The sequence below is a fragment of the Plectropomus leopardus genome, chromosome 4 (assembly GCF_026936395.1).
Source record: "Plectropomus leopardus strain MGB_pleo_1.0 chromosome 4, ASM2693639v1, whole genome shotgun sequence".
NCBI classification, from domain to species: domain Eukaryota; kingdom Metazoa; phylum Chordata; class Actinopteri; order Perciformes; family Serranidae; genus Plectropomus; species Plectropomus leopardus.
Window position 1 is genome coordinate 25790016 of NC_142179.1, and position 71457 is coordinate 25861472.

The 71457-nt window shown below is 39.6% G+C and overlaps 4 protein-coding genes across 14 annotated transcripts; 1 reads left to right on the forward strand and 3 right to left on the reverse strand.

Annotated features, from left to right (window-relative positions):
* Positions 1 to 822: 822 nt before the first annotated feature.
* On the reverse strand, positions 823 to 5864 carry nfu1 (NFU1 iron-sulfur cluster scaffold homolog (S. cerevisiae)). The gene is made up of 8 exons (XM_042487716.2): positions 5708 to 5864; positions 3411 to 3511; positions 3176 to 3311; positions 2105 to 2171; positions 1894 to 2011; positions 1729 to 1792; positions 1452 to 1626; positions 823 to 1211 (listed from the first exon to the last, which is right to left on the reverse strand). The coding sequence occupies exons 1-8, from the start codon at positions 5764 to 5766 to the stop codon at positions 1173 to 1175; spliced, it is 759 nt and encodes a 252-aa protein (XP_042343650.1). The 5' UTR covers positions 5767 to 5864; the 3' UTR covers positions 823 to 1172.
* c4h9orf78 (chromosome 4 C9orf78 homolog) lies at positions 5829 to 8659 on the forward strand. The gene is made up of 9 exons (XM_042487715.2): positions 5829 to 5994; positions 6235 to 6294; positions 6419 to 6470; positions 6573 to 6643; positions 6789 to 6866; positions 7242 to 7439; positions 7612 to 7748; positions 7829 to 7933; positions 8165 to 8659. Exons 1-9 carry the CDS (start codon positions 5918 to 5920, stop codon positions 8260 to 8262), a joined length of 876 nt encoding a protein of 291 aa, XP_042343649.1. The 5' UTR covers positions 5829 to 5917; the 3' UTR covers positions 8263 to 8659.
* Positions 8660 to 8662: 3 nt separating this feature from the next.
* med22 (mediator complex subunit 22) lies at positions 8663 to 13888 on the reverse strand. 4 transcript variants are annotated; one of them, XM_088076944.1, is made up of 5 exons: positions 13777 to 13888; positions 13338 to 13492; positions 13060 to 13140; positions 11940 to 12148; positions 8663 to 9378 (listed from the first exon to the last, which is right to left on the reverse strand). In XM_088076944.1, exons 2-5 carry the CDS (start codon positions 13458 to 13460, stop codon positions 9186 to 9188), a joined length of 606 nt encoding a protein of 201 aa, XP_087933070.1. In that variant the 5' UTR covers positions 13461 to 13492; positions 13777 to 13888; the 3' UTR covers positions 8663 to 9185. The 4 variants fall into 4 exon arrangements, with proteins under 4 accessions (XP_087933070.1, XP_087933071.1, XP_042343652.1 ...); XM_088076945.1 differs by having other exon boundaries at positions 8663 to 9372; positions 13721 to 13863; XM_042487718.2 differs by having other exon boundaries at positions 13721 to 13863.
* Positions 13889 to 15077: 1189 nt separating this feature from the next.
* On the reverse strand, positions 15078 to 41659 carry LOC121943912 (AP2-associated protein kinase 1-like). 8 transcript variants are annotated; one of them, XM_088076946.1, is made up of 21 exons: positions 40768 to 41659; positions 36240 to 36358; positions 35535 to 35643; positions 34711 to 34853; positions 34438 to 34559; positions 34275 to 34356; positions 33986 to 34118; positions 33739 to 33842; positions 33175 to 33254; positions 32515 to 32678; positions 31621 to 31805; positions 30323 to 30541; positions 29550 to 29737; positions 29067 to 29260; positions 28913 to 28975; positions 28509 to 28598; positions 26600 to 26704; positions 26257 to 26358; positions 24520 to 24687; positions 24084 to 24173; positions 15078 to 18190 (listed from the first exon to the last, which is right to left on the reverse strand). In XM_088076946.1, the coding sequence occupies exons 1-21, from the start codon at positions 40925 to 40927 to the stop codon at positions 17358 to 17360; spliced, it is 3453 nt and encodes a 1150-aa protein (XP_087933072.1). In that variant the 5' UTR covers positions 40928 to 41659; the 3' UTR covers positions 15078 to 17357. The 8 variants fall into 8 exon arrangements, with proteins under 8 accessions (XP_087933072.1, XP_042343448.2, XP_087933073.1 ...); XM_042487514.2 differs by lacking the exon at positions 28509 to 28598 and having other exon boundaries at positions 40768 to 41658; XM_088076947.1 differs by lacking the exon at positions 30323 to 30541 and having other exon boundaries at positions 40768 to 41657.
* Positions 41660 to 71457: the final 29798 nt, after the last annotated feature.

Here is a 71457-nt window from a genome sequence, read left to right on the forward strand (position 1 = left end):
GATACTTCACACACATCTTCCCCCTGACAGCACAGAAGATTTAAACAATCAGCAGTTTCAAGTTTCAGTTATGGCCAAAAACATGTTTTATGAGGTCACTGTGACCGTGACCTTATCATTTAATTCTTGAGTCCACTCAAGCATCTGTGCCAAATTTGAAGAAAAACCCTCAAGGTGTTCTTCTGACATCACATTCACAAGAATGAGACAAGTGCAAGGCCACCATGACCTTGACCTTTGACCACCAAAAAATAATCAGCTCATCTTTGAGTCTGATCAAAATGAAGAAATTCTCTCAAGGTGTTCTTGAGATATTGCACTGACAACAATCAGACAGACAAGGTCACAGGGACCTTTGACCACCAATATCTAATCAGATCACCATTCAGTCCAAGTGAACTTTTGTGTCAAATTTGGAGAAATTCCCTCGAGGCGTTCTTGACATATTGCGTTCACAAGAATGTGCCGGTCGGATGTCGATGGACAACCCGAAAACATAAAGCCTACGGCCTTGGCTGTTCTGGTGTAAGTGCATAAAGAAATTGTCTGAAAAACAGGCCCAAGTATTCAGTTTGTAATGTAAGCACAAAAAACAACCAAAAACCCAACTCTTTACATTTGTCGCAATGATTTCTACATGGAGTATTACAAAAAGTAGCTCATATAATAGTATATTGTGACAGTTACATCTGGCAACTGTAAGCTTGTACGTTTGCACAAGCAGAGGCTCGTATAAAACATGATACTGTTATCCTAAGCACATAAATTATTCACTCCACAAACACAAAAAAAATACTGCTAGATTAGGAGGCACAACAGCCATTAAATATTTCAACAAACTTTATTTATATACATACAGTATATGTATTTTAAGCCTGTTTAAGGCTAATTTGAGCAGTGACTGATTCAAAGGTGTAGCAGTGTAAAATAATAAATACCATTTATTTCAGCTCAAAAGTCATTAGTTACTAAGACTGGGCTCTTCTGTGCCAGTGCTTTAAAATACTGTCATTGTAGAGAATATAGCTACAAAATCAATAGTAACATCTGGATGAATGATGATGGGTTCTCACACACAGATATGACACCAGCTCACTATATTGCAACTATGGCTTGCATCAAAGGAGGCGGCTAAGGGAGGGAGGAATGTGTTAATGTGGTTGCAGTGCAGTTCAAGCTTGAGCAGCCTTCTCTTCATCCTCATCCTTCACCTGTGGAAAAAAAATAACTTAACTTTAACTTCAGTTATCATTTTCAAGCGGCAAAGGCTTTTTGGTTGCCCTATAAATGCATGTGTGCCGACTGTAGGTGGCAATTATGAGTAATTACAAGGCTTGATTATCAAATTGTAAAAAGTCATTTAAAAATACAGTGCTTATACGATGTACAACATCTGTTTCGTCCACTCTAAAACGTATACAGCTTGTTGACAACATAGCAGGAGAACAAACCTGCTCCACTGATTCAACTTCGGGGACGTAAAACTGCAGCATGTTTTGGATTCCACTCTTCAACGTAACAATTGAACTGGGACAACTGGTACAAGAGCCCTGCAGCTTCAGTTTAACGATGCCGTCTTCAAACCCCCGATACACAACATCACCTCCATCCTCCTGCACTGTGGGCCTGGGGAAGAAGAACATCGGCAAGTGTGGAGAAAGTCCAGAAAGGCATTGTAACAGGGAACAAGTGCTGATGCAGTATTAGCGTGTCTGCACAAGCAGCTACCTTATTCGAGTATCCAGCAGTTCTTTGATCATAGCGACTACTTCATCGTCATCCTCTGACGGCGCTGGAAAGACAAGTGGAAATTCCTTGGCGTTCACAAATGGTACGCCCTACCCATTCTGTTGTTTGCAGTATTTTCTTCTCACGACTGGTTGAAATCCTTACCTGTGTCTGCGCTAGGTGCGCTGTCCTCATTGACCACAGGAAGTCCGGAGGTGAAAAAGTCCATAATGGCAGCAAACACGTCAGGCTTGATAACTCTCCACTCCATATTTTCATCAGACTACACAGAGACAGAAAGAAAACAAGCTACTGAGAGCAATGGCATTACAATGTGCTGCACTGTGAGTTTTATAGGAACTTGACCTGGTTTTACCCTCGTTATGGTGATGAAGTCGGGGCCCAGGAAGACACTCTTGACTCCATCAATCCTAAAAAGCTGTCTGCAGACAACACAGAACTTTACTGAGGTTTTGTTACATTTGGGATGGATTACAAAGTTAAATTGACACTTCTATGAAAAAAATAAAAATAAAAAGAAACAATGCTATACAAACCAAACCTATATTCAGTCGTTTAATGAAACAAAGTAAATAATAGTTTGTTACAGTAGGTGTTTTTTGGGAGTATCTGTACTTTACTTCAGTTTTTGTATTAAAGAATGGGAGGAAGGGAAAAACTAGATTTTGTTCTTCGAATCTTTTTAGTAAAACAAAAAAAATGTTTTTTTAAGAGTGATGTATGCTCCATTTTTAAGGTTGTGTATGTTGTGAAGAAATAAATTACATAATTCTCAAAATTTTAAATACTAAAAAGTATTTATCATAAAAAGTAATTTATTATATTAACTGTAATTAACAGTTAATATCATAAAATTACTTTTGATATTTAAGTACAGTAAACAACAGATACTTTTAGACTTTTACTTAGGTAATATTCTATTAGGTGACGTTGACTTCTGTTTTCTAATAAAATGCTTAAAAACAAAATTTTTGTTGATAAGCAATATCAGTCCACACATGTAATACATCTATTAATGAACTAATATTATAGTACATATGTATGTATGTTAATGAATGATGTAAAGCTCATTTAGATGCAACATTTCTATCAAGCAACCACAGTACCAGAAGCTAATCATGTACTGTAAGACACACTGTTTTGCACATTTTTAGACATTGGATTGGACAGATAAAGGAACAATGTCCTCAGCTTTAAGGACAGTAGCTGCAGACTCAAGGTTAGCCCAAAGAGCACATAAAAGTCTTGCTGCTACTCCTTGTTTGTGAGGACAGAAACGGTTTTGGTTCTCACACCACTGGTTCAGCAGGAGAATAAATCTTCACAGGTAAAGCTGGGTTTTCCTGCCACATGATATCAAAATGCCTGCTATGACGCTGATTTGTTACTCTCCATTCAGTAACCACGTGTTTAAGATGTCATCTACCTGGCTAAAGGTGAGCAGTGTGCGTCACGAGGGCCGGCAAAATTCATCGTCCCCGATTCAAGAACTATACGACCGGGCAGAAACTTTAGGCTGTTTGGATTCGGTGTGTCCTGCGTCTGCACAAACATCGTCCTTCCTGCAGGGAGACAAAACAAAAAGAACAGCAATTTAACATCCGTCATGACAGGGTGTCTTCCAAGTTAGACAACCACAAGGACGCTGCGGGCATACAAACCAGGGACAACCCAGTGGGGGTTTTGTGGCCATCTGTTTGGTAGACCTGCATTATGTGAAGGCCAATGTAATCCGGCGCTCTGATATCCACTGACTGCAAGACTGAGACAACACAAGAGAGAGATTTAAAAGGTTACTACAGCAAAAACTGCACTTCGTTCACATGCATTAACAGGTTCAACGAGGAATTAGTTGAGTAAGACTGCTCCCAAAACCCTTCTTGCTGATTGATAATACAACGCTCAATTCCTTTGTACCAGAATACAGCTGTTAAGCAACCAGGAAACTAGCTCAGCAATGAATCATGCAGCACATATTAGGCTCTTTTGTCATCATTTGTTTTGTTCTTGCCAAGAAGAACGCACAAAACATGTCTGTATTTGACTGTCATAGATTCGTTTTAGTCTACAGCTCACTACACCGGCAAAATTCATCAAAACATCCAGATATAGACAGTGGGATATACATGATTTTATGTGTTTCACAGGAGTGTAGCCTACTCGTTGATGAATGTCGCCTCTAAAAAAAGCCTGGTTCCAACCTGCTGGCAGGCAGGTTAGATTAATTGGGGACTCTGAATTGCCCCAAGGTGTGAATGTTTATAATAAGTTAAATAAGTTACCTGTTAGAGGTGAGCTGTTTGCAGGGGTACAGTAAGAGCTTATTGTCTGCAGCTCTTAATCTAAGATCTCATGGGGCTTTTTCTGTTTTACTCTCCTCCCTGCAGTATCAGTACGCTGCAAACAGATTGCCGCTGATTCGGTAATACACACATTTCACTTCCTTTTAATGTGAACGCTTTTATTGTGACGTTGCAAAATAAGGAAATGTTGGGTTTAGCAACTGCAACTTCACAGACTTCTGAACACAAACATGAAACAGTCAGATAAAGCAGACATCCAAAGTACACGCAGAAGGCAGGAGAGAAACTAAACTCCAACTCCGGAGAAGGTCCCTCTCCTGCATGGTTTGGCGTGGCATGGCGCGTCTCAACGCGTGTCAACAGGGTGTGATACCGGACTTTTTTTATGTACAGGAATATGAACAGGATAATTTTATTTTATATTCTTTCAGTTCTTTTGAATTTAGCGTGTATTATTATTATATACATGAAAGTGATTTTGAATAATAGTATGTATATCGTTAATGTATATGTTTGAGATCAAAAGAATTTTAGTTATGCTTTTCTGCTTTTAAGTGTAAAATCTATTGTCATGTCTCTTATGTTCTGTTTAGACCGCAGGAGGAGAGGCTTATCAGATGCATCAGATACCAATACCCATTACTAGCAGTTAATGAGGCCGATAACCGATATTTGGATCCAATATGCATTTACAATACAAATTAATATATTTCTGTCAATATCTAGAATTTGGAATATATCAAACTCCAACACAAAACCTTGTGTAAAAGCCTTTGACAAATGTGTAATCAAAACTGAAACTTTCAATACAGCAAGTTCCCAGCAACTTTATTTTTAATAAAGTCAAGTGAAAATTTAAATGAAAAATGAATACATACAACTGGCTCCGTGAGGTTTTACAAAGTAAAAGTTCCTCACATGCTGACACTTCCTTTCTTTTATTCCCAAGATTATTTTTAAGGGATAGTTATGCCTTTATTGATGGGACAGATCGAGCGTAAAAGGGGGAGAGAGAAAGACATGCAGCAAAGGTCCAAGGCCGGAATCGAACTCCCGGCTACTGTCTCTACTCTTTACATGGGGCGCCCGCTTTACCAACTGAGCTACTGTGTGCCCCTTCCTCTGCACTTTTTAATCAATTAATTTTATCTGCAACAATTAAAATATAATGCTGATACAGATAATCTGCAAAAGGCCAAATATCGGCCCCAATAATCGGCCAGAAAGACACGCTGTCGACCCTTACGCCCATGAAACTTGTCACACTTTAAGCGGTTTTGCCAAAATAACATCACAATGTCCAGGAGATGCGCACATCGGCCAAAACTATATATTGACTTAATGGAGGTGACTTTATTTATGTATTGAATATGTAAAGTGCTTGTCAATAGTACCACAGTCAAAGAATACGTTTTGTTGAACGGTGTTGACATGACGAGTTAACACAGTAAAATAACGTTAACATCACGCTGCTCCAGCAGCCTCATAATCATTCTGCGTCACTCTGCACTGAGCTAACATTAGCTAGCCGCTAACACTTAACGTCAGCCGGACCCTAATACTTAACAGGCTGATGCATTCGTACAAGCAGTAAAAATTAAAATAAAAAACAAAATGACACCGCACTCCCACAACTCACAGACAGGTTAACTTACGGACGCGAAAGCCTCGCTGAAATGCCCAACAACCTGCCGACCTGCCTGTAAGTCGCCATGTTTGTTATGGTTACCTAAAAAGCGGAAGTGGTCTGTTATATGTGTGGAAGTGACGCACTATTATTGTACGTGTGTTAAAGTTGACCCCCCCAAAAAACCATCCATCTGCTATCGTCTAGCGCTCAGAAGTGACATTAAACTGCATTAAAAATGCCGTGTGGCAAAAACTTTCGGCGGAGAAGGGACTCGTCAGATGCGGAGGAGGATGAAACAACTGAGGAAGTTAGGTAGCGTTCATTTTTTTTCTCATTTTAATCTCTTCAACATGAACGCAAATATTAGCTTTAGCTGCATTAACGATATGTTAGCCAACTGCTTTATTAGTTAAGTGGGAGTTAAAACGACATTTAATTAATTAATAATTACGGACTTTGAATATTTGGTTGTTGTTTTTAACGTTATTTTTTATTATTTTATTTGAGCAAATTCTGTTTGATGTATGTGTAACGTTATTCTTGGTCAATTAGATCGAAATTAGAAGAAGCTAAAGAGCTTCAAAGTCTGCGGAGACGACAGACCGGAGTCAGGTAACGTGAATGTAGCAATTGTTAATACGGTTTTTCAAACTATAAATACGGTTCAGTTGTCAATGTCTAATGAGGTACAATGACACAATAAAAATGAAATCCACGTTTCTCTCTCCTCTTTTAGTATTACCGCCTTGTTGGTCGGGGAGAAACTGCCACCAGAGGCTGAAATTGATGTAAGTGACCTTTTAGAAGTTTTTATATTTGGATTAATCAGAATATGTGTTTGATATTCTAGTGGCTGAATATTTGATAATCAAATTCAACATTTCTCACAGAATGACCCTTTTAAACTGAAGACTGGAGGGGTTGTAGACATGAAGAAAGTCAAAGACAGGAATAGGGACATGTAAGTACCTCTGTGACAGCTTGAGTTATTTAAATGCAGTGTAACTAAAAAGTTGTCTATGAACTATTGTGTCATTACAAAAAAGCAAACGTGTGTCATCTAACTTGACTCTGATCTGTCTTGATGATCTTTGTTCTATATGCAGGACAGAAGAGGAGACGGATCTGAACCTGGGCACCTCCTTTTCTGCTGAAACTAACAGAAGAGACGAGGATGCGGACATGTATATCTGCTTTTTTCCCCACTTGTCACATAGACACACATATACAGACATCAACCTCTCTTTTGCATTTAGCTCCTACTCCTTCATTTGTTTGCTTGAGTGTATCTACATTGTAGAGAGCAATATTCAGCACCTGCTTTATCTAAATTTGGAGGGCCAACATGTATAACTTGGACCAGTGACTTTAGTTTGAGAGATAAATGACTTTCCTGACACAGTTCTGGCACAACTAAATTGATATAAAATACAAATTTGTAATTCCCAACATTTAGGAAACATTTGGGTGGATTGGATGCTCATATACAGTTGTTTGCAAAGTGCTCTACTGAAATATTTTGTAACCTTATTTTTTAAAAAATAAATCTACTCTCACAGGATGAAATATATTGAGACAGAGCTGAAAAAGAAGAAGGGGCTGGTGGAGGCCGAGGAACAGAAAGTTAAGGTGAAGAATGCAGAGGACCACCTGTACGAGCTGCCCGAGAGCATCCGAGTCAATTCCGCTAAGAAGACAGAGGAGATGTTGTCCAATCAGATGCTGAGCGGGATCCCTGAAGTCGATCTTGGCATTGAGTACGTTTAGCTGATTCTTGAAATGATCTGGTAGATTATTTTTCTGAGGTTTCTGCAGTTGTCTTTTCTTTAAATATGCGAAAAAGACATTCTTCATTGAGACATGGCGGAGACCACTGACAGAAAGGATATAGCTATTACTGATAGCATGTATCTGTGATTTCCTTCCCAGCGCAAAGATAAAGAACATAATCCAAACAGAAGATGCAAAAGCAAAGCTTCTGGCAGAACAAAGGAACAAGAAAAAAGACCACGGCACATCTTTTGTACCCACCAACATTGCTGTCAACTACGTCCAACACAATCGCTGTGAGTGCTGTCAGTGTGTAAACAGTGGGGTCTGTGAAGGTAATGAGAGGTTGGTTAAATATGTAAATATCTTTTCTCAGTCTATCACGAGGATGTGAACGCACCACAGAGGCACCACAGACACAGAGAAGAGCCCAAGGCAAGGCCGCTGCGTGTGGGAGACACAGAGAAACCAGGTCCAGAGGGTAAGAGACTGTACACAGCCACATTCTTTTCCTTATACCACAGGAGCTCAGTACCACCAGACTGCTAGTACTGCTATAGTAAGTGTACGCACACTTAAACAGGAACGTAACAGTACTTGTTTCTACAAACTCTCTGGAATGATTGACTTAATGTGGAAGATCAATACAAATAGTATAATAGCTGCTTTTCTAAAAGTGATATGCCTTATACCTTCTTCTGTTACTCCACAGCTTCGTCACCACCCAACTACCGTAAACGTCCAAACAACGAAAAGGCTACAGATGACTACCATTATGAGAAGTTCAAGAAGATGAATCGACGATACTGAGGAACTTGAGGATGTTTTTTTTTCTTCTAAAGAACAGGATTACACCCCATGATTTTTTTTAAGATTGCCAGAAAGCCATGAAGACTTGCAGAGTGGTTCTCTTGAAAGACCTTTAGTCAGAGGACTCCCAAGACAGACTGAAGTACTTTGTAAATATTGTGAAAAGCTCCTTGGGGTTATCTGTATACAGTACACTTGCTTTGTGATGTCTTACGTTAGAGAAATTCCCATTATTGAGAAAATCACGTGATTTTCTTTTAACCAAGGAATCAGTCAAGGAATACATAAAAGAAATTTTGAATTGATTGGTAATCCAGATTTGAATTGTGAGAGTTTTGCTTTTATACTGTAGAATTGTGTTTTTGACTTTCAGAAGATTAAAAAAAAAAAAAAACCCCACAAGATTTAAGTTGTTCTTTAATGTGCCCAGTGCTCGAAGCAGTAAAAAAAGCAGAAATAAAATATTGAAAAATAAACATGAGAAATACAATACTCAAGCCTAGTCAAACATAATAAAAAATTAATACTGGCACTTAAATGCTACAAAGGTACACAAAAAAAAATCATAAAGTTGTCTACAATTCTTACTTGAGCAATGTACAGTATATAAGTCAGTGTATGCAAATGTATAAATTCATGTAGGGAAAAAGTCCTTTAAACCCAGAGGAATGTTACTTTAGATACATTTCAGGTCTTCAGTTTTCTGTTTATGATACCTTTTCAGTTTTTTCTGTTTTAGTAGAGCACTTTATTTTACTCTTTATAATAACACGTACAAAAGAAAAGATCAGTGTCAAGCTTCAGTCCACGACACAACAGTGGCAGATCTAATCAGACACTAGTTCACAATGTGAAATGGAAAACTGAATTAGCCAAACCTCCTCAGTACAAAAGAGCGTTCCAGTCTGTGTCCGCTTTCCTCGTCATGGTTTCTCTATTGAGGACGTCCCGTGTCCATTGAGGTGGTGTTGGGGGTTTGTCTCCTGAGAAGGAGGACCCTCCGCGTCATCTCGGTCCCCCTGGGTAGAGCTGCAGCTGCTGCCCGGGGAGGCCCAACTGTCTCGTCGGCGGTACGCCTCACACAGTGGCAGATCAGTGCTGTCCCACTGACTGTAGCTTTGCAGAGTGGAAACCAGAAGGAGGCAAAGAATCAGCGCAGCACAGAAAGAGAGGAGCAGACGAGAGCGGCAGGTCAGAATAAGCACATTCATACACATAGAGGAGCACATGAAAAAGGCGCACGTACGACAGAAGCGTGGAGGTTATGCAGAAGCACTGGAAACTAGATCAACACCTGAAACAGCTGTTCAGTAACTAGACTCTGAAGTTAGAGGTGATTATTATCGACTTGATTTTAAAGGGATAGTTTGATTCTTTGAAGTGGGGTTTGATGAGGTACTCATCCGCAGTCAGTGTATAACCTACAATAGATGGTGGTCGGTAAACCCTAAGTTTAGAGAAGCAGGCAGGAGAACATCCACAAAAGCGTACTGCTGTGGACGAGGGCTGTAGCAAAATGCATTTTAGCCACCAAAAAAAAAAAAAAAACACATTAAGTGTATGATATATTCAGAATATTTTCACTTTTTTTTTTACCTTGCCGTCCAACAGCCCTTTCCAATCGGGTACTAAAGCTGTTAAATCGCTCTCTTCTAAGCCACAAGACTCTTTGGACAAAAACTTTTAACCTTGAAAAACACAAGAGTTTCTTTTCCACCGCCACCTCAAACAGTCTGTTTGTGTTATTGTGTGATTTTGGTGATTAAAGGGTTAATTCAGATTCTCAAGTGTCACACAGTAACAAAATCAAACCAATAAATGGAGGCAGCGATGGACCAGCAGCTCCAGTGTTCAGTGAGGTAAAATTACTGTTTTAGACATAATTGCTTTAGCTCCCTGTAAAAAGGAGCTGGTTAAAATATCCTAAATAAAGCGTACATTTAAACAGACATTTTTTTAGGTGGCTTAAATACATTTCCTGCTGCGCTGTCCACAGCAGTACATTGCTTTACTTCCAGGGATGCGCGATAATATCGGCACACCATCTCTTTCAGCAGGTATTGGCTTTAAAATTAAATATTGGAATAAGCCAACATACTGTTTTCTTTCAAATGATTAAAAAAAAATAAATAAATAAAAATTTTTTCTTATTTTGCACAATGAATGAATATTACGTACATAAACAAGCATTGTATTTCATGTCTCTGATAAGAAAACTCGTATGATGTGTATTTCACTTCAGAAGAGACTTGATGATCAGTACAAACAGGTGGGAAAAAAGTGTTTATACATCGACATAGGTATCCGTTATCAGCCAAATGAGTTGTTATATTTATTGACTATCAGCAAAAAATCAAATATTGTGCATCCCTATTTACTTCCACAGCAGTACTCCTGCCTGCTTCTCTCAACTGGGTGAGTGCTTGCCGCCACCTACTGTATGTAACACACTGACTATGGATACGAACCTCATACAACCCCACAGCAAAACAGTGTGATTAGTTGCCGATGGAGGACAGAGCAGAGTGATTGTAGTGAGGAAGGAAGGCCCACACCCAGCATGCTCCAAAAAGGACTGAGAGACACTTCTTTATACTTTCTCACAGAAAACAAGACAAACTACTACAGTGTTTTGTCTCTACTTTATTTCTCAATCATTCTGGGTCTAATGGAACAGCTGGTACACAAGTACAACCACACCATGTGTGACTGACACCGCGTGCATGGTTACAGCTTGTGGTCTTAAGGACGGAGTGGATTATAAACGATTACCTAGTCGCTTTTACAGAAAAAAATGTTTACTTCGAAACTCGTAGTAGTTTCAGATTTGACCTTGAATAAATAAAAGCAAGAAGTTGTGTCTAACTGACAGTCTATGCTAAACATTTATCCACAGTCGCTCCTTAACATCTACCATAAAGGTCATCACCATTCAATTTTTGATTTAAATATTACATATAAATAATCTTGAATAAAAGTGAATATAAAATCTTTATTCTGTTATAGTTCTTTCACTGTGTAATTCTTCTAAAGCGGGTTCCCAACAAAACATTGAGTTGAAAATCATCTAACAGTTCCTCCATGAATAGAATACTAATTCTTTCAATTTAAAATATTTTAGTAGAAAATAAACTAAAAGTAAAGGCCGCATGCCTAAATTTCACTCAACCATGCGTCTCTCCCACGTGCCTGACAGTATTTGTTAAAATCTCTAATGCTTATCAGACACTGAAGACCACGAAACTGAAAGTCTGATTATGATTTAGAAATAAACCCAGCGGTGGGTTAATGCTGTGGCTTTCTGCTCTAAATTGTAATGATTATCCTTGTCACCACAGAAGCCCTCTGGCTTTCAGAGTGCACTTGTAAACTGCATTTAAAACTGAAAAATACATCTTGAACTCTTGTATTTTCCAGCTAATATTTAGCTGTACGACCTCTTTAACGCTGAAGTCCTCTCGACTTTGACCAGTTATGACACACGTCTCAGAGCAGAAAAAAGTCAAGGCACTTACTAATCAATAACAAAGTCACTTAGTGAGATGATCTTCATCACAACGACCCTCAGCAATGATCTGTGTTGATGAATGGTACCGTATGGATGTGACGATGAGATAAACTCAACCCAAGAGGTTTAGATGGCAGTGGGATGGGGGCAAGTATGAGCCTACTTGTACCTGGAGGAGTAATATTCTTCCTCTAGCTCATATAGGTCGATGGCGATCTCGTCTCGGAGCGAGGTGAGCTTCTTGTCGCACTCCTCCTGCAGCGAGCGGAGGTGCTGGTTCTGGAGGCTGATGGCGTCGTTCACCGATGGGAAGTCGTTTAGAATCAGAAACTGCTTCAGATCAGACACCAGCTTCATGAGGGACTCGCCAGCTCGAACCTGGTACGATACAGAAGAGGTGAAATGGGGAATGGGAATTTTATTATTTCATTTTTTCTGGACTGAAAATTCTTTTCCAAAGTATCAGCTGCTTAAAAAATTCTCATTCACAGGCGGTGTGAAGCTTTTCACTTTATTATTAATTAATTAACCTCTTAAAACACCATGAATGAATTCATGTTATGCAGCATACTTTACTCAAACCTTTATTTTAAATTCTTGGAGAGATCCCAAATTTTTACAAAGATACCAAAATATGAGGCTGAACTTGGGGGGATACACATCTATGGTTTTCATTTTAAGTCTTTGGGATTTGAAAATTTCACTCTGTATAGACATCAAACGTGAAGGGTGGAAATGAGTCGATACAGATGTTACCTGTGATACAGTCAGTGCTGAATATTAATTTTAATATTCAAATTGAATTCAATTTAATTTAAATAAAGTTTTGTGTTAGATTTTGTTATATTCCAAATTTTAAATATTGAAAGAAAGGTAAGTGCATATTGGATCCAAATATTGGTTATTAATCTCATTAACTTCTAATAATTGATATATGGATCGGCCCTGAAAAACCAATATCAGTTGACCCCTTCTAACTATATGGAAAAAAAACTGAAATAAGAGTTAATTTATCCCACATCAAATATATTCATACATTACAGCAGCTCAAAGGTCATAAGCAAGAGAAACAGCAAAAAACTGTTTGTGTGCTGAAAATGGATAAAAATATTTTTAAAAATGCAAATTAGATAAAAAAAATATATATATATAGTATTTTATATTCAGTAAAGATATAGAAATATAGTCTAGAAAGGTCATTGCACAAATGCTGGTAAAGTATTGCACAGGCATGTGACACAGTAACCACTGCGTGTCTGTGTTGTTGGAAAACTGTGTTTTGTGCTTACAATGTTGGCTGCTCTGACGTGCATCTCATAGTGGTCCTGCTCTGCTTGCGTTGCTCGGGAAACCTGCGTCTCATCCTCTATCTGGAGCCGGAAAACAGCGTGAGGACATCAAATCATACACTCAAACGTTTGGAGGACAGAGTGGAAAAAATGGAGACAGAAAATGGGAGTGATGCTGTTATCAGTAACAAGCAATATGCAATGAAATTCCCTGCTTTCCGTGAGGACTAAAGTAAAAAACAGTAAAAAGTAAAAGTCGGAGCTGTGTTTTTGTGTACCTTTGCTGTTTTGATAATCTCTGTGAAGTTGTCCAGGATGGACCTGATGTCGTCTTTCAGTCTCTTGTTGTAGTTCTGCAGCAGAGTCTCTTTGCTCTGTGGGAGCACTCTCTGAGTGGCCATCGTGCTCAGGAAAAGGCAACACGGGAGCACACCTGTTCACATTGAGTTAACACAGAAGTCCATTCAGCCGGTGAGCTTTGCGGCTGATAAAAATAGTGGAAACATTAATGTTACTGATTAGCGACCCAATAGCTAGCGTGAAAAGGCGCGCGCTTTAATAACAGAGACAGACGGGAAAAACGTGTACCTCAGGTCGTTTTCTTGTGTGCGGTGTTGCACATATTTATTGTATTAACGGTTCTGTAATGTTAAACACTTACTTCTCACCGCATACTTTGAAAACAACGTCGTTATTGTGCAAACCGACGACACTCACGTAGCCACTGTGGTTGCTCTTCTTCTGAATGTAGCTGCGGCTAACATCCGGTGTGTCAGTGTGATACCGCCCTCTAGCGAAGGAGCACTCCTCTCACACTGCAAGAAAAAATAGATACAGACATTTTAAAAGGTCGGGTTTTATCTGTTTTATTATTTTTTTGTGGCGTTTTATCGAGATTGTAAGATATAGAAAACCGTATTTACTTAATTATTGTATGAAGCAATGTATAAAGCACCGAAGAGAAATCTTTTCAGCGTGGGTTTTAAGTGGCAGTGGACCTGTATTTCAAAGTAAAAGCACAATTGCATCATCAGCAAACTGTAGCAAACTTACAGCATTTTAAATTCTATTGTAGTGTTCTCAAGGGGGGAACAGAAAATGTTCCCATATACTCATAACACTCCCCTGCTTGCTGTCAGTGTCATCTAGAAAATCTTGTCCAATTCATTGTCTTTGGAGCAATGCCACGCCACGGTTTAGTCCCTATGAAATCCCAAATATTTGAGTTTTAGCAGTCTAGTTTTTGAATTTGGGAGAGAGTTGTTTACTAATAATTTTTTAGACTGTGTTTAGACTGCCATCTCTATGTATGAATTTTGAAAACAGATGAGTTCCCCTTTTAAGTTCAAGTTCAATGCAGTGAAATAGTGTTGTTATATTATAATATTGCATAAGTATTGTTGAATGTACTAACATATAAGCAGCATTTTAATGTTGTAGTTGGTTAAGGTCAAGTGGATTTGTATGCAACATTGAAACTTACAAATCATGGTAAATACTTTTTTGGTAGGGCGGCACAATTAACCAAATATTATCGAAATCTCACTACGGCCAAGGACAATCTCCAAATGCAGGCGCAGCAATCTTTTTAAAGGTAAAATGTGTCACAACATACCATAATAAATTAAGTGGTGCTAAAGAGATTCCCAGACTTACAAATAATATTCCAGACATAAGGCAGCATGCTTGATTGGTACAGACTACAGCAAATATCACATGATGATCATTTTTTAAACATTTTCAGTGAAAATGAAATATAAAAATTACCAGTCCCACTGAAATCTCAATTATTATTTGTCAAAAAATTGCAATATGATGCTTTTTTGCATATTGTGCAGCCCCAATTTTAGATAAGTGTTGTAGAGTACAAAGTGCAGCATTTCACACTAAAATGTGGCAGAACAGAGGTGTAACATGGCATAAAACAGAAATTCTCAAATGTACTTCATACTGACCTAAAGTACAGTACTTCAGTGTATGTGTAGCATTAATAAATAACTTCAAAAACTGCACAAAAATTTGATTTACATTCATTTAATAGGTTTTTTATGACTTACAACATAGTTTTCAAAGGCAGGCTGTGCAGCATAACAAGTATTTCAAGTGCTTTGTTTTTGTCCAACAGCATCGTCAGTTGTTGAATCCTCCTCAGAGTTCCTATACAACACTTGTTGAAATACATTATACAGCTGTGTTACAATCAAAACACATTCGTAGGAACCCTGACTCTGTGTCAGTGACTATGTGCAACCTTCATGTATACAAGGTGGGTAAGAAAAGTGAGCAATTATATAAAAATAAGATTGTACACTTCAAAAAGAAAAGAAAACAAAGGGTTTTACATCGCAACAGAGTAATACATGAATTAAACTTTGGGCTGAAACAGGTTGGATCCCCTTTCTGAAAAGTGCCATGATGGGAACCAAAAAGTGTTCCATGATTTTACAGAGCACAAAGACAATAAAATATTCCCAAATGACGATGGAAATCAACTCAAAAGGAATGTCATCAATCGGTCAACATTCAAGATCTCACTTAAAAGATACAACTACAACAATCCCTGACTGGAACTGCAAAGCTTAAGTGCTGTGGATATTTGTGTGACTGCAGCAAAGCTTTTATTTAAAGTTGCAGTTTAAGTTTTCACTTTAGTTGTTGATAAGTGTCAGTTAGTACAGATTTGGAGTTTATAGAGAGCTACGGCAGAGATGCGTCACAGAGCTGAATGAAAAACTTGGTGCAATAGCATACTGCAGATAGCAAAAAGAAGTTGTACATGATTGTACACAAGTATTTTGTGCAGAATGCAAGTGCAATAAAATGATGTGAATGCAGCAGTCTTTTTAAGGAGGGCACAAAACGCAAAAGTGATTTATGCACTTTGATGTGGTCGGAGGCGTAAGGCTTCAGAGATATCATCTTGTAAAGAAAGTGAAAACAAATAAAAATGAGTCTTCTACATGATATCTAAAATAAGAACCACTATTATGTATTTTCTATGCCTAACATTTAAACACGGTTTGGAGGTTTAATGGAATAAATGCTGATATTCCATTTCATGAGACAGGACAACGACCACACACATAATACACATGATAAAATAAAAACATTTCACAATGAATGAAGAAAAAGTTGTATTTCACATCAGCATCCTTGAATATCCTTGAAATGTCGATGCAATATTATCCAGCATCTGCTTCAAGACAAACTGTCGTGCATAAAGACCAAACTGCCCAAAACTACTGAATTTGACGGCATGACTGTAAGGCTGTTTACAAATTTCTTTCTTGATGTAAATGCAGATTAATGTTCTGATATATCTCTACAGTGTCTTTTCCTCTTCCAAGCCTCTGTGAAGTTATGACCTCCTAAATTAACATAATGTAGGAGTGAGGCGTTATCTACGGAAGCCGAGAGCAGCAATGCTTGCTGTTTTTTGTTGTTGTTTTTTTTAAAGCGATTATGTCAAGATAAGTTAATCATTTTGTTATCTAAAAAAAAAAAACGTGCTTTGTCATCTCAAGATAACAAGAAAATAAACCCATTAACACAAGAAAAGATAAAGTAATTTCTTCTGATTTCCGTATAATGTTTATCAGAGATCAGGAGCGCCATGCGGACGTGTATAGATGGCGTCTTTACAACTGTAACAACTGACTGAAGCCATGACTGCTTTTTCTTGTAATAAATTCTTGTTATCTAGAGATAGAAATTGTCCTTTTGTTTTCAGGAGAATCAACATAAATGAATCTGAAAGTACAATCACTAAGTCACGACCTCAATAAATCTACAGTAAAAATATAACTGCAGGCGCGGCTACTTTTGGCTTCCGTAGTTATCACATCATGGTTTCAAAGCTCAAATAAACAGGAAATGAACCTGCCGAAGTTGCAGACAGTCTAAAGACTCCCTCACTGTGTGGAGTTTTAGTGCTGACATGAAAAGTAACTGAGGTAGGCAAGAAAACAATCAAATGCTTGACCACCATATTGTCTTTGTGTAGATGATGAACGTACCAAAGAGATTAAAGACAATTTAAACAGAAATAGGATGCCAAAGGGAAAATAAAAAGCGACTAGGCGTCAGGGAATGATTTTTTTTTTTTTTTTAGTCTAACGGAGCATTCAAGTGTAACGATGACCTTGCACTATCACTAATTGGAGCCAGTTAAGAATGAGATCCATGCAGGCCTGCAGTCCAGCTGCAGCGCTGGTGACAGCATGCAGTACGCCTGGTAGAGTTTGCATAATTCAGTGATGAGCGCTGATAACCCCCTGTCCTGACCTCTGAGTGTGCGTTCAGGGCTTTTCCTGCGGGGCCTTGAGGTGAAAGGGTGCAGAGACGAAAGGGTCAACAGCGTTCACTTCTGAGGTCCATGAGTGAAGAGGTCCAACAGGGACGGATGCCACAGCGGCTTGCCTGCTCACGTTAGACACTACTCGATGAGCTGCTACAGGCTGCTGGGGCACGGGTCCCTCAAAGTGTCGGGAATATTTGGCCAGAGCTTGTGGGCGGAATGGCTGCTGGGCAACTTGTCCCAACAAACCTTGATCAGAGGCGTGACCTCCAGCTGCATGAGGATAGGAGGGCTGAGCTCCTGCAGCCTCCTTTCTTTTTCCGAAGGGGGCCTGAGAGAATACATCGAACTGCTGCGGAGCTGCAACAAGGGCACGAGGAAATGGAGCGTTAGCAAACACATCAGCTGCCTCTTCTTGCGCAATCCGAAAGGGGGCTTTTGAGAAAACATCTGCAGCGACGTCCGCCCCTTTTGCTGTTTGGTGTACATGCTGGGAATGATTCTGAGCAAAGGTGCTTGGAGCAGGTTGGTGGAAGGTAGTGGATGGTTGTGTTGGTGCAGCGTTGGAGTGTGGAGATGAGTGGAGGGTTAACTGAGGGTCTTCTTCATCCTCAGAGTCCAGCAGCAGAGGTCTGGAGCCGCTGCAGTCATGGGCTGCCGCATGACTCTCAATGGCTCCCTCATGCTGCTGCTCTTCTTTTTGGGCTTCTTCCTCCTCCTCATCTTCATCGCTGGAGTGCACACATCCCTCTTTTGCCTGAGAATCTCCTTCTGGAGGTTCAGTCTCTTGTCCCTCACCGAGCACAGAGTAGCCATTACTCTCCCCTGGCACATCTGTATTAGAGAGCAGAGACAAAAACAAAGCATATCAGAGGTGAACAAAAACCTTACAGGACAAATACTCAGAAAGAAGAAACTTGACCATCTAACGTCCAGCTGCTCTTATCTACGAACCATCAAACCTCAGTCACACACGACATACTATACAACCGATGGATCATCTGTAACAACTGAAGAGTCAACGAGAATGACCCAACAGTGAGAAACCAGCACGAGACTACAGCGGTACAGACACAGTCTACTCTGAACAACTCACATACAACAGACAACACTGTCCAGCTCTACCATTACAACATGAAATAACCTTGTTTCCACAAATTTGTTTCAGCACAGCATTCTCAACCCTTCAAAAACAGTGCCTTTTGTTAGGGGGGAAACAGCTTAGCTGCTATTAGTTAGAATTGATTGTGATGAGGTGGAGGGAGCTCAGAGTCAATAGGTCTGTGGAAACAAGGACAAAGAGCCTTCACAGCAAAAGTGGGAGGTAACTGGGACAGACAGGTTTGCACAGATGAGCAAAGACAGATCAGTCTTACCTCAGCAGTGTTGACAGCAGCTGTTAACTGGCAGCTCTTGGGAAGATGTTAGTTGCAGCCATTAGAGGGAAACACCAGTTTTTGTTTTGTTTTACATCTCGGGTGATTTCCTTCATCACTTGTCTGTTTCAAATCATCTTCAGCCCGTATATTATTATCTACATGATTTGAACCAGAATAAAATGACCTAGGGATCACAATATTGGTAAGACTGATGTCCAAAACAACAACAAACAGTGAGACTGCTCATGTAATAATCAGTTTCTCACAATATAGCTCATAGGCCCTTCAATCTAATAAAACGAACACAATCTGGCAACCCAAAGTCCTTTACTGAAGTTTCTGGCCTGAAATCACAACAGCAGTGAACAGTGATGTTAAAATACATGGCTACCAACATCCAGGAAGCATAGATCAGCTAATATGAGAGGGCAGTGTCAGATTTAATAGGGGGGAAAAGGGCAAAATTGCCCCCAAATTCAGGTATTTGCCCCATAAAACACGATCAAGTGTGGGAAAATTGTATGTATGTAAAAGCCACCAAATTTCAAACATTAAGGGTCAAAATCACTCAAAACTAGCCAATGCAGAAACATTTTATTTTATACCCTGTGAGGTGCCAAGAGGAATAGAAGAGAAAACCTGGAAAACACTGGAATAGTCCTTTAAATCTCAGAGCAATGCTCTAATGGACAGCTGCGCAAGTTGTCAGGAAAACAAGTGTCTGATGATGGTGTCACTAAGAGGCGCAAACATATTTCCTAGCGTAAGGCTCCTCACTAAATACTGGTTAAATACTGAAATCTGAGCAGAACATGCCTTCAACAACACCATCAAGTATTTGGCATCATCTCTTGGTTTACTAAAAAGTTAAACAATCTGCTAATTAAAACGATGAAAATGGAAATCAGTCTTCAGACTGTCAATAATGCCGGCTCAGTCTTTTGCTACTCTAAGTTAAAGTCAAATAATGTGACCCGAAGAGACTTACTTTACATTCACATTAATGAGTTTTATTCAGTGTCTCTCTTTCTGAACCTTAATTCATAAAAATAGAAGTACACACTCCATAGTGGTCCTGTGTTGACATCTGCCAAATCACATCAAACATTTTGATATAATCAAAGTAATTTCTATACCTGCCACTGTATCAACCCATCCAGCACAACAAGTACATTGGTTCCACACAGCAACACAAGTAAAACTCTACGGCCAAGGCGAGAACTGTACAGGTTACAGCGCTGCAGTGTCTGATAAGAACATGAAGCGTTATTGTAGGTTTGCATAGATTAGCCACAAAAATGCAAATGACTTCTCAAATGAATGACATCTGATGGAAAGAAAAAAAATGAACAAACAGTTTTATTTACCCATGTCAATTCTTAAACTGTTGTCGGTGTCAATGACTAACCTTTACATTGTGTCACATTGTGAGGAAACTACTTATGTCCCGAACTACAAGCATGTATACCAGTGATGGCATATCAGAGGAAGTATACTGTTTTCTATTTGTATGTACATACCTAAGGTGATATGAACCCAAAAAGAGACTTGTGACAATGCAATGGACCTTTGTTTGCTAGAGAAAAAACAAAAGCTTATACTTTTTGACACTAAAGATGTAATTGTCAGTTGTGATCAGATGTGATACAACTGACACTAGCTGTTTTTCATGTCACACAAGCCTTTCGAATGATCATCATCCAAATGAAAGAGAACAGCTATCAGAGTTGAGAGGCGCCACAGAAATATCAGGAAGTAAATTCCGTCATAAGCTCTGTTTTTCTGTTAGATAAAAAGTGTCTCCCAGTAATATAGAGAAACTTACATGTACCAGTATTACGTAAAGAACTGCGATTGAGAGATAAAAATACTACCCAGTAAGGTAAGTCGTAAGTCACTTTGTTTCATGTATCGATGGTGACATCCAAAAGAAAAGCTGAATGTTTGACATGAATGGAGAGAAAAGACAGAGGGACTTTGGACAGAGGAGAGGGTCAGCATCTTTGAAATCTTAAATGCAGCTTTATACACAATATTTTTTATCTATATATATCCTCATAAATTTTTTTACATATTTTATAATAGTACTCAGTTCATACATTCATCCTAAAGCACTATCAATAATATTCACATTTATTCATACCATGATAGATGAAATACTTTTAAAGGAAAACTTCATTTTTAACACGGACCCTATTTTCCCCTGTTTTTTTGTTTTTTTTTGTCTAAGTGACTGATGTGAACAACAATTATTGTAATTGGTCCAGTACTGAGCGAGAAGGCAACAACTGTGCAACTGCTGCAATTTAATATCAATCAAAGGTAGTCTCTGACAGCTGCACTTAGTGTAGCTCTTCATTTTGCTGGCACAATTCAGAAATGGGCAGTTGTTTTTCATATCTTTGAGATAACACTAAACTACATTTTCTGTAAACTATTCGTGTACAAACTCTCTCTGACCCTCTGATATGTTTCCACGTTTTCCTGCAATAGGTCACACCTCGTGAGATTTCAGAACGAGACCTCTGATTCACGAGAACAAACAGACCAGTTCAAATCATCGGCAAAGAGACACTTCAATCAGATATAATAACAATTTGAGCCCGTCTGTGTCAAAAATAACCACTTTTAATTAATTTATCAGGATCGCTTATTTTGGGCACAAGCCCCATCCCATCCTTTTTTTCCGTCCACTGTCGCAGAGGTGTGGTAAACGGAGAGCACAATTTGCAGCAGATATACAGGTTTTATTGTTAATTCTGCTACTCCAATAAGCAGAAACTGAATTTTTCATGTTCAACTAAAACTGCTTTACCACACCACTTCAAGTGGAATTGAAATTTGAATGTACTTTGAAGTACTTGAAGTGTGCATTGTGCAGCTGTATTATCCAGGTAAATACAAGTATCGGATTGGGACTCGGTATCAGCAGATACTCAATATTAAATGACTCAGATTGGGAGTAAAAAGACTTTATTGGGACATCCCTACTTATGAGATATAGAGATGATGTTCAACTGCTCCGCATGTTTACATTGTGACTGTTGCATGGCTGCTGCCCTTTCGTTCAATACTGAACCAAAAAAACAAAAAAAAAAACAACTGTTGTTCCCATCAGTCACTTGGACACAAATACAAGGGAAAATAGGGTCCAGGTTGAAAACCCCTGAAGTTATCTTCAAAGTTTTACACACTAAAAAAATCCACTTTGCCCAGTGCTCATGAGAGCAAAATTAACAGTGATTTTTTGTACATATAAAGGAGGCTTTTTTTCTAAATTCCTCCTTGGGTTGCAATGAACAAACTGGCCAAGTGACCTCAAGGTTTGTGGTACAAATAGACTGGTAGATAAGACAGAGAGGATGTTAATGCGAGATTTACATGTAAAGGTTGTTTGTTAGCATAGTACCTACAATTAAAATCAACACTGTACCTCCCTCTCTGTAACATGCTGCTAAAAATCTGCTCATCCTCACTGACCCTGAGAGCAGACTAACATCTGGCAAACATTAGAATAAAGTCTTTCCTTTAGCTTTGGCATGGCAGCAGGTCAAATAATTTGATTCCCTTTTGTTTCCGCTGTGCTTATCGTGACAACGGGTCAAAGATATGATGGTGAGTTCATGACCCTACACATAAAAAGATGTCATCATAAAATGCACACATAACAATAATGGTCTTAGGAAGTTTTGTAGATAATGCTGACTGTGTGAAAGCACCCTGCCATGGCAAAGGAGCCGAAATTAATCAGTCTTGTTAACACTGATTTCACCAGTTTCAGGATTTCAAGACATCATCACGAAAGACAAATTTACAGGTTTAGGAGAAATAATACCCTGCTTAACATCCAGAAAGAGGTTGCAATATAGCTGTGTTGAAGCTGCAGCTCTGAATTCAAGTGCTAAGTTATCTTAAAGAAATAACTCTTAAAAACATGATCTATTTTGAAATAGAAGCACAGATTTGACTCACAAAGATGGAGCAGCCTGTCTGAAATAGTTCTCCTTTCACAACAGCAAACACAACCGGTTTGAGAACTCTGTAAAGATTGCCCGAAGCTGACATGTTTGTCTCATTTGATTACAAGCTGGTTCAATCAGTGCAAACAGCTCTCAGTGGTTCGCTCTGGGTGCGTCTTTGATTAGTCAATAGTTTAGTTCACAGGAAAGTGCATCACATTACCCTGCTGGTCTGCAGCATTTTGACTCTTTTGTCAGACCCGTGACACAAATGAGCATGCCTGAAGGTGGCTGGTTTAAATAAAGCTTCAACCCTGAACAAAAGTGAGCAGCTGTGATCAAGCAGCTTAACGTGTGCAATCGATGAAAGTCGATCACTGTGGCAGTGCACTCGATGAGGGACATTAATGCGAGTATGAGGAAAGCATGAGCAAAGGCCATGGCATAGCCGGGACAGAAGCAGACGATATGCTCAGGCATTAATGAAAAGATTTTACCAGCGAGGGAGAGTCAACGGCCAGCAGAGATAAATGAAGCCAGCTTATCAGGCAGCTAGAGATGGAGTTGAGGCCAAGGAGGCACGTAAAAAGAAAGGTTCCACTGAACCAATCTCTGCTGGCTCCTCTGTTTTTACTTCATAAGGTGCTACATTAAGTGCCTCGGCTTCCCCATCTCTATCCCCCGCCCTCCCCCCGTCCCATTGTTAGGATTGCACACTGCCCCTTCGACCTCTCCCACCCCCTCTAGAGGTCGATGAGCTGATCCACCAGCAGAAGGGATCGGGCCAAGTTGGGGATGCTGGACTCTGAACTGCCACTGTTGCTGCGCGAGTGACCACCTGAAATGTGCCAAAAAGAGAGAGAGAGAGAGAGACAGAGATGGAAGGAGAGCCGGGGGAGAGTGTGAAAAACAAGCAAAAGAATAAGTAATATTAACAGAGGTTGTATGGAGAAATTAGGAGTGAGGAGTTGATGGAGATGAAGAAAAAATGATGGCAGAGCAGAGAGGTGCATGAATGGGGGCAGAAAGAGAAAGAGAAACAGGCAGAGAGTGAGCTGGGGTAATCTTTACACAGCTGCATCATTACAGGGGGGAGAGTACGGGAATGCCATTCTAACATGAGGAGACTTTCAAGATAAACTACAAAGAGCCAAACACCTGCAAGGCGGAGAATCACTGGCAGAATAACATTAAAAGAGAGGAGGGCGACTAATGTGAGAGCTTGATGGGATAAAAAGCCTTAATGTGACGAGCACGCCCATACAAGACTCCACATCAGCGGTCACAGGGATGAGCTATGGTAACTGAATTAGGGGCTAAGGCATTCATCTTTGTGTCCTGGGGCTTCAGCAGGTGTGAGTGCTCATCTCAGAATTCTGTTAACCTTACCTTGATTTGAGTTTTTGGAGATGAGCACAGGAATAGGGTCAAACTCGTCGTCATTGCCCTTCTCCCCACACGACATGAGGAAAGCAGAGTCTGCGGTGAAGGAAGAGGAAGTGAAGGAATGATGGAGGGGGGAAAAGAAGTTAACTCAGCCAAAGAAAAGGGCAAAAAGAACGGAGGATGCAAGTCGATTAAAAATAGATGGAGCCAGGGCAGTCACAGTATTTAAAAGCCATGCAATCCAGGTGGCTTTTGGCTCTTCTACAAATGAGTCAAGGGTCTGTGAAGCCGTCATTTAACGTGCCTAATTCTATTTCCTTATCACATATAAACAGGCCCTCCTGTTTTTGGAAGGACCTAAAGTCTGTGATGGTTTCAGGGGCCAAAAAACCCCCAGCAGAAATACGGCTATCTGAGGGGTGCCGCAACAAGGTCTTACCAGCAGCTGTCTGACCGGGTGGCAGCTCCTCCAGACAGGATCCAGGGCCAGAGCCAGGAGGAGCAGAGGAGCAGGAGGAAGGGAGAGCAGAAACAGACTGGTTTCCATGAGGAGAAGTATGAGATAAAAGATCACAACCCAGCAGAGAGTCTTCCCCAGTCAGAGAGTCTGAGACAGGATGAAGCAAAGCCAGAGGGACAAGGGGTCACAGTTAAACACCATTGTTAGATTAAGGAGCAGAAGAAAATGCATTTGATTAGTAGGACGGTTTAATCTTTGAAAGCGTGTAATCATCAGCATCAAAGGACAGTCTTGCTGAAAATCTCATAGAAAATGTGCAGAAAAGTCAGAGGCAGGAGCTACATTTAACACTCAGCAGAAGCTATGAATCCGAAACCTTCATGTCAGATGTCAGTCATAACAGAAGAATGCAGAAGATTGCATGAATGTAAGGCAAAATTAACATTAGTCTGGTCTATAGCAAATTTTCACAAATTTATATTAAATTTGAATAATATTGGCAAAAGAAAATGCAAATTTTTGCATTGGAAGTTAGTTCATTGAGATAAGCCGTGGGCGGAGCTAATTTTTCAGTCAGGTGCCATTGTACCACTGCATAATAAGGTCTCATTTACGCTCAATGTTACATATGGAGACAGAGACAGATGGAGCCTTCTGTCCGTACTCTGCGTTCATTTCATCCGTATTTGTGCACGTTTTCTGAGAGCTTACCACTATAGCTAAAACAGAGCGGTACCATTGGAACTGTGGAGGCAGTGTAGCAATGTTCAAATAATATAAAACTATAGGAGAAGACGAAGAAATGTAAATAAGGGCATAAACTTTTCACCCTGCCTTCTGATGCTATCTATTGGCTGTATCTTTGCCAACATGAAGGACTCGAGGAAGTATGAGGGCACTGACGTTTACAACGTTTGAAACAATATAAATGAGCCTTTAGACAGGGCAGTGAGATAATGTAAAGAGCGTCAGTCAAACCTCAAACAAAGGATAACAAAAGATTGAGAATTACAGGGAGCACACTGGACAACTGAAAGATCTTTTTGAACTACTAATATTACAGCTAGGTGCTCTTTGAACAGCTCTGGCCACATCCCTGTGTGCACACCTAAGGGTGTTGAAAGCCTTCCAGAGACAACAAAGAGAGCTTTCACTGGCCTACATCATGACGGTAATGTTACTTCAACTTAACGTTTGTTTGCTGAATCTGTTTCTGTTGCACTTAGTCACACTTCCTTTTCATTGACACACCAACTTTTGCACCTCCCCCAAGGTTAAGTTGTTTTTTTTTTTTTTTTAAACTTTTGCACCTCCCCCAAGGTTGATTTTTTTTTTACTTTCTGCACTGCCACTAAGGTTTTTCTACTGGCAAATTAAGAATGTGCGTAAAAAGCCGATCGTGTGGATGGAAATGCACCTCTTGAAAATGGCAAATCTGTTAAATTTTTCCATTTTCCATTTCCATCACACCATATAAGCCTTGAAAAATGCCAGAATGATTTGTTTGTTGCTGCCTCCACAGAGTGATCTGTCACAATGGTGATCTCCAATGATAAACTGGTTTGTATTTTCCTGACCAACAAAATAAAATGACTGCAACCCTGGGCAAAACCCTGGGATTGAGATGATATCAGCAAGTGGCCACAGCCGGAAACAATTATTCCAATTATAAGAATTACGTTAGAGACTTCCTATTCTAACTTCCAGGATGCTAACCTGCCATGCTGGTAGGGATGAGCTCTGGCTGGCCTGCGTGTCGCTGGGCCTGGGGAGCTTCTAGACCGGGAATCAGTGAAGCCAAACACACCTCTGCCTTCACTATAGCAAGTGACAGCAAGTGCAAAAGACAGTAACACAAAGAAATCATTGTTAATGTAAAAGAAAACAGATTGCCACTGTAGGGATAAAATTGATGAAGGCCTTCGTTACTCCTTTCCCCACTGGGTCTTTCCGACTTCATGACCATATGAGTGAAACGGGAGAAGGAAGGCAAGGAAGACACATGCAGAACAGACGGGGAATTTTAGGGCAAAGCAGAGGACAAAAACAGAGCCTCTACCATTGGTGGAGCTCTCTGCAGAACTATTGAAGGGGCTGGTCAGGGTTAAGAGGTCAGGGAGCAGCAGAGAAGTTTCAGGGGACTTCAGTCCCTCAATCAGCTTCTCTGTGAGCGGGTCAGAGAGAAAAGACAGAGGGAGGTAATGGACAGATGGCAAGAGAAGTAAAAAGGCAATGAGGGAGGATTTTGCATACAAATTAAAAAGAAGCAGAAAGAGAGAGATATGAAACTCTAGCAATGCAGGAAAATATTACATACTGACAAAAAATATGGAGAAAATGACAGTTTACTGATAACTGTAATACCATTGAAATCAAGTTGCCTCGACACTGTTAGGGACAAAATATGTTTAGGAGGCAAAAAAACATGATAGGATGCTGACTGCACGAAGACCATCATGTGAACATTCAAGGTGATTTTACATTCACATGACTCTAAAACCAGGTTGCTTGCATGAAACCATAGTACAATGATAAAATTATTGAATGATTTGTTTATTTAGTTCCACCGACGACAGCCACACACACTATGGTCAGTAAGTTGCATGAAATCCCATGCAAAGGACCAAACTCTATTAGACATTACTAGCAGAATTATGGTGGCAAACTAAACAATCACTTCAGAATAGAAAAATCACGCTCCAAGTACAAACTTGAGCACAAGCATTTGATTATACAAAACAAGCCACAAGCCACAGCAATCAGTGAGTGTCTTCACAGCGGTCTTAGATTGCCCTGATGCACTGTCACTGTCCACATGCCAAACCTCTCAGCTCATTTTTGGACTGGAGCAGACAAAGTGGACATCTTTGTTAAATTTGCTTCACCAACACCATCATCATAAAACAATACATTTTCTTAAATTTTCTTATGCAGTATTAATAGAAAAAGTTAATGATTTAATTAAGGTTAAATACAGTCCATGCATGAATGCTGACTTTTCAATGCAGCCCATACTTACAGGAAACTGCTATGGGGCAAAATGGGGTGGGGGTGGTGGGGTCAAGGAATGCGTTGGCTCAGAAAATGGCACAGCAGATGTGACCTTTTGCCCCCTTCACTATTGGAAAGAGGCCAACACTGATGAAAAGCTTTTTTTTTCAATCCCAAATGTCACAAAGCTAATTCCAGTTAAAGCCAATAGAAAACACATGAGATGTCAAAAATGCTGTACATTATGCCACACTTACCAAAAAACACCAAAAAAACCCCAACTTAATTCTGAAGAGGCAGTCTTTATCTAAAATGCTTCTCAGACACACTGCTCTGCCCCATCAGGAAAAGTCAGACTGTGTTGGCTTGTGTGCACCCAGCTCAAGCTGGGTAGAAAAGATTAACCACACCCTCGTTATGTAATAGCCTAAACATTTTTATCCTCTCAGTTCTGGCCTCAAACAGCAACTACACAAAGGCTAAGAAGTATGAACTACCAAAAGGGCTTAAGGCTAAACCGAGGAGAACATAAAAGGCTGGGTGGGTCATCATTTCAACAAGACAGCAAGCTTAACTTTCTCTTGTTCTTAGTGACACTGGTAAGCAGGCTCCTCCAGCAGTAAGGCAATCCAATTAACAAAGGCGAATTTGTCCTTCGCGTTACCAGGCAACAGCGAAAGCACAGATCTGCAAATGAGATGCGATCTAGCTGTAGCTACAGCCTCTATTCATAGAAGCTGACAAGGAGCCACTGTGAGGCTGCCTGCTGTGTCAACAAGATAGGAGCGTGTGTACAAATCCAAAACACACAACTAGCTCTCATAAACTAACCTCTGGTAAGTGTGATATCCAGGAAACTACTTCAGCAAACAAAAAGTGACTCATAAACTCTAAGAATATATTTGTTCAAGGGTCTAAGGCCTGAGAGAATCAAAGGCATGGCTCGTTCTGTGTCATGTTGTGCACAAGAATATTACCTGTGTTGTCAGAGAGGGAGAGGGTATTAAAGGGTTCTGGGACAGTCAACAACACAGGACCTGCACTCATGACACCTGCAGATCTTTCAGCTTAACATTGCACAGTGAATTCAAGATGGAGAAGAACAAATGAAGAAACATGAGAGCATGAACAACAGAGGAAGAGAGTAGGTGGGACTAAAGGATGAGGAAGACATAAGCTAACTTTTCAACCCTAGACGTTTGCCAAGAAGGCAACACATAAAGAGATCATAATCCAGAAAAATGGTCGAATTACACCTCTCTGTGTTGGATTGTTGCATGTAGATACTGAGAGAAATGTCCATTTGGAGAGAAACCTCCTGAGAGATGAAGTGTGCAAAGCAATCAGACAGCATGCTGGGAAGAATTAGGCAAACTCTTACCTGGAAAAGCATTGAGTCCTGGAATTTCACCGGAGCCCGTGATCTTCTCTCCTGGTGCAGCAGCTGTGCACAAACATTAAAGTAGCAATTATTTTTCAGATCATACAATTATTTAGCTGAAGGTGTAAGTATGAAGTGAACAAGCTGTACTTACTTTCTGCTAGCTTTGCAAAGTCTTTGTTGAGCAGCTCCTCTGCTGTGAGCTTGGAGAAGTTATCGTCCCCAAAGGGGTTCCAGCTGGGCTGAGTGTTGGGTGCAGTAAGAGCTGATTGGGTGTCATTATCACCTGGATGATATACACTCTGTTGGGACGAGCAGGGCGAGCCTGAAGGAGTGGTGCTGGCTGATCTGCAGGGTGCAAACATAAACACCGGTAAGATTGCAGTGAAATATGATCAGGGGTGTTAAATCTGTGGACACTGGCCTACTGATGTATGCAAATAAGAGTGGGTGAGCAGAGTTATTTAAAGACTGAATTGAGTGATTCTTCTGAAGCTGGATTCTCTGGGATGTAAAAGAGTCGTTTATCCTCCTTCAGGGTTCTGTCATATGAATGGACTGTCTATTGCCCTCCGCAGCTCACTCAGTGCCATGAAAGGACAGTTCATCCTTAGATCACTGAGTTAATTCTGCTCACTTGGACTTGTTGAGGCTAGCCTCAGCTGCGGCTGCCTGGAGTAGCTGCGTGGACTTGCTGACTGGGACCCCAAACACGGCACTGTGAGTGACATCGCTCAATATGCGTCTGTGGCCGCTCTTAGGGGCCATCTTTGGTGAAGATGGGGGTGTCAGTGAGCCGACTTTGTGAATCCCTTGGCCGGCCGTCTATGAGGCAAAGAAACAGACACAGAGGGGGCAACATGAGATGAAAATGCTCTTGAGCTTAACAGATAATTTTTGTTTAGTGCATAAACAGAAACAAACAAATAAGCCCCACAAAATATACAAAAACCAAGAAAGCAAGATCCACTGGAAGAAGAAAATCTGAAAAATGTGTCTTTGAAAACCACAACCACAACAAAGAGAGAGAAAAACTTGTGGAAAAAGGATGAAAGGATTCCAGAACAGAGATTGGACAGACATAGATGCACCTTGTGAATCTAAAAAAATCATTTGATAGTTAAAAGTAGTGGTTCAGAATGCACTTAATGATTTGGTTATCAGGTGGTATATACAGTATCTAACTGCAGCAATTATGTCTTCCTAAAATGGCATTAAAAGAAGCTTTTCTAGCTACATGGCATTCACATTGTCACATATAATTTATTTTATGAGACCATTTCAGCCTCCCCTGTGCCCCATAAGAGGAAAAGCAAAAATTTGGATGTGATTGTTTAGAAACAAGGTGGTAATCAACTCCCCAGCCCAAAAGAGCAGCAGGCGGCAACAGGAGTAGGATGTTACCACAACCTCTGCGTCAGCTGCAGGACCAATGACCGCAGACTCGGGGATGGGATTCAGATGAGAGGCTGCTGTTTCATGGACAGAGGCTACATGCTGCTGCTGCTGCTGCTGCTGCTGCTGCTGCAGGGAGATAACTGAAGGGACGGGCTTAGCTTTGGACTGCAGCAGGGTGGACACCTGAGATGCTGTTTGTTGTTGCTGCTGGAGGCTCTGTATCAGGTGATGCTACATAAGAATACCACACAGCCAGGCATGAGAAAGGCCCAGTTTGTCCTGATTTATAGATCTTTAACAAGTGCAGCAGCCTTTTATAGCATACTTTTCAGAGTTTATTTTCTACCCTTCTGACAGTAAACACGGAAAACCAAGACATAAAGGAGAAAGCAGGAGACAGACACCTTTAGGTTTGCAAGTACTTCATAATAAATAGTCTTTTGTCTCTAAAAACACAGATTCTGTATGCAGAATACACCAGCAATGAACAGAACTGTATTTATGTAATTCTCTAACTATACTGAAGCTCTTGAAAGAACACATTTTACACCAGCAATGGACCAGCTCAAGCAAAAAACAATAGCAGAGGGAATAATCAGTGTCATGGATAGGTAAATTAAAATGAAAAACAAATCATAGTAGCTGAATTTTATAGTCTGAACCGCAAGATAAACTGATACCATTGTCAAGCAAACGTGTGGGCTCTCAGCATGTGTTTATGTGTTATAGATCATGGCTCATCATCAGTTCAATACAGCAATTTTTGTGTGGTATCAAATTGTACTGTATGTATTATTGCATGGAACAGTAATGTAGTGATATAGTGATTTATGGCAGGGGCTAAAGAATGATTATCCAAATTATGTCTGTATTTGGTCAATCCCAGCTAATCAAATTCATAAATGTATAACAACCTGCAAGTGTTGCCACGTACCCTCTTTGTCCATAACACAAGCCAACATACAGGGCCTTTCAACCTCTGCAACATTTCTAGGAACAGAACAACTCATGCTCCACCTTTGAATATTGTGCAAAATAAACCTCAGTTATTGATCAGTTTTTTTTATCAGTTATTGATCTAGACATGGTGGAAAATCAAGGATGGCTTAAGGAGGCAGGAATAATTAATGAATAAAGGGACAGTTATTTCTCATGTTATAAAAATCCCTCCTGGAACTATTTGATCAAAAAGCTCATAAACTGTTTTTTGTTTGTTTTAAATAAGACTTTCTTGCCGGAAAATGTGTCAGCATGAGTTTTCAGCATTGTCATACGCCATACATTAGTATCTCTGTTCTTGTTCTGCCTACCTGCTGGTTACTCTGTGGGCTCAGGAAGGCTGCGGCTTGCTGCTGCTGCTTCATAAGGAGCTGCTGATGCTGCGGTGTAGCCTGTGGCTGCATATTGGCTGTCTGAGCTAGCTGCGGCGCGGCAGGAGTCTGTTGTGCAGCTTGGACAGCAGCTGCACCTGGAGGTGGGACATGAATACCAACACCTAGAGGGGAGAAAAATAAGCAGAATGAGGAGAACATATAGACATATCATTTATCATATCCAAAATGCAACCACATTTCTGTTGACCTGAAGAATCAGTCCAGCACACAAACTCTTCATATGTGCCTGTGTGAAAGTATCTGTGTGACTGTTGGCCTTCTGTTTCTGGCCTACTCTCCACTTTTATCTGAAGTAAAAAGAAAGTACTGTAGTCTATTCTAATAATTAATGCATTTATTTAGCACGAAGCATTTAGCAGTTAAATAAATATTTATATTTTTGATATTTTCTGTATTGGTTTTTTTTTTTTGCTTTCTGTTTTAAAACATTATGCATTTAAAACCACAAACACTTCTTCCTTGGAGAGACAGCACATGAGTGAGTTAGTTCTGCACGTAAAAAAACACGAGTGTACTGCTGTAATTAATGTGACATAACACCACCATCTATTCTATCTCTGCAACTGGGCCACAGACAGACAGGCTTTTCACAGTGTGAATGTCAAAAGCCTCATAAAAAACAATTAAAAGCCTTTTAAGAGTGAGATCATTGAACCACTGGGAATTCAAGCCCTTGATGGGCTTTGGAGTCAAATTCTTGAGCAGTTCACTTCACTGAGTTCAACATAAGATGTCACTTTGAGTGACTGCCTCTCTTTTACTTAGTAAAAATTATTTGGGCACACAGAGGTATTACAGAGCCTCTTATACCTATGGTCTGTGGTGCTCCAGCAGCCACACTGGGTCTCTTGCGTGGGGTGAGAGCTGGCTGGATGGGAAGGATGCCTGATATTGGCTGAGGCTGAGACTGGCCAGCCTTGGGTCGTTGGCGAGGTGCAATTGAGGTTTCCAATGTAGGAACGGGGTCTGTGAGCCTGATGGAAGGAAAAGACAAAACTGACTCCAACTGCAGAGGTTTCTTACAGGGCTCCCACAAGTTTGCATAGATAAAAGTACAAAACTTTTCCATGACTTTTCAAGAACTCATAATACATTTTTTGTTTGTTTGCCATACTTGCCTGGCATTTTTTCAAACATATTAGATTCAAACTCTATTCAAACATAATTTCAGCAAGTTGGCATACGTGGAGGCAGAGACAGAATGTGGGGAGAAATTTAAGAAATGCATGTGATGGTAAATATATCAAAGTTTTTGAGAGCTACGTAACATCGACAGCTTCAGAAAGTATATTTGCCATTATGTAGAGCACCATATTCCATGACTTTCCCAAAACTTTCAATGGTTTTTACTTGACTTTCCCAGGCCTGGAAAATGAGACTCTGAAATTCCATGACTTTCCCAGGTTTTCCATGACCATGGGAACCCTGTTCTTACCATGACAACAATTAAATACTTTCCTTTTTACTCACCTGGCTTTGGTTTGACTCTTTTTGGCCACTGCTTCACTGGCCCTGATAGGCTCGGGAAGTTTTGAAGGAATGGGTGAATTCTACAACAGTGAGAGGAATTGCATTTATTTAATTTGATCAAGGATAATCAAACCAAAGAGCTTTAGTTTTTGCTAAATGCCTGAGGTATTAAGAAAACATTGATTTTCACAGCTAGCCTCCAGTATTGATTAGCAACTTCTATGAATTCCCAATTATTGCCCACTTTAATAATAGTTAAGGGATAAGATTTGGCAGAATCAGAAGATCAATTGCTGAGGTACTTTGTACATTAGAAAACGGCATGATTAATGGAGGGCAGCCAACTGGCAAAAGCTAGAAAGGATAGCTTCTCTCCAATATCATTTTGTTCTAGATTACTTTCCTGAAAAAGCAGCAAGACAACTGAAACCACTGTGCTTGAGAAACATAAAAAAGACCTGAATTATTAGAAAAAAAGAAGATCAGACTGTTAATATTTAACATCAACCCTACAGGATATTCTCATTGCAAATTCCTGCCATTCCTCTTGCCATAATGACTTACATTTACATTTGGGACTGGACACTCTCGTCGAGCCAGTTTAAAGGCAAAGTGGGATATTTGGTAGACGTCTGGTCTCTTATCTGGGTCCGGTTCCAGCATGTATCCTGACAAAAAAAATCAACAAACAAAGGATGTTTATCTTGAGTCAGACACATGAACATGCACATTCAAACTTACACTCCATATATACGGGATGTACATGCTGTAAAGTAAGTAGGGCAGTGTGTGTGCATTCAGGATTACTCACTAATGAGACAATGCATGTCCTGGGAGTAGCGCGAGTTGTCTGGGATAGTGAAGCTTCCATCACAGATAGCCACTTGACTCTCCCCGAAAGGAAGTGTGAAGTAGCACAGCTTATAGAGTAGACAACCCATGGCCTGTGCAGACAAAGGAATAGACACACTTGATGTAAATGTGAGTTTGTTTCCAGTATGTTAGTTCTTACTAATGCACACATCGCTATTACAGTGAACTAATGTGAACATGCCGTCATCAAAATGTAACATAAAGGTAATGAACACAGTTCTTCTCACCCAAATGTCAGCCTTTGTAGTGATAATCATTCCACCATAGAGGTTGACCATCTCTGGAGCGCGGTATGACAGAGTGGTGTACCTGGTTTTAAGAGCAGACCAATGAGCTTCTGAATTACAATAAGAGAAATGACCAAAGCTATGAAGAGCTTAGAAAACGTACTTTTTGATTTCCTCCTCCACAACTGGCACCCCCTCTGTCTGAGGGTTTTGGAAGCGATTAGTAGCACTTCCAAAATCACAGAGCACGTAGTGTCCCCGGTCATGCAGAAGAATATTTTCCACCTACGTGAGGAAGACGAGATGAGACCTGTCAGAACTGATAGTACATGAAGTGAAAACATTGTCACAATAAATTACTTCCAAGTAATTAGCGCGGGCATCAATTAGCTAGCCTTATGCTTGAGGAGTACATTGGGAAATGAAACAGACTTGCCTTGAGATCTCGATGGATGATCGGAGTCTTGCAATGGTGGAGATGAGCAACCGCCTCGCAAGTGTCACAAAAGATCTGTAACACCTCAGCTTCAGTGAAACCCGTCTGTAACCGCTGGTTCATTAGGTTGACCACCTGCCCACCTGTGTAAAACAAACAGGTCAACAAAGAGTCTACAAATGTCAGATGATACCCTGTTATTGAAATACTGTATATCTTGTATGAAGGAATTTATATTTAAAACTACTTCTAAAAATGTTTTGGTCCATTTGAGAGAAATAGTGCAAATTCCTTTTTAAACAGATGGTTATAACAGGGGCTGACATGAGATCTATATCTACAGCAAATACAAAAACATATATTTATTTAATTGCTTATTATTAATCAGCCAAATCATATAGCAGTTCTACAACAGGTCAGCCAAAATATTTCACAGTTTTGTTTCTGGCAAGCTGTCAAACAGCCCAAACATCTGCTTTGCTATCAAATTCATTCTTCATTTAAAAATGAAAAAAAGGATTGTTTTGTTAATGTAATTGGTCATTTCAACACTGCTTTGTTATTGTTGCACAAACAAAATATATTTGCATCTCATCTTTATGCTCAAACATCAGGTATCTTCAACAACGGTAATGTTAAGACCTAAACTTTCTATAAATAACACCACTCAGCTATGTATTGACTGAAACAGAAGTTGTATTGACCACGACAGCTGTCAGTTGAATATCTGCCTTCCAACAGAGCAGGAGACTGTGAGGAGCCGAAGGTAATGGAGCTCTGAATTCAGCAGAGACAGAAAGGTATTGGGGGGGGGGTCTATTTACCTCGACAGAAGTCCATTAAGATCAAGACTTCCCACACATCGCCAGCTCCAACTGCAGTTATGCTGGAGTCCAGGAAACCAACTATGTTTTTGTTGCCCACTAAGTCCCTCTGTGTAAACAAACATAGAAAAAGCAACAGTGACAAACAATGGAGGTGCAGTTTTCGTTGATTTTACAGTCCTAAAACATTTGGGTTAGTGAATTACAAAATAAAACCATGCGTGTAATTATTCAATCTATTTTTATCTGTTGCGAGATGCTGATTTTCTGCTGAAGGTCTAGACGTAATGATTACCATCCAGTGATAGTCATGCCACCCAGGGTGGGGCTGCAGGAACTGGTTAGTTAGGAAATGGACAGCAAAGGAGCTAAGATTGCCCTAATTACAATCCAGCCCTTGAACTCCCTTCTGTAACTAACAATTCCTGGGTGAAAGAGTATTTAAGATAAGTTTCAGTGTTTGGACTTTGAGCATTCAGGGTGAGTCACATTCAGATCACAGAGTTCAGAAAATCAAGCTAAGTATTTGAATGTCAACTCCATATTTCTTTGTGTGCCATAAGTCGTGTTACACTGGCTACCACCACAGGTTAATGTTAACAAACAACTGCACAATCTGCTCTTTCATGACCATCTTTTAGTAGTGTCAAAATGAAAATGCAGTTTTCTGCACTCAGCTGTCTGTTATTGAACTGTCTTACTCACCATAATCTGTATCTCAAGTTTGCAGACTTGCAGATCGTGTTCATTGTTGACATACATCCTTTTTAGTGCACAACGTACGCCTTGATGAGTCCGCACCAAAAAAACTATGGCAAAGCCTCCTGCAAATGAGTGGAGAAATAGATGAGCGTTAATAATGAATACATCTTCTACTGATTTTTTTTACTTTTAGCAATAAGAGCAGCAATGTTGTGGTGATATATTGTTTTTCTGAACATGTAATATGTAGAATATGTATATTAAAAATGGTAATTCACAATTTTCACTAAAGTCAGTGTCAGTTGCTAAAATTCTATAGTTCTCTACTAGTTCGACCAAGAAAGACTCCTGTGCAAGTACTGCATGTCAATCAAAGCGATCATTCTGACTACAACATGAGATGTATCATTTTTGAGAGTGTCTTCAAGTCAAACGTCCCTCAGCTGCGCTCCGACCCTGACAGATCAGACATCTCATAATCATGGCTGCTACTGAGGCTGACTGATGAATCACAGAATTGGCATCTGCTAAATTGATTTATTTATACATCATTTGATGTTTTCATAGCACTGGGGGTAAGGAGAGGGCCGAGATGCTTAAAGGGAAAACTATGTGTGATGAATGCATGGTCGGCGGGTCGGCACAGCGCTATGAGGAGCACAGCACTGTGCTGTGTGAGTCAGCAGTTGTGCTGAAGGGAAGGATGCAAGAAGCAGACACAACTAACAGAGGATACAGGAAGTGAGAGAATTCATCATCCCACCTTTGGTCACAGTGATGCTGACACATGGGGAAAACCACAAGATGACTCTATCTGAGTCAGTTAAACCATAACGAAATTTACATGTGAAGCTTACATCTCGTTATTTCAATTTTATAAATTTATCGATATGTACTGCATAGGGATGGGCATGAGTATTTGAATACTCATTTGGAATTCAGTATTTGTTCAACGTATACAGTACTCGCCACTGCCCCTCTCACATGTGAACACACGCATGCACACAGTAATGGGGCTAACTGTTCGCATCACATGGCTAACGTTATCTAACATTTATTAACAGGTTTAATGAGAGTCAGGTACTTTCAGAGTTGGTGTGAGTTTGGTGGGATCAGGTCGGTGTTGGATGTTAGCCCCTGCTGCTGTGTTAGCTCGTACTAACTGGCCAGACATTGAACTGTATGGAAGGAGACCAGCTCTGGACTCCAGAGACGGTCCTTTAGTGCTGCTTATGTAACAGCAGCGACAGATAGTTTGCTGATTTTTCTTATGATTGGTTTCAATTTATAGCTTAATAGGCTTATTGAAGGTTGGCTGTTCAATATATGAGTTTAAAATTTGTTGGCCAATTTACATTACCATTCCTCAATTTTTAGAGGGCACTATACAGCAATTTAATGCGAGTACCCGAATAAGGAAGTGTCCAATAAGTGCCCATCCCTCGTACTGCACGGAGTTATGGAATAGTCTAGTGTCTTCACTGACTTCCAAAAATGAACTCAGCTTGCATTCGGTTATCTCCTAATTTAATGTTGACAGCATGTAGCAGCTTTCACTGTTAAGGTTGTTGTTGCTGCAGCTCTTCAATTCACAGCTTGTGTTAAGGCCATGCACTGGGCTGACTCATCCAGCTGGCATCACTAAGCCAAAGGCAGCTCCACGTGATTGGTCCGGTTGACGTTTGATTAGGACTGCTCTGGGCAACATTACTGAGAGGTGTATCATTACTGAAATGAATGGAGTATAAAAAAAAGATGAGAGTCAGCAAAACTGAATCATTTCTCAACATGCTTGCCTAGACAATTAAAAAAATTCAATAACCCTAAGTGACCCAGCTCCACCCTGTCTCAGGGTGGAGCTGGGTCACCGTGGATGATAACACATCACAAGTTCACTGATGTCATCAGCTATAAATTAAAAATAGGAAATTTCACACAGAAGTACAACAATGTGCAACACAGTGCTGCACTAACAGACAGGGTACTGGCAGAGCACTTGGCTGAGCAATTAGTGTTATTAACACACAGAGAGGCAATGTGCTCGAGAAGTGGGTTTCAATGAGGACAACATCAAACCAACTGAGAACCAATCATAAAGCTAATTACAGAGAGGAGAGCACACACTTAATGAGCACATTAAACACAGGCTTTAACTGTGTGTGTTTGTGTGATATGTCAGAGTTCAGACAGTTGAACCCCCGCTGTCTCGCAGTCTAATCTGAGATGCCTTTAAGAAATTAGAGGGATTAGCAGCCGTCTTAAGCAACATTAAGCAGTGTTCTACAATCTCAGTAGACAGTGTGAGTGAATAATTGTAAGTGCAGCTACAAATAGCTGCTGCCTCTTGACGTAAATGACTGTCAGGATTATACCCCTCAAGCTTATGCATACACGCTCAAGCAAATGCAGACAAAAATACACCTTTAGGCACTGCTTTGCAAACCACAGCGAACTGTTCTTGTGATTGGTCACAATTTGTCATCAGTGTAATGGAACTTACATAACTACAATCTCAGCTTACTTACTACATGTCCTCACGACTACTATGCTGTTTACAAACATGCTCGCTGCATGGTTACATGACACTGAAATGGCAGCAAGAAATACTAGCAGCAGTCTCATCTACTGCAAACAAAATTGACATGGACTAACCTGTCTCAGTCAAAGAAAGTTTTTGCATAGAAAACGGGATGATTTTGGTTTACAAATGAGGGAATCACTGAAGCTCTGTCGTCTCATTGTAGGAACTGGGCACACATTCTCTGTTACAATGCAACATGTTGCATACAAAGCAGGGCTAATGTTACCATCAGTAACTCTATACAGACTCGAGAAAAATCATCTCATTGACAGTTAAGACAACAAGCTATGTGTTAGAAAATACTCAGACAACTGGTTAAGAGCAAATCAAAAGCATATGCACAAAGCCTAAATGTCTAAAGTCAAATACAGTGGTGACATGATTTAAAATAAACCCAGTCCTGAAGGTACAAAAGCCACTATGGCCATCTGACGTCTTTTGTCTGTACATGGTGAAAAGTGTCTTTATTTCAGCTAAGGGCAACAGAGCTCAACAATGACAACAAAGGGAGTGGACCCAGGGAAAAGAACACCATTTCCAAATGGAGCAGCCAGCTAAAAGAAACTAATAGCCCAGACTACAACCAAAACCATCTGAATAAATAGGTCTAGTGACACTGGGGGGAGTCACATTGCAAGCAGTAGGTCCAAGGCCAAAGCAAGAAAAATATGATCTACAGAAAAACATTCCAACTAGCATTTTGTGGAAGATTTATTTTTCACCATCTTTACAAAATCCTGTTTACGATGACTAAAGATTACCATTTTAAATGGTACCTCACTGAAGTGAATGCCTGTTCAAGGCCGAAGATTTCATACAATTGATAACAAAACTGACTCACAATAGCAGAAATGAACACATTCCACTAATAGTTTCCACTGACTGATCTGAGTGCATGGCATAACTGCGGTTAGATGTCTAACCCATTCATAAAGCCGCTGTGTGCCCAACCAGATGGGCCCCATCTATAGTACTGATGAATTAATCAGTCTTCTTTCATTTATTATTTAGTAACAGGCGCTCTTAGCTAACAGAGCAGGAAGACTCTCATTGCAAAGACAAACGACCAGGGGAAACCTGTTAGCCCTATCATAAAAGTTTTTTAAGCATGTTCTGGTTTCCAGAAAAAAACATTTCTATCCATTTAACGCAATGATTTGGATTCACATAGAGTTAATCTACATGCAAGATTATTGTAACAGATAAGTGAGGGCTCTAGGTATGTTATGAAAGTCCAACCTTGGCAGGGAGTCATATTTTATGTGGCTGCACATAGTGTAATCAGTTCCCTCTTCCTTACCAACAAGAAAATGTTGATCAGAACTTCTGAAATCTATATTTGTGATTCACTCCTTCTGTAAATATCAAGACAGGTGACTCAGCACGCCATCCGTCCTTAACACTGTAGAAAATCCGGTTATACAATGTTCCTCCCAAGCTTGAGGTAAAGAGTGCAGTAATGCAGAGTGGAGTCAACCACAACAACTGACAACAGCACACACACACACACACACACACCCTCTCCATCATAAGATTTTTTTTTTTGTTTTTTTCGCTGTTAAATCTTTTCCCACTTTAGAAATCATAGCATAGATGAAAGCAAAGCCAGGCCACAAAAGAAAAGTCTGGAGTAAAGCTACCTGACAAGTGAATGAAATTCCAATGACAGCTCAAAAGAGCTGCCTTGGGTGGTCACAGATTATACCCTAACTGTTATAGCCTTGTGCCAAAAGCATGACCACTGCCTTTCACATCAATAACATATAATAAAGGTGGTAAAGTATAATTACGTCGGTTCTAACAAGGCCATTGCGAAAGAAAAACAGGCCCATTCATTTAACTTGAGTTACTGTCCATCCTCACAAAGTGGTACAGGTTAGACTGTGGATCGAGTAAACCGTGTTTGTGAGACGTGTATTTTTCCACACTGTACAAAACAACATGGTTCACCTTCGGCGACAATTTCCTCGACGGTCACTTGATATCGTCCAATGGTGAAGACCCGTCCGATGAAGCTGCCACCGCCGCCGGAACCAGCGCCTCCTCCACCGACACCGGAGCCAGGCCCGGAGCTCACCAACTCCCGACGAGAGTCAAAAAATTTCTTCATTTCCTCCCGAAGTTATCCAAAGCACGATCAAGCCAAAACTGTATTAGTGTCGTAACAACAATTTAGATTGGATATCACCAGTCTCTGTTAGTTGAGGTGCTGGTGTTAGCGCTTTAGCGGTTTTTCAATAATTGAATGAATGCAGTCTGCTAGCTTCGAGCTAAGTGCTAGCCAACTAGCCGGACCTCAAAATATTCCAAACACTGCGGTCCGACGCTCCTCGGCTAGCTCATGGTTTGAACAGCAGGCGGAGACAAATATTGTTGTGAAAATAACAAGATAAAACGTCCATGCGGAAGTCGCCGCTTTCCACTCTGAACAGAGAGCAGCACTGGCTGGCTACATTAGCCAGGCAATGAGCCCAAAAAAACACTTGTTAGCCGTTAGCTCACCTAACCTGCTAGCTGAGCAGCTAGGTGCGGTGACAGCTGTCAGATGATAGGCTGGCAGCCAGGTAGGTCCTTAGTGTCCAATGCAGCTTATTACACATCTCCACCGATATCTTCCACCCGAAATGTTACTTAGTTTACCTGGTTTTCTACTCGTCTGTATCGCAGTAAAAAATGACAAACCTACTCAGCCTTTGTGCGTCCAGCAGGCTGTGGGAAGGCTGGTCAACTAACTTACTGACGGAGCTAACGCAGCTACAAACAGACTGGATGCTAGTGGCGAGAGTCGTCTTTGCAGACTCCGTCCTGCTGGACATCTCTTGATGTGATTGGTCAGATGAACAACGACTTCCTGTCAGTCTGCGATAGTCCCCAGGCCACTGATATTCAATTTACGGCCCGCGGGCCAAATCTGGCCCCCGATAGGATGTCGAGTTTTATTAAAAAAAAAAAAAAAAAAGTGCAAGTTGAGGATCTTCTGCACCCCTTACAAAAGCCCTAAGCCCCCTCTAGACACATCCTAAAGTCCTTGAAATGTTGTAAAATACCAGAAATGTCCTAAAATTTCAGAAATCACTTAAAATCCTAGAAACGTCCTAAAGTCCTAAAACATACTAACATTTCAGAAATGGCACAAAATCTATAAATATCCGAAATTCTTTGAAAGTTCCAAAATCATAGAAATGTCCTGAAATCCTATAAATGTCCTAAAAAAGTTCTTGAAATGTCCTACAATCCTTGAAATGTCCTAAGAATACATGCATGGGTTTGCTACAACTGGCAGCAGTCCAGTCCAATAAGGGACTGTTCATTATTTATCAGTGGAGGGGAGTGGCTGGGGTGTACCTTATTTTATTTTATTTTATTTTATTTTATTTTATTTTAATCTGAACCATTCCTAAAGCTACAACCATTTTACCTTGAACCTCCTTGTGTGACTGCAGAAAGATGCATGACCCTCCCTCCACCAAAAACAACCAGATTTTATTATATTCACACCAAACAAAGAGAGAGGGGAGAGTTGTCACCAAAACAAATCTGCTGATTTCTTTCAGCAAAATGCAAATCCTCCTTACAAACTGCATCATCATCATAATTATCATCATCAGCAAACAAGCTGTGTGTGCTGTTTAGCAGAAAATGGGTGTATGGCAGAGAACATTTAAATACAATACATACATTGAAAGATGTGTCCCACTCCTATGCCAAAATAAAAATTATAGATTCCTCTCCAGAGCTTAAAAGAATATTTGACCTCCCCTATTTTGCACCACACCTCAAACCTCATGAATAACGAAAAGTTCCTAAGGTGTAGTTCATTATACATAGGAACCCTAGGATAGGGTATCATGATTGTTCAGAAAAGGAGGAGAGTTATTGAAGAAAAGTGAGAATTTTTAATCTGCTCAATGCAGGCACTTATTCTTAAGTTTTGGATTTACAGCCACTTTATTTACATGTTGAGCACATTTTGTAGCTGACATGTTTCTTTGCCATATGTCAAAAACTCAAAGCAACAAGTTACAATACTCCGCATAAGTATACTGCAGTACAAGATGAAGACAGAGGGTGAGCCCCTCCACAACTGATAGAGAGAGTCTATAAAAGGGAGAAATGTGTCACACTAAACCTAATATATGTGGATCCATCTGATATGGAGAGTGAGATGGATGGAAGGACTATGTGGCTGAACACTGCAAATACAGAGCTTAATGTACGATACTGGCACAAAACTGATGCCTGCATCAGGTAATGTGTCTATAGAATATCTGCAATGATCTTTAGTCTTAATAATAGGCTACTGATGTTGTTCACCATTCAGTAGCTGAATTTAGGGTTCAGTTTCTGCCATGTAATCTGTACCAAGACGATGTGTTATATTTATTTGCAGTGACGTGTTATATTTATTTGCAGTGATGTGTTATATTTATTTGCAGTGATGTGTTATATTTATTTGCAGTGATGTGTTATATTTACTTGCAGTGTGCACAAGGTGCCTTGTTCTTTTGTCTGACTGTTACTGTTTCTTTTCATTTTATTTGCTTTCCTTTCCTTTGATAAATTTAGAGAGTAAAAAAGGGTTAAATGAATCCTTTCTTTCTTTTTTCGTCACACTGATGCAATGATTTTTTATCTTGCAGCAGAGTCAGTATTTTAGGAATGTTAACCTTTATTTGCAACCCAACTGGAATGAGCTATGATTGTGTTTTCAGTCACAGGAATCCCATTTGGCTTTAGTTTGCATTATCAGACAATAAACACAAAATGAAAACCACACATGACAAGTTGTGTAGTGGTTATTAAGGAGAAAGTGATTAAATGTTCCGATGGATTTTTGGCTGAAGGGTAGTTATACTGTAAATGGGCAGAAAAAGAGGTGGGCATACCCCCTATACCTCCACTATGCCTCTACACTTTACACTCAGCGCAGTCCATGTCATGGGTCACCCTTTAATATTTACAGTAATTCAGGTAAACAGAGAAAACAATAGTAATATTTCATCCCACTAGACCTCCTAGATTTGGCCCTGAACATTTCCACTCTGTTATTCATACTTTCCTGATACTGCAGTTTCTCCAGTATTTTGCTTACTTGTTTCACCACTGACCTTTTTTGGTCTTCTTTTGGTATCTTTTAATACAAATGTCAAAAAAAAAAAAAAAAAAGAAAAGAAAAGTAAAACAAAATCAGAATACCACCTCCACAGATCAGTAAGTTTTATAATTGAGAAGCCTTGGTTGACTGCATTTTTATGACAGAATTTTAAGATTTTCTCCTGTAGGGGTCACTGTTCATCACTAAATACATACATGCAGAGCCTGTTATTTTTTTCACCTCCCACCAACTTTGCGATGATTCAAGAATAATGCTGCCATTACTCACTCCTTATCGCGATAGAAGACTTTAATTTCTCTGTGTGTGTTTTGGGGGAGTCGTAATAGGCTTTGTATAAACTTTAACAAAAGACTTTTCTTAGCCTTTTATGGCTCTTTTTTATTAATTGGCAGACAGGTTGAAATCCACAGGAACCACTTCCCTTACTCATTACCAAATTCTTGACCACTGGTGCCACCTAAAGTGTTTGCAGCACAGATGATTTATCAGGCACTAAGTACTCGTGTTTTACATTTCACCTTTAAGTGGTTGACATACTTAATGCATAATGGGTCTGTAAAAGAAACACGGCTGTTGATTAACATTAAGCTCCCATATTTCCTTTTGACAATGTATGTATGGACAATTATTTGTTTACAGAGAACAGGACATTCATTCTAGCACAGCTAATGCCCTGGAACCAATGCAACCACACTTTTAAACATGTGGTGACCATTTCGCTAAAATAATTGAGCCATTAAGCTGTTTGAGCTGCAGAGCTGTTAGTGCTCTGAAGATAAATGACAAAGCTGTGATGCAATCTTTCCTCTGTGTCCATCTACAATACGCTAAATCTCTGCTGACACAAAGGCTAAAGGTAAACATATTCTGTTCTCATTTTGTGTGGTCCCCTGGGAACCAAAATATCTTTACAATTTGGTGTCTGGATTTAGATCATGTGAAAAGGCTGGGTGAAAAAGCAAGCATACCAAAAAGTGTACAATCTCTACTGGTGCCTGTGAACTGCAGTAGGGCTGCAGTTACACCATTAGAGATGTTAGATGTGTCACTTTGAAAAAGTCTCACTAACTCTGAGTTGACCTTTTACTTTATTTAAACCAATTCTGTGTGTCTTGGTGGATTTGCGGTCACATTAATAAATCTCTGATAAAGGAAATATCCAAGATTTTGACATTTTAAAGTGATACTCCATCCAAAATCAATCATTTGAGTATACAAATCTCTGTAGGCTCATAAGAACTATGTGAATTTGAGTTTAAATTTCTTTGACAAAGACGTAAAAGTTTGCAGTTAACTCACCAGTGCAGAGACCAGTTGGCTCATTAAGTCCCATTAGTAAAAAAATGTCCAATGGACTGAAAGTCCATTTCTACAACAGCCTGATACCCCCAAAAGAAATGCCCATTAACCTGAAGTCCTGTTTCTCTGAAACTACACCCTTCCAGCAGTTAGTTTCAGTTTTCTAGCGGTGTTCAAGTCACCAGTCCTGGTGATTTTTAACGACCCTTTTTCAGCAGCTTTTCTCAGCTGTATTTGAGCCACTGAACCTGGGTGTTTTCATCCCTATCTGTTCTTGCTTTTCAGGCTACTTTTGTAGCGAGAAAAGCAAATGTGGGTGTTTTAAGCCAAAACGAGATCTTTTTTCTTATGGTAACCAGGTGATTTTTGTGCCTAAACCGAACCACACATTCACCATAGTGTTGCTTACAAATACAACATTTCCTGGTTTTACAAAAATGCACTATAACACATGTCACAGTCACACACTATGGGTTGAGGCTACCATACAAGGTGCAACCTGCTACTCAGCTTAAACACACTCACATACCGATGGAGCAATTTGGGGTTCAGGATTCTGCCCAACTCCGACATGCAGACTGGAAAAGCCAGCAACTGAGCAACTGATCATCTGATTTATGGACGACCCGCTCTAGCCGCCCACATGTACAATGTGAACGTTTTTTCTGGCAATTAGATTCTGTAACTGCAGGGAGTGTGTACTTTCGAAGAAACATGACTTTGGAGAAGTCCCCACTGGAGTTCCTAGAAAAGTATCACAACATCCATATACAGGAACTTCACAAACAACTGTTAAATTCCACCTGTCTTTTGTCCATCTGTAAGCCTAGCATTTTCCACACAGTTGTAGTTTTGTGAATAAAATAAAAACTGAATGTATAAATACATTGTGTTCATTGGAATGACAAGTACAAGAGTTTTGGTGGAGTATCCCTTTACTAATAGGCCAGAAAACCTTCGAACTTGCATATTTTTCTTCTTTATACGTAAAATGATCCTTTAAATGATTCAACACATAGTAACATTTTCTTAATTCTCTAAGATCAAAAGGATATAAAAGTTTTCACTTCTTTGCTTCACTTTCATTCTTCAGTAATTTATCCCTTTGAAACCTAAGCAAGTGGGCTTGATTTCTTTCAGAAAACATGGAAAGAAGGAAATTAGTCATTTAAATGTATATATATATGACTTTAGTAAATGTATGCATACACACACACACACACACACACACACACACACACACACATATATATATATATATAGAGAGAGAGAGAGTCATTTTCATTTTTTCTGTAAATATAAGATGATAAATTATGAATAGAATTTTGTGGACATTATATAGTCTTTATAATATCTCCTATGGCCAATTTTTAGGTCATTTTCCTGATCTCAGTTTTTACTAATTTATTGCAATTTGCGGGACGTTTCTTGTTAAGTTGCAGTTTGCCTTTTTACCCATGTGTTTAGAAAGAAATCTGAACTTTTAAAGGTTTAAATGCTATTAAAAGTCGTCTGGACACAGCACAAGACAAGCGATAGTGCTCCAGGTTTCGAAAGGTTAAAAATAACTAGAATGAAAACAAGGATTAATTTTACACTTTTGCCTTAACTTCACCTCAATACCTGCCAGAAGATGGAGTTGGTCCCCAAATATTGCAACCTCAACCTCAGCCCACTAAAGAAAATGAAACAACCATTACCATTAATGACACAGCCTGACCTTTACTTTTCCTCAACTCCAGGTGTTTTCATCTCGATGCCCTTTTTCATCTCTATGTGACCTTTCATTATCCTCCTATTGTTCACAGGTTAATGCCATTGTGGTATATTGGCTATTGTCTGACACAACTGGCTGTCACAGCTAATTGTTATGATGTATTAACTCTGTGGTGGTGACTTCAGTAAATACAAGTTGCACAGACAATACACTCCACACATGGGGATTAGATTTTCAATATTTTACACGCATGCATTACACAAGAAAAACATGTCCATACTTACTGCTAGTATTTAAAGACGCTCCAACCAGCATCCAAGTTTTGATTAGATATTCCATCAAGCTTGCTGTGAGCAGAACTAAAAAGTCACGTATAAATGTCTGTGTATATTAAATCCCAATCAAAGCAGTCCCAGTTCCTGATAGTTTATTTTTGAAAAACAAATCACACACGATTGTTAGAAATGGGACTGTCAGATTCCTTCCTATCTGCTGGCTTGTTTTGGCAGTCACTACTATATTAGAGTAGCTGATTATAAGGCTTTTGGAGTGTGTGAGACAGAGCTGGAGTGCCCTGTTTCACTCCAGTAGCAGACACACTACACTACACATCTGGATTTCATCCCCCTGTAAGGAAAGCTAGTCATCACATACCTGAGCAAACATCTTGACTTTCTTGGGATACGGCATTGGAGAGATTCAAGCCTTAATTATTGCTCCCATTTGTCAGAACTGTAAAGATTTTCATAAGTATAGTCCAAACTCTGACGTTATATACTGTGGAAGCTGAGCAGGCACATTTTTGAAAGAAATTTGGACCTTTTAAAGAAAACTGACATTGTGCAGTAAAGGGCATCATGAGAACAACAGGAACATTTGTTGGGGAAAAAGATGATCAATTCCTTAAAACCATAGCCTGGTGCTGGTTGTGGGCTATATATATCCATGGCAGGGTCCAATTCCATATATTACAGCATCGTGGATCATAGCTGGGCCTTTTTACCTATGTGTGCCTAGATGCTTTCAGCATTTTGGAAAAGGAAACACAGGAAGTACCAGTGTGGAAAATTGGGGACAAATTTCCCTTTTGCATTTCAAGTTTGGTTGTGATGCATATAAGCTTCTTCTAATGCCTCATAACCAGCCAACACAAGCCAAGCCTTTTTCCATCCCTGTTGAAGTGCTTATTCAATAGGAAATGGACTTCTAAACACTGGAGGATAAAGACATCTTTTGCAAATAACAAAACATAGAAAGTACAAATGCTATTGTTCAAAAGCAAAAGGGCAACATTCAGTTGCAGCCACTTCACTTACATACTGCTGGTGATTCATTCAAGGTTTTACTCTTGTTTCTTTTCAGAATCTTATGTGACTGAATCCTAATCCTAATGTATAAAGAAAACTGCATACAGCGTTGGGGGCAGGGACGAGTTATTTTCACATTCAACTTACGAGTATAAAATTATTTGGATCTTCCACATCTATGGACCTTTGTTATAACATGTTATAACTATGGATTTGGCTATCAGTGAATTATACAATTTAAGGCCATAAGGGGTTTTAAAATGTTTGTACTGGGAAGCTGATGTACCAAAAAACAAAATGATGATTTACAGATGTCTTTTTTCACAATATTAGTCTTTTGGGGACAAAATTATTGCAGTGTGCTTAAGTATAAATTAGCGACTTATGACTTCATGCTTTGTTCATAATTACTTTCTCGCTGAGTGTGCTGCATTACATTTGCCTCAGAAGTCGGAGCTGGGAATACTGTTACACTCACCAACACGGGACGCAACAAGTCGGAAAACCTAGGTGTTGTCAGCAATACCAGTTCAAGCCAGGTTAGCCATTGTAAGCAATACAAGTAAATAACAAAACATTACAATGTACTTTGAGCATTCAAATCCCGTAGTTACATATCCACATATAGAATTTGGAAAGTGTGACAGATTTATTAAGACACAAATACAACAGAAGAGCCAATAACCAGTATATTAGTACAGCTGTCACTATTGTTGATGCACAGAGCATCTATCTTGGTATAGCAGGTCAGGGCTGCCGCGGTTCCTCTGACTTTATGAGTCAGAAATTGGACATCAGCTGGCATCCCAGCACTAGTGTTCACGTCATTAAGTGGTAACCTCCGTGGTTGAAGAATGAAGCCGACGTGGAATTGCCAAAAACTGCAGTTCATTGAAAGGCCACTTGGGGCTGGCTCCAAAACAGAAGAATCCCCATAGATCCCCATGTTAAAATGTCCAACTTTACATCTTAATAACTACCCATTTACATTTTATTACGGCCCCAAGTTAAGCATTACAACCATCTTGATGGTGTGAACGCTTGCCAGTCATTAACAAGCGAATCTTTCCCATCTCCACTGTGAATTTAGCACTAGTATTTCTAAAATCCTGGCCACAGCCCTGCCTGGCATACATGGGTCAACAGGAATAGACTGTGTTAACACCAACACAGATAGATCAATCGATCCAGCTGACGTGTAAGGATTTAGAGGAGGGAAATCATGCAGACACCATGTTGTGAGGTAAACAGCACTTACCCCTGAGCCACCCTGGTGATGGCTGTGCTCTCTGGAGCTGAATTCTCTGTGTGTTTGTGTGTCAGCAGCAGTGTAAAAGACACATTCATCCTGCAAAGTATTGATTGCACGTAGGCCTAGTGTTGGTGGCAATGGGACGTGCTTCTCCGCACAGGTCTGTGGTGACTGGCGGCTATTCTGTCAGCCACAGACAATGCAGTAGCAGCTTTTGGATTAGTCCTCTGGCTGCAATGGCAGCAGGTGTGCTGACCGGGAATGGATGGTGTTGACGGCATGTGGTGACAAACAGCCGACCTGTCTGGAACAATCACGCTATCTGATGGAACTTTTAAGGTGGCAGCTGCTACAACAACATATTTTGTTGCGGGAAAAAAATGTCATCAAATTTTTGACTCTCAGATGGAGTCTGGATGTGTAGTGCAGTATGAATGTGAGTGTGTTTGTGTTAGCCTTGAGACTGGCTGGTGACCTATTTGAGCTTTCAATCCAGTCTATTCTGTGTTCACTGACATTGAAAAAAAGACACAACATAAAAATCCGTAATTATTTTATATATAGTCTTTCCATTGATACTATAAAATGCTGAGCTTTAAATGATCTGTGTGTGAAAAAGCTTCACACCACTAATGTCTCAGGGTCTCCTCTCCTCATTAGCATCTCTTATCGGCCCACCCAGCCATCAGTAATCAGCGAGGATCGGGCAGGAAGAGTGAGGGATGAAGGGAAGAGGCGATGGTAAACTTCCTGTGGAATGTGCCTCTTTTCTCCAGCAAGGGGTGGAGTGCTTTTTACAGACAGAAGAGGGGAGCATTTTACCCATTTCTGTTTTTGAAATCATTTGTGGTCTGAGTACACTAAGTAAGAATACTTCCCTGTGTTAGTAAACAGAGACGGCCGTTTCAGAAGATAAGACTTTTTTTTTCAGGAATGAGGAAATGACCTGGTGATGTCAAAGCCTTGAGTGAATTAGAGTTCATTTTTACTTCACCAGTTGACTGCCATGTCAGTCATTTTATTTCAAATGGTGCATTTCATTGTGTATTTAAAATAATCTATAAAATAATAATATAAAACATATGTTTATCATCGCTCAAATTGGGAAGCCTTTCAGCCCAGGCATTAGAATAAACTGTTTCAGAAACCCCAGACATGTTACATTTGTAATGTTTTATGAAAAATTTCAGATTACATGTATATGAGCTGAGGCGAAATGTCAAGCCGCAGAAAACTGCAGACCACAGTTTGAGACCAAAATAAAAGGGTACTTTTTAATGGGAGGTCTGGACATTTCCAACTGTGTTTGCAGTGTTTTATTATTTTATTTATTTTTTTTGTACGAGTGTTCGGCACATTTCCAGCTGTGGTTGTTGTGACAAAAGCAAGTTTTTTTATTGTGAATTCCAGACATTTCCAGATGTGTTTGTAGCAACAAAAACAGGTATTTTTTCACATTAGTTGGGAAAATTCCAGGCTCTCAATATTGGTATTGAGATACAGGAAATACTTAAGAAAGAGAATTATTCACTCGAAGGTATCATATTGATGCAACAGCCTCGTCAGTCCATTATTGCCATAAAGTAGTCCTGCTAACTGATTTGTTCACATTGTCCTAATGCAGCTATTTATATAATGAAAAAAAGCAGCGTGTGCAACTCTAAAAATATAAAGAGTAGGGTTGTGGAGGGGATCCAAATAACAAACAAGCAGTCTCTATCATGTGAGCATCTTTGAGTTGTTTTTTAACTGTTTCAATACTTAAAATATATTTTTATGAAGGATATTCCCAAGTGTTGAATATTCTGATGTTTACTTTGGTTCAGTATGTCTGATCAGAAGGGATTACTGAGCAAACACAGCAATAAACTGCTGTCGATCTCTGTGACAACAGAGTCTCTCACAGTCTATGACCCTGAGATCACTCTCTCAGTGGGGACTTTCAAGGCGAGACCATTTCAGGCTCTCTGTGTGGCAGCTTTCCTTTACATTATTACAAATATGTTCATCTTTGCAATCATAAAGAATTATCACAACAAATCAACTTATTATGGTTTAATATCACAGTCATTAGTAACAGATGCATACATATGCACACTGAAAAGATGTGACATTCAGTGGTTTAACAACAGTTATGTCTTCAGATGTTTAGGAAATAAAATTAGCACTTTTGGCAATTCCTTTAATTTTCCTGATTGAATCCTCTCTCTCTTATCATCAGATTATGTGGTTGCAAACCATCAGTTCAACTTAACTCTAGCAATTCCTTACGGATGATGCCAATTTTGTAATTATTTTCATATGATGACAAAAAACTGGGAACTCCGTAGTTGTGATTATACACTAAAAGGTGAAATGGGTGAGATATGGCCAGGATCTTAGTTTTAAACATTGTTAAAAAATGAACTAACATCAACAGAATGTGAAGAGTAACAGTTTTGTTGTATGTCAAAGATGCCTATATAAAGTGTTGCAGTGATAGTTACTGAAATGAGCACTGCACTTGTATAGCCTTTTTTTTAGTCGTTTGACCATTCAAAGTGCTCTCACACTGTGAGTCACATTCACTCATTCTCACACACACGCACGCGCACACACACACACACACACACACACACACACACACAAGGCTACCATTTTTAAACACTAATACACTGATGAAACGTCCATCGAGAGAAATTTTCAGTATCTTGCCCAAAGATACTTCGACATGTTTACTGGAGGAATCAAAATCACAAGTCTTCCTATTACTGGACATGGCTGCTCTTGATAGGAATGTTGTGCCTCCAAAAAATGATTGAAAGCCACTGCTCAGCAGACAGAGAGAGACAGCTGGGACAAACCACACGTAGAGCTAGCATATTTCATGTCTAACTCAAAGAATAAGGGTTTATTTTGTCCAAACCAGAGTTGGTGATTGTTGAAACAGTGGAAAGACTAAGCAAGACAGACAAGCCACTTTCTCATATGAACTCCAGACAATGTCCGAAGACAAGGTCCAGAGTTTCTTTTTCACACATCTAACACACAACAGACTGTGACAGAAGCGTCACAGAACTACTGGAAATACTCTGTTTGGTTTTGTGTGTGGACGCGCCTTGGTAAAGCGTGCAGGAGTTAAGACATGACAGAGAATAATCCGTGGTTACAAAGACGGTTTGTAATTTGATTATAAACAACAGAGTCTCTTGTTGTTCCTTGAAGTTGTTAAGTGTTGGGTTCTTTTTAATCTGTAAAGCACTTTGTGATACTTTTTTGTATGAAAAGCGCTTTATAAATAAAGTTTGATTTGATTTGATTTGATACCGACATATATTACCAAATCTTGACTTCTTTACAGATAGATATTTTAGCTGCTGTCTTCATTTAAATGACCCTTCTTCTTCACTTTCGCATATTTGTTTTCTGACGGTTTTGTGCGAGCAGCATTATAAAAACGCCATCAACGCATCAACTCACTTGATGGGAATTCTCTGGACAATGACCAAACCTATTCACACATGTCCTCAATCAGACATTACACAGACTTTTTCACTAGGGAGCTGGCAGGGCAAAGTCCGATTAATGTCCAATCAAACTGATCTGGACATTTGCATTGTGACATACAGCTCCTCTGGGTAATGTCGAGATGATATCAGGTTCGCAGTGCATGTGTGAAAGGGGCTTCAGATGTTGTAATTCTTTAGAGGACAGTTCAAACAGTATTTAGACACCACTCTCTGTAGATGAGAATAAAGCTGCTTGTTCCCCAGAGTGAAGAAACAGATATCCTTTCCACTTTCATCCTGCCTCCTGGCACAACAAACTGCATTCATCAAATGTACCACAAACCCCTGGTGGATTGTAGTACCACGCTAATGAGTAGTCAGTGGAGACCTTGAGCTGACCCCAAGCTCCTTGAAGGCCAACACAACAGCAAAATGGATTTGCTGGCACCACAACAGCACATAGATGGTATCATTATTTCTATGTGTGAAACGGCTGGTTTGAAAAATCAGCTGTCGTATAGTCCTTTCCTTCTGCATAATGATGGTCTGGTGCAGATAACAATACTGCTGAAGTTTCTATAAACATAAATAACATTTTAAAAAACAGCACTGTCATGTTGAATTAAAATGTTACAAAATGCATAGATTTGTCATTGATAACAATGACAAAACAAAAATTTCTAGCGCTGCTCAATTCCCCATTTCCTCCTATAGTGAGCATAAGCCCCCATACATGTATTTGTGATAAATGGGTGGAGTATTTTTTTAAGAATGAAAATTTAGTCATATGTTTTTTTTTTTATACCTGCAAGTTTTCACTGTACGCTAAATAAATTTAAGTTTTTGTTGTGGTTTATTTCAGCAACGGACAGAGCCATTTGAAGGAGACAAATCTGACAGCAATAGTGATGATAAACAACATGGCAACTTTCATCAACAGAAAACCAAGTGAAACAATTTCTTAATCACCCACAGAGAGGCAATCTCGAAGCCAAAATTGGAGCGAACACTGGCGTCTGAGATGAAAAGCCTTGAGATGAGAGGAGACTGGCACGTCTGTTGTTTCTGAGCAACAGACTACAGTGGGTAATTTTCTTTTTAATTTGGACCAGTGGTGACAGGGACTTTCAGCTCGGTATAATTACTTTATATTTATGTAGTTCTACTGAAAGAATTACTGTAAAAATTAACTGTCCTTTTATAGATAACATTATTATTGAGCGTTTGCACACAGTTGTAAAAGATGTAGCGTTGATTAACTCCTACTTATTAAAGGAAAGTAATGAACCTACTGCAGTGACCAATCCATATCATTTCAACCTAACATTTATAGAAGGGATTCACTGTAATTTAATCTTAGTGTATTGCATAGAGTACTTTGCCATCAGTACCAGCCGAGTATTGTCCAGCTAAAATACCTCAGAAATAGGTCAGAAATCCGTATTACACTTTATGCATTTCTGGACAAGTTATGAGAATGATATGAAATCAATTATCCATAATACATAAGTGCTCCAGGGAGGACATTTTTCTGTAGACTGATGCGCAAAGTGATGCGAAGTTAGTGTCCAACTTTGTATCCATTTTAATTTTGCCCTCCTATTCATTTCATTAAGTTGACTGTTTTTGTTCTGGTCGCATCTATGTGTTGCTGCTTATGATTTTACTGTTTTATTGTTTCTTATGTATGTCACTGTTAATTTATCACAGTAGAGCTCTTTAGTCACTGTCGTTTTCAAACCAGCTAAGAGCACACAACATACTAATATGACTAGTGGGAGTCACATTTTAGTCGTGGCTAACGGCCCCGGCATCAAGCCAATATTTCCTGAACCAGACTCTACACTGAAGTCATCAAACTGATGTCAGCAATCAAACTTTTCCTTTCCTTGTTAAAAATAAAGGTATTTCCCCTATATTGTCTGTGGTTCCAATGTTCATATAAGCAATAAATCCATCTAAACTAATCTTAAAATTCATTTTAAATTCACCTGCACCAGCAGTCTTAAAGCCTCTGGGAACCAAAATCATCAAAAACTTTTCTTGATATGTAATTTGGGGTCCTACATGCATAATAAAAAGTATCAAAAATGATCAGACATTAGCCTCATTACAGTTTGAAATACTTTTATTTTAGTTTTCCTACTGTTTCCTGAAGGTGGGTTGATTTGGGTGTGGTTATTCCCGATTCATATCACATGATATGAAAAAAGCCAATCAAAAATTCAGAGTCAGGTGTCAGTTGATACTTATTTAACATGCCAAACTGAAATTCCTCAACGCTCCTTTCAACAGGGTGCATTCAGAAACACTCACTCTGAGTGCTGGAGCGCACTCTGGGCACTCTGTGTGTGGGGAGAAAGAGCAGCAAAGCACCGAATGGAGTGAATGTGTAATGACCTTAACCATTCGTTAAGTCATGGAGAAATAAAATGCTCGGTGGCTTCGAACAACAGCTCTCTTATTTTAGTAAGGGAGCGTTCAATTGGATTTATGAACGCACCCACGGTACACATAGGGCTGTACCACGCCGACTCTGCTTTGCTCCGTGGCTGTTTCAGAGAGAAGAGACCGCTGACAATAGTGGGATCCAACGAGCTGTCAATCAAATTGTGAACTGCCACACCCACACAGCCTGGAGAAATGCTATTATCCCCAAATGAGCTGTTTTGAACTTGGTTTTCTAATAGTTGGGAACATTTATTTTTGCTCAGATTTTTGTAAATATTTAATGAGACACTCAACTTGGATATAATATGTGCATTCTTACTATTTCAAGCCACATTTCCAGAGCCTCTAAATAAAGAGTACTGAGAGTTGTGAAGGTCATATGATCAATGCGAGTCCATCATTGAACCTTCATTGCGTACGTGCAGATCACAGTTGCTTCGAGAGGAGGCTCAGTCAAAGCCTACTTCATGCTTGGCTGAGAGAAAAGGTTGACAAACATAAGACAAATGACCAGTCACTGTAAAATGAGATGGATGGTGTGAATTGAAGCAGGCATTAAGGGGGTTGTCAGACACATCAGCACTGTTTCCTGAACTTGAAATCTCATCTGTGGTCTCCAAAATAACACGCAGGTCTCTGGCAGGCAAAGCCCTCCAGATTGAAATAACAAACTGAAGTAGGGGCGGCAGGAGGATAATGCTTTCTCCTGCTTAGAGTCTGATTTCAGAAACCCTTCATGTGCCGCTGCAGATTACCGTAAGTGGAAAAATAATAATAATAATAATGTGCTTGATCAATTTTCCAAAGACTGTTTCACTACTTTTACCTTTGCTATTGTTAAACCTAAAATTACAACTTTTACTCACTGACTCTATTGTAGAAATGTGGTCGTGCTATCTAATCATGGCACTACTTGTTTTGGACTCACAAAGTGCTTACAAAGGATAAAAGAAATACAGAATACAATATAATATAGAATGCAATACTTTGTGAAATTTGGAAACCAGTGTTTCAATAACCAACAGGATTAATGTCCATAACTATGAAAATAAGACTGACACCTGGTCTGAATACATAAAATAGTTTTTAATGCAGCTGCTTTTGTTGTTGTTTTGCTGAATAAGCTGGAGATCGATTTGGAAATTTATATTGACCTAGAAAGCAAAGTTAATCATGAGAGACACAGCCAATGATATACAATTGTTTTTGCAACAACTGGTACAATTGTTTGTGCTAGTTAGTTTTATTTTCTTTCAAGAGAAAGTTGATTTTTTTTTTTAACCTGCATCCTATTTTCCCATGTTTTTGTGTTTAATACCCCTTTTTCATTGGTGCGTGTACAAGGGATTTTTAAACACAGTTAAACACGGTTAAAAATAAACTATAGACTGCTTTCCTTTTGCCAGTAGACCAGAGCTGTGTACACCACTCTGCAGCGGGCAAGTATAAACGTAGAAAAATAGGGTGCAGGTTCAAAAACATCAAACCTTAATTTCCAAATCAGATGGATGGTGTTGTTTTGCTAGAAACATATAAAAATATTTTCTCCCCTCTTTTTGATATGCCACTTCATTAAACAATTTAAAAAATGATTGTAATTTATAATAAAATGAACTCTGTGGAAACAACAATATTGCTAAAATGTCAGAAGAGGCAAAGAAGAGATGGTCAGACACGTTTTTAACAAACTCCTCGTATGAAATGATGGATTAATGCTGACATTTATTTTCACTCTCAAATAAAGCAGCTGGGATTGTGTGAATAAACTGTTTGTTTGTTCACAACCTGTCCAATCAGCTGATGGCACAATATTTCTTGCCCCGCTCTGTAAATTAAATTACCAAACACTTTGTACAGGTAAAGCTGAAAAGATTAGTTCATTAAACAATTAGCCAATTGACAGAATATTAATTGAGTTTTAAATTAAACTATTAAAACATTTCAGTCATTTTGTTTTTTTGGGGGGATGTTTTTTTTTATTTTTATTTCATTTTTCAATATTCTACACTGTGTTCTTTTACTTTTAATACTCTTAGTACATTTTCCTGATTATACTTACTTACTTATGTTTTAAATTAAATGACCAACCATCTTATGTAAGTACAGCTAAAATGATTAGCTAATTGACAGAAAATAAACTATTTTCATAAACATTAAAGTCGTTCTAATTTTTTTAAATAATTTTGAGCTTTTTTTTTTTTTTTTTTTTTAAAAAAAGATTTTTCCGCATTGGGTACTTTTACTTTTAATACTTTAATTACATTTTTCTGATTATACTTACTTTTACTTGAGGAACATTTTTAATCCAGCAGAGTATTTCCAAAGTGTTATATTAGTACTTTTACTTAAGTAAAGAAACTGCATACTTCTTTCACCATTGCTCTTCACTGACTACACTGTTACCATTACTGATAAATATATGGTCCAAACTATAATACAGGACCAATGTTGTACAAAACTGAATTTATAAGTCAGACTGAGAGACAAATTACAGTTGGCGCCTATTTACAAAGCTGTCATTTTGACCTGACCTCGCACTACATCATAATGTCTTATCATGGTGTCAAAGCTGACTAATTGCTGATGTTTTCATTCGCGGCCACACAGAGAGGTGATGACCGATCTGCACATTTATAGAGCCGCTGAGTAATTGCTTACTGAACAGAAGCAACTGACTGTGAAATAAGACTCACTGAGTGTATGTTGTTGTGGGTATGGAGGGAAAGCTATCACCTCAACATTTGGCTCCACTGTGTGAATCTGAGTCGCTGGAGGCCAGAGTTTGTCCTCCTGTTTTTAAGCCATTTCCATCAGCGGGACAAGTTAAACTGATCCAGAGGAAATATGTAATCATACTCACTGTCTTTAATAGAAAAAAGCTTGGAAATAACTGGAGGGATTTTGTTTCCACCTCTGATGCCATTCAATAAATCACTGTCTCCGACTATTAACTACTGTTTGATGGAGGATCGTGTTTGTTTCCTTTAGAACTCGACAGACTTCAGCAAACTAAATCACATAGGAGCAATTTCCTTGTGTTTTTCTTCGGCTGTGGTGGGTTATAAATCACAGTACCAGATGGGTGGGTGAAGTGGCGACAGTTTGAGATAAACCCTCTTCTGATAGACCATTGATTGTAGGCTGGGAAAGGATTAATGAAGTATGAGATTGGGCTGAGTGTCCTGAACGAATGGAGCCACCACAGTAGTGGAAGCACCAGAGTTCACTTTACCTCAAGAGACACAACTCATTTCATCCCAGTGTATCAGCTGGCCTCTGACTCCAGGGATCAACACAACACAGCCTCACATCATTAATGTTACTTATAAAGCCCAAATTGGAAACTGGCTGCTTTCAGTTACTGACAGCATGAAATATACTTTTTTCAAAGACAACAGCACCTTTACATGGCAATTCAGTGGCCTCAGAACACCATTTCCTGATCTAATCAGGAATGTCTAATGTGTCCTGTTATCGTGCCAATTATCATGAGGGTAAAGACTTGGACTGAGTTGCACTGTGCTGGCGCTGTGCCAACATGACACCGGCCATAACAGCTCTGCGGTGAACTCACATCCATTAATGTGATGTAATCCCAAGGAGATCTCTGCTTCTCTCCAGAGATTTGATCATACTTCCATAACCTACCATTACTGATCCAAAGGTGAACACCGGGCCTGATACATTACATGTCATACACACCTAAAATGGCTTATTACTGCATCTCAGATGAAAAATTGTCACAGGGTAGTGCATGAATCAGCTGGACTGTGCAGTCTGCAGATGTCTGTGTAATGGTTAAATAGTCAAAACTAATTTTTAATAAAGTGAAGCAAGGATCATATGTGACAGCACAGCTGCCTGCACAGACACTAGAGTCGTGCACGACTTTCATTATTTCTCATATTATAGCACAGGCTGTAAATATAGAAAATATACTATTTATCTGTACTGTATTCCTTCCAGTAAATTTCTTCCAAATCAGGTAAGTTTATCATGAAGTAAGGCATTCTCAGTATGAACCAAGAGGCACTAAATTAATGACAAAATTAATCCTGATCCTGAGTCAATCAGAAAGTGGCCGCTACTGAAACTCTCACTTGGGAAATAATCATTAGAAATTGGTTTATTAACTTTGTATCCAGCATTCTGATAATAACATTACTGATTATCTAATGCTTGTTTCAGAGTTATTTAGGAAGCAGTTATTATCAGTAATTATGAATAACTAGATAACAGCTTATGTTGCTGCACAAATGAGCAAATAAGAAGTTTAGCTTGAATACGTTTGGCAAAACAAAACCAACTGACGCTGTACTCATTTGGTATTTTTTTTCCAAAGCTTCTGCATTAGTTGATGAAATTTGCTTGGTCGTCATGAAGATGGATTAGTTGACATGTATGTTCAATAGTTCTGATTTCATCCTTAGGAAAGAGCTACTGGACCATTAATTTATTCAAAAATCATTTATGAATTTCATTTTCATAGACATTTTTTTAATTTGTCATGGCAGAGAAATTAACGCTGTCACTATTAGCATGAATGATGATTCTGTTTCTTTTCAAGTGTCACAGTAAGTTGTGAACTGTGAAACTGAACCAGCTAAATGGAAGTCAGCCTTATTAGTTTAATGATTTGTTGTGTTGTTGTTGTTGTTGTTGTTGTTGTTGTTGTTGTTGTTGTTTTTAACCATTTCTCCCCAGTGTTTGGCAAACTATTTTAAATTTGTAATCAATCAATGGTCTTGCCAAACCATATGAATTGGTAAAATCTAATTTAGATTTTTTAGATAATTTGAGTAGTTGCATGACTGCTTCTGCGCAGTGATACGGTTGGCAGGTGTAGTTTGGCAGAGAGAGAATAGTAAGCTGCTCACAACAAGGTCTGTGGATTCTCTCTGCTAACCAGGTCATGATTTATGGAGGGAGATATTGCTAATGTATTTTTGGCACTTTGAGCCACAAACTGAGTGCCATCTAGTTCCATTACAATTGAGAGAAGGCAGACATCTCGACACCCGATATCTCCAACACTCAGCAACTCACACCAAAACAATCAAGATTGATAAAAAACATGACCGATAACCGATAACCGATAACCGATAAATATGTATTTTTTATAGATAGATAGATAGATAGATAGATAGACAGACAGATAAACAGATAGATAGATAGATAGATAGATAGATAGATAGATAGATAGATAGATAGATAGATAGATAGATAGATAGATAGATAGATAGATAGATAGATGGATTTAAAAAAAATTTTTTTTTGCATTTTCAGGCTGTATGAAAAACTCTGGCCTGTTTTCAGTCCTCAGTGCTGGTGTAGTAAGAAAACTTGGACTGGACTCTGCTAGGGCCATGTTCCGGCAAGGACTGACCCAGGGGATGGCCATGTGTAACCCAGTGTGAGGGCCTGAGAAAAAGACTGGAATGTAAATGTACCAATGCAAAAGCAACTGTAAACTGCATTGCTGGGTCTAATATAACCCTAGAGGCACTATAAATAAATATATAGGTTTATGCAACTATCTCTTGCTTTCCTATTTAAAACATATACCTTGTGTCTCAGGGGATCTAGCCTTTGAAGAATGTAATTATACTGAGGATTCTCATTGGTCTTAGCTAAGTTCCCACAAACTCTCATTGGCCGTGGCTCTGTGTGTGTGTGTGTGTGTGTGTGATTAATCATACTGGTGTAAAGAAACACAGACATGTCCTAGTTCACAATGGTCTCATGTACCGCCAGCCTTCACTCCCACCATCCCCACCCCAAGTCCTCATGTCCCGTTGTCTCGTCCAGTAAAAACAGACCTATGTTATCTCCTGGATTGCTGATAATACTACCCGTTCAAATGCAACACTGTTTGTTCAGCCATTATAGGCTAAATTCACCAGAAAAGCCTCTGTACTTTGCAGCCGCTATCAGAGTGAAATGCATTACACAGGTCTAAAAACAGATCTGTTCCCCTCAACTGGGCCAGCTGTGCTGAAGCTGCTCGGTGCTCTGCTTAATCACAAACATCAGAGTTCCATCATATTTTTGAAGCTGCATAATCTACGTGCTGATAAGGACGCAGCACCTTGGTATGTCATGATGTCCAATCAGCTCACAGTTTCACCTATGCTGACTCACTCCTTCGATTTGGAAAACAAACAGGCTGCAGGTGGATGTGAGGTTCAGGCCAGAAGGTGAAAAGGTGAAATGCGGGTTTATCTCATCTGGAGGAATCTGATCATCTGATGTAATGTGTCTGGAATTACAAACGGCGCCTGACTGAAGCAGCATACCATCCCACAGACCCGGGTCACTCCCTAAAGCTCAGGAGAGACAACGCAAAGAGGGCAAATACAATACAGTGTTTGGGGAGAGAGGCAGACCACACACTAACAACTACAGCTGTTTGTTTTTTTCTTTTTTACAGCGAATACTTTGTCTCCTGATCAAAGACTTGCTATTTCTGCTCACTCCGACATGGTGGCTAAAATGTCTCCTTTCACTGCAGCTAAAGTTAACATTAATATGCTGTTAGAGAAGCTGACATCATGCTTGACAAGTGCCTGCAATGTATACAAGTCACTTTTGTAAAATCAATCCACATAATGTGTATCTTATGATGTTCTGTTAAAGCGTTCAGAGCTGCCTGGGAATTGGATTCACAGGCTGAACAGATTGCCAGCCTCATCATTCATCCACTCTCTTACCAGGACGGCTGAGAAAACTGATACATAAGCAATGCAAAACAAGTCAATCTCTTCTCTTTAATGTGGCCTTCATGCATAGTGAAAACATTTTTTTCCTGCTGCCGGTCGGAAGGCTTTGGGGTCAAAGTGTGGTCAGTTGCAATCTTGCCATCTGGGCTCTATACTGCAGATGGAGGTCGAGTTTACACAGCACACACACGGCAACACCATTCATTCAACACGGCGACAGGCAGCACTGGAAATTTCCTTTGTGCCACGATCGCATCAGGGGTTAAAAAAAGCTCAGTGGGGAAACTTGATTCAGTTCTGGAAATTGTCTGAGTGTTTCACCTGTTGTGAATTAACACAGTTTGATACACCGTAGGTTCACACAATAGTGTAGAGTCAACAATAATGTAGCAGCTTTCTACATTATGAGATATTTTTTAAAAACAAAAAACAGATATTTGTTTTAAGATACCGTGTAATATTGCTTATATAATATATATTTTTATATTTTTTTCTACCTGTTGTTTTTCAGTCAACATGTAAAGCAGCTTGTTGTCTTAAAATGGTGATACGATGGTGATACGGCGACAGTGTGCAATCTACAGTCACATCAAATGTGTTCCACACCTGTTGAAGAATGTGAAAAATGCAGGCGTCATCAAGCAGTAAGTCGCCTCTTCTGCTCAAGGTCAAGTCTAAATCTTACGCAGTCAGATAGTACAACTAACAACTGACCAATAATAATACAAAAAACACCAAACAGAATGCTGTTGGCCTCTACTGTACGCAGTAACACTCAGCCTACTTCTCAAGCATCAGATTGTCTTTGGCCTAAGCCTGGACCTGTCCTCCAAGCATCAGGGATCCATCATGGTGGGAGGGGGGAGGAACAGGGAAATGCTGGAGACAACCAAATAGGCAGCAACCCAGGAAGCTCTAACTCAAGAAGGAAGCCTGATTTCACTCTCAGATAAAGGAGGAATTCAATTAGAGGACACTCTGTGAGACATCTAAAAAGAGTGAGAAAGCAAACTGCAGATTGAGACGAGAGAGAGCTGACATGAAATAATGCACATGTTCACTGGCTGTGTGAAATACACATTAAAGATCCAGGTTAATTTTATCAATACAAAATATTTTGCCTTTACTGCTATCAGTGACATGCAGATTAGAAGAGACCAGTATAGAGCCGCTGCTCCTCCGCGTTGAGAAGAGCCAGATGAGGTGGCTCGGGCATCTAATTAGTATGCCTCCTGGACGCCTCCCTAGTGAGGTGTTCAGGGCATGTCCCACTGGTAGAAGACCCCGGGGAAGACCCAGGACGTGCTGGAGAGACTATGTCTCTTAGCTGGCCTGGGAACGTCTTGGGATCCCCCGGGAAGAGCTGGACGAAGTGGCCGGGGAGAGGGAAGTTTGGGCTTCCCTGCTTAGGCTGCGCCGCCCCCCCCCCCCGACCTGACCCCGGATAAGCAGTAGAAAATGGATAGATGAATGGACAGTATAGAGTGAGGGCCTGTTTACACTAACATGTATCTTCGGTGATCCCAACCCAGGTGGACAGCTCTCAGGGCTCATTGACATGCAGTGTCTCACACCGGCTGAAAAATGCACATACCAAAAATCCGTAGCTGATCTTCATGCCGGTGATGTTTTTTAAATTATATAAAATTTACTCTGTGGGACCTATATAATAGACTGATATTTACAGAATAAAGGAAAATATCCGCTGGCTGTGACCGGTTGCTTCTTGTCACATGAAATGAGGAGCACGTTGCTGCATTCAAAAAGTTGAACTATCTTTATCACAGGGCGCAGCCGTTGTGCCCTGAAGAATAGGCGCTTGTGAACACTTGGGAGCTCTTGTGCACTTCAATGACATCACTCTCACTTTTGAGTGCGCCATCTATGCGTTGGCAACAATAAGGAGCGGAAAAAATGTGCCATCTGTCTGGGCCCAAAGTGTCTGATCACACCGTGTACTTTCACTTTCCCACTCTATGAGCAAATAAACAAGTAAGCATCATTTCATAGATTCAGTACAGTGCTATGAAGCTCCACAGTGTTTGATGTAGCTAAGAGTTACAACTTTTTCCCACTGGTAATAATCTGTAGTAGCTTGCATGCAAATCTACATACTTATGTCTACACAGAGAACATCAGCTGAGTAGGTTGTCCTTCATTGTGGCCCATATTGTGGTCACAATAATCAGCTCTCAAGGTGCATTGAGGATGCATTGGATGCATTCACACCTTTACTAAGAGCTATCCATGATCACCCAAGACACGTGTTAATACCAGGTGTAAACTGGGCCAGACGTTACTCGAATCCACTCCAATTCACAGACTCATGAAAGAAAAGCTCTCTTGGTTTCCCATGGCTCACTATAGATACCTGAATTAACTCTCTCCAGTGGGCGATCCAAAAATGCATGAGAAATCACTGGAGCATATTTAATGAACTATTTTATTTGTGTTGTTACCTCTAGCTGAACTCATCTCTTTCAGTGCGCTCTCACAAAAAAACATTACTGCACAGGCTCTATCATCCACTCTATTAAGGCTAAGTGGGTCACGACAATACACAGGATAATGAGATAACTTTATTTGATTTAAACTACAGACTCTTGGCAGTATATGTACCTCTGTCTCTTATGTGGGAAGGTGCTCTGTGCAAAATCACACAACCTCAAGATTAGTTACTGAGCTTAACCCTGTAAAAAAAAACAATCTTTCACTTGAGCCGCTTGCATCCTCCATTTCACAGTCTCATCTACTTGGCGCACAGGGGGGAAACATCATTACAAAATGGTTTGTGTGGTTGTCTTTTTGCATAGCAAACATGTACATAAAAAAGTTGTGCAGGAATTCATGCAAACACACACATATGCAGAGTGCAGAAAATATTGGGCACAACTTCTGTGCATGGAATCACATGTGATCATGATCTGCGCTTCAGGTCAATCTTTGACCAGAGGGTACTTTAAATGACAGCGCTACAGTATTTCTGAAAAAAACAACAAAAAAACCCCAAATCTATGGTAAAATTATTATATTTATAATCTTATTATTATAGTTACTATTATTCCAATACAAAGTGAATAATGTAGCTATGGGCAAGCAACTAATTTAATCTGAAGATCCAAGTAGCGATTCACTTCAACACAAGTTCAAACATTTTTAAGATTTTTTTTTTTTATCAACACTAATTGGGTTTATTGAAACTGACTCTGTCCTTAAAGGCCATTGTACTATCAAAGCCCAAAATTTTCTCATGGCATGCAGCAAAAACAACCACCACCAACACCACCAACACTAAATCCCGGGAAACAGGACAATGCTCAAATCATAAGAGTGAGAAACTGCTGGAGGCGTAAACATAGAAAAGACCAAATTTCATTCTTTCTTTGGTCCAAAATGTGTAGCAAAACAGTAATAGATCATTTAAATATGATTCTGTTGACAGAGCAGATAAGCATAACATACATATAAAGTCGCAATGAGAGAGGGCAATTGCTTTCATATCTCAGCAAACAACTTCCCGTTGGCTATTAAGTTCCCATTTGACCTGGCATTGCTATTTAGAGCCATTAACATGAGTTTATAAGGGGACAATTCTTCTGGTAACTCCAGGTCTAATCTGCCAACATCAGGCTGCAGCACTAATGGGAAACGGAGATTTTTGCCGCTGACACAGTAAAGGACAGGGAAACACATTCATAAACTATTTAAAGTTGTTGGTTGAGTGGAAACTAAGCAAGGAAAACTGCTCTAGTGCATCAAAGACTCATTTCTTTATGCATACTGTAACACGGGGCAGAAAGGTCAAATTCCAAGATCACTCTGCGTTAACAAGCATCAGCATCGTATTTAAGTTGTGACTCAGGAAGAGCTGCTTTTAAGCCCTCTGGGGCAAATAAAGTCTGAAGATACCAAAATAGCACATATTTCATTAGACGCATTTAATAGTTTGGGAAGTCTTAACTCTGTTTTTTAATCTTTTTCTAAAAGCCTGGATTCAAGGCTGGCCCAGTTTATGGAAGTAAATCGGTCTCATCTGATTTTGAATTGAAAAAGCAATTGAATTTTTAGCACTGAATATCTATACATTGTAATTATGAATCTGAATTTTCTTCTTCTAAATTTAACTCTTTAATCTTCTCATAGCCAAATTTCACCTTTAATTTTCAATGTTCAAAAATTCAGAATAAAAAATTCAATATAAAGAATTAAAAAAATCTAAATTCAAGTTGCTTAAATTCGGCCAAATCTGAATGCCAAATTACGGGGTATAAAATTCAACTTATAAATTTTCAAGTTTCTCAAATTCTATAGGCCAAATTTGGATGCCAAAATATGAGGTACAAAATTCAGAGTAAACAGCTGGGAACCCAAGGAAAAAGCTATTGATTCTAGATCAAGTCAAACCAACATCCAGCCAATCACATTATGCTCCACTGGTCACCAGACGCCAAAACTTAAGACAAAGAAGATTTACTTCCATTCCAGGCCCTCGTATGTCATTTCCTCTCTCTTACCAGCCTTTCCTCTCTAACTGTCAAATAATCTTTAAAAAAAACACCATAAGGTCAAGAAAAAAAAATAAAAATATTATATTCAGTTTCTTTAGGTAATAGAACAGATTTGGGCTTCTGAGAAAAAACATTCAGGGGCTGGAGGCCCAGAAGCCACCCCACTTTGTAAAATCTGGTTGTGTGAAGACCTTGTTTTGGAAAATTGTCTGTAAGCACTAAATCACACAGAATACACAAAAATAGATGGGTTAATCTTATATTTCACAAGATAGAATTATTATTAATTATTATTATTATTAATGTACAAAAATAATAAAGATCACAAACCAGAGACAAAGGAAATTGATAACTAACAGCTTTAAACAATCACATCTCATTAAAAGAATATTGTCAGCAAACTAGCATCTGACTTCTCAGTGTAGAGTAAAACACAGAAACATGTTAAGACAGCTGAACATATGATTTCATATGACTTCTCGTCCAGTTTTTAGCAAACAAACATGTTACCTCCATATGACCTGTTTTCACTGTTTCAGTGTTTGCAGTATTCAGTAGTTATTGAATTACCGCATCGATGTTGTATGCCTCTGTTTCTGAGTTATGACACTGAGTAATGGCCAAAAAGGTGCTTTTGCAAAACATCACAATGTCACAGTGAAGTTGACCTTTGATCTTTTGGATATACTAAAATGTCAAAACGTCATCAATATATCCTATTACATATCTGTGTAAAATTTTGTCTTAATTATCAATTCTTGAATTATGACCAAAAACATGATTTGTGCAGTTCATTGTTGACTCGTATTTGAGGTCTGTGTCAAATTTGAAGAAATTCCCTTAAGGTGCTATCGAGATATCTCATTCATGAGAATGAGACGACTGCAAGGTGTGAGTGACCCTGACTTTTGACTACCACAATCTGAGATTATCACTGTTGAGTCCAAGCAGACGTTTGTGTCAAATTTTTAAAAATTCCCTCAAGGTGATTTTGAGATATCATGTTCATGAGATTGGGATGGACACACAACCTGAAAATATAAGACCAGCAGCCACAGCTATTGCTGGGGCAGAAGCATAATGATAAACTAATGTTGTTATCGTAATTTAATTGCACATTAAAATGACAAGCTTGTGACGTAATCTTTAGTTCACTTTTAAAAACTGCATGGGGCTGTCTTCTTTGTATGTAAGGTCAAAGCTTCAAGTCTGAGAACAAGTCAAAAAAAGGATAATATAAAGTCCTCATTTCTGTGACTAAAGGCTTGTTTAAGTCCTAGTCTGAGGTCCAGATATGTGGGCACATTTATCAAATGGTTCTGAGTTTCCAAGAAACATTTTGAGTGATCAGATTTCTATCTCTGCTTCACCCAATATCATGTTGTACCATCTGATCTCATCAGCCACAGAGAAACAAACAGCAGGACAGCGAGGTAGTCCTGCCCACCTGATCACATTGTCATCAGTCTGTTGCTGATAAGCTGGCAATTACAGGAGCAATCAACGTCTCAATGACACCTAATTCCATTAGAGATCTGTCCCAGTGTCCTAAACTGTAATCACTACCTTGGTTTCATTTCTCACTTCTCTCCCCTTTGGCTGACCTTGTTGACACTGCTCGAATCAAACCAGTTTTACTATCTGGAAATAAGATGTCAACAAGAGCTGCACAAACACGTTACCCTCTAAATCTATGCAGAAAAGTGAAAATGAAAGAAGGAGGAACTTGTGCAAAATCCTCTGGTTTTAGTGAGGCGTATAATAGTGCGGACGCTGTTCCATGTAGTTCAGAAAGCAAAGGTTGAGCATTTTAGGCCAATTTATCTAAAAAACATTAACTCCATGCTGGATCAGTGGCAAGGCAGTATCTCTAATGACTTTAGCATAACCCCCCCAAACACACACACACACACACACACACACACACACACACACACACACATAATGAGGATTGGTTTCCCTGAGCAATGAGATGTCCTGTTTGCATTTTTGGGCTGGTATTCAACTGGCCTTGTTGCAAAAGAAGAACCAAACACAGGGGCCGGCTGTTCTATTTTAAAAGTCAGAGGAACAGGTCTAAGCTCGTCGACTGCCTACATATGCCATTAGCAATGCAAGCAATGTTCCAAAGCAAAAGGAAGCCAGCTGAAGAGATGCTATCAGAGCGCTTTCTTGTGTTTTTGTGCCACTCGTGGCCCTCTGCTGTCTAAGGACTAAAACCTCTCCTACCTATCTTCTCCTCCACCCACACATTCTGACATTCACATCTGCTCGCTCTGTCTCCCCAGCGCAATTCAAGCATAAACTGGCCGGTCAAGATTCTTGACAGACAAACGGTTGCATGAGAAAGCAGTGATAAGGTGTGTCCTTCTAATCGTAGTCTGACTGGCACTGAGGAGGTGAGCATGTCAAGGGACTTGCGTGCAGCACAGGAATTTAGGAACAAAGAAAGGCAGATGCCGCCTTTCCCCCACTGGCCTCTTGTCCCTTTATCTCTGGAGCCCATTGGGATCACCAATTACAGATACCATCCCATTATGCTTTCCCAGAGTAATAACATACACTGAGATTTTATTTCAAGCAGCATAATCCAAAAAAATAAATTCAGAATACTACAGCATGTTGTTCTTCTCAATGAGGGATCATTCAGTAGTAGATTACACAACCCAGTTCCCCTTCCTCTACATTTCCTTTTCTCGGCTTTATCTTCAATCAGCATGTTAAGCCTTATTACAATATGCTTCACATGGCGCCAGGGGCTGAGCCCGCTAACCAAGTCTTAAAGGTGCAGTCACACTAGGCACCAATGGAAAGTCACTTTACTGAAAATTACATGAATAAGGAGTAGAAAACTACTTTCAGGTGCACAACTGTTTTATTTCACTGAGCACAGGTTCATTTTCACAGCCAGGCAAATGGGTGGGTTGAGCTCTGACAGACAAAGCTGCATGGCTCTAAAGAAGGCATTTTACTCAATTTAAGATGATTGAGCAAAAGTTTGAAGGCGGACTGAAAGACTACAAAAAGAAACCTGAACATAATTAGCATAATTCTTCTTGCACGATGAGCAGACACTCAGGTGCTGCACATCAACAGGGCCAGACAGCCGGAAAAACGAGGTGAGCAATGCAGACTAGTTGCCAAGTTTTGGTAATAACAAGAAGCCAACGTATTTTAAATCTACAACACATTTTTGGCCACGTGGAGGAAGAGGAAATACAGCGACCTTGTTACCTACAATCACTGCCACTCAAAGCCTCAACTGTTGGGGATAGTATAAACATGATTGGGGTTGAAAAGGGCCTGAATCTCGTGTTTTGCTTTATAAAAAAACAGGTCGGTCCCCAAGGTTATTCATATTTTATTTGATCCCCTCCCCCAAAACTGCAGTAACCTGTATCTTAAGGGAATATAGTCATCATGGTACACATGTAGTGGCCGACAAGGGCAAACATGCCACAAGTCCCAAAACTTTTCCATGAGGAAAGACGTGATATCCAAAACAAAAATTAAAAAAACTTGATGCAGAAAGCCAAAACAATACACTAACAGCAAATGGCAAAAGCGGAAAAGTCAAAAAACAAAAACACACACAAACCCTTAAAACAAATGCAACAGAAACATTCTGCATATCCCGTTAACACAAGGCCTCTGGCCAAGCAGCTACATAAACTGTTGCCCTTTGAAATTATTGTAAAAAAACTAAGCCCATATGTTAAAAAGAATATGTTACTTTTTATGTCGCTCATTACTTCACTTCTCTTCCCACTTCTGAAACAAAACACACTCTTTCCTCTGGTCTCTTACCTGGATCAAGTTGTACCACTTAGCGCTCCCCCTCGAGGCCTGGAGAATTTAGGTTTTGTTGACTGGATATGCAGGATTTTTCTTTTGCATTTATTTTTTGGGGTTTGTGTTTTGTTGACTTTGCATCGCTTCTGTATTTGCAGCATTTTGGCCGAGAAAAACCAAGCTCTAATTCAGAGACAGGACTGTTGTCCTCTGTGGAAAGCCAAAGACAAGTGTTATTACCCGTGACATGACCCGACCAGTCTTCAACTATTGGACAGACTTCCTGCCAGCTCAGTGCTCTGACCCTCTTCCACTAACCCCTCCCATCTGAGATTTATAGTGGCTTGTAATGAACCGAGAGTTATGTTTTCACAACAGAGACCACATTAATTACAGTAAATATTAAAAACAGTTTACAAAATCATTATAAGATCCTTCAATACTATCCATGCCATGACATCAAAATTCACAGTTGATTTCTATTGACGAAGGTGCATTGTAGTCTTCTGTAGGCTACCTTTACCCACTAATAACAACAGATTCCTTTTTATTGTTGGGTATAATATGTTTGAGTTTATTGTGCTGGTAGTCTGTCGTGCCGTTATCTAACGTTGGTAAACCTGATAGCAACCGATAGGCAAACTTATAATCATTTTATGCTCAGTTTCCCCACTTTAGTGAAAAAAAACCCTTCTGTACAAATCTTACCCACATGGTAGCTTTATTTTCAAAACAAACAACACAGATGCCAAGACCCCTTCTATTGGCTTGTTTTTCAAATCTGTTATCTTGATACTAAATACATTTCCTACTTGTGTAAACACAAGCGATCACTTCGTCAGTGTGCAGAAACTAGAGTCAAGGCTGGTAAAGTGTACAGCAGATGAGAATGAGTTTGGCACCTTCCTTCTGGCGAAACGGCAAGTTGGCAGCAGTATGCCCAGGCTGCGCAACAGAAGTTGTCAAAAGTTCACACAGCCTTGTTCATCTG

Excerpts from the sequence above, each read along its gene's own strand:
- nfu1 (XM_042487716.2), bottom strand. The coding sequence starts at position 5,766 with ATGGCGACTTACAGGCAGGTCGGCAGGTTGTTGGGCATTTCAGCGAGG. Across the intron at positions 3,512-5,707 it reads TCAGCGAGGCTTTCGCGTCC|TCTTGCAGTCAGTGGATATC; the intron begins GTAAGTTAACCT and ends GTGTTGTCTCAG. Across the intron at positions 1,793-1,893 it reads CGCACCTAGCGCAGACACAG|CGCCGTCAGAGGATGACGAT; the intron begins GTAAGGATTTCA and ends TTGTCTTTCCAG.
- LOC121943912 (XM_088076946.1), bottom strand. The coding sequence starts at position 40,927 with ATGAAGAAATTTTTTGACTCTCGTCGGGAGTTGGTGAGCTCCGGGCCT. Across the intron at positions 34,119-34,274 it reads CTACAAAGGCTGACATTTGG|GCCATGGGTTGTCTACTCTA; the intron begins GTGAGAAGAACT and ends TTGTCTGCACAG. Across the intron at positions 26,359-26,599 it reads TGCAGAGAGCTCCACCAATG|TGAAGGCAGAGGTGTGTTTG; the intron begins GTAGAGGCTCTG and ends CACTTGCTATAG.
- c4h9orf78 (XM_042487715.2), top strand. The coding sequence starts at position 5,918 with ATGCCGTGTGGCAAAAACTTTCGGCGGAGAAGGGACTCGTCAGATGCG. Across the intron at positions 6,295-6,418 it reads AGACGACAGACCGGAGTCAG|TATTACCGCCTTGTTGGTCG; the intron begins GTAACGTGAATG and ends CTCCTCTTTTAG. Across the intron at positions 7,749-7,828 it reads CTACGTCCAACACAATCGCT|TCTATCACGAGGATGTGAAC; the intron begins GTGAGTGCTGTC and ends ATCTTTTCTCAG.
- med22 (XM_088076944.1), bottom strand. The coding sequence starts at position 13,460 with ATGGCCACTCAGAGAGTGCTCCCACAGAGCAAAGAGACTCTGCTGCAG. Across the intron at positions 13,141-13,337 it reads AGATTATCAAAACAGCAAAG|ATAGAGGATGAGACGCAGGT; the intron begins GTACACAAAAAC and ends TTCCGGCTCCAG. Across the intron at positions 12,149-13,059 it reads ACGTCAGAGCAGCCAACATT|GTTCGAGCTGGCGAGTCCCT; the intron begins GTAAGCACAAAA and ends GTATCGTACCAG.